Here is a 72089-nt window from a genome sequence, read left to right as displayed (position 1 = left end):
ATAGAAACTAAGACGACAGATAGATTTATAGATTGATTTATTGTTGGAATGAAGCAGCCCAGTTGAAAAAATACGTGCACCTCTTTGTTATCACAGCACTATTCACAATAGTTGACTGTCCATCAGTAGGTGAACGGATTAAGAAGATGTGGTACATATACACAATCAATTATCATTCAGCCATAAGAAGAAAACAAATCCTACCATTTCCAACAACATGGATGGAAGGATTGGGTGTTATACTCAATGAAATGAGACAAGAAAAGGACAAGTATCAAATGATTTGACCCATCATTGGACATGGAGAACCAAGAAAAAAAATGATGGAGCAAAATAGCTGCAGACACACAGAACCCAAGAATGAACTAACAGTAACCAAAGGGAAAGCGACTAGGGAGGATATATGAGAATGGAGGGATAACAGTGGGGGAAGAAAGAATGCATTATGATTGGCACATGTAATGTTTTGGGAAGGTAGAACCAAGCAGAGAAGACAGTGATTCTACAGTACCTTGCTCTGTTGATGGAAGTGGATGCAGTGGGGCATTGGGCGGATCATCGTGATCAGTGAAGTCTAGTAAATGTAGTGTAACACATGTAATTATAGATTAGCAATAAATAAATAAATTAATTAATTAATAAATAATCCAGTAATACAAATACAGAAGCCTAGTTAAAACAGACAAATGCATCCCTATGTTTATCACAGCACTATTCAAAGTTGCCAAGCTAATTTGTCATCAGTAGATTAATGGCTCAAGAAGATGTGGTCATATACAGAAGGAATATTATTCAGACATAAGAAGAAAAAACATCCTATCATTTGCAACAACATGAATGGAGCTAGAGGGTATTATGCTCAGTGAAATAAGTGAGGTAGAGAAAAACATCTATCAAATGATTTGACCCATCTGTGGAGATGGAGAACCAAGAAAAAACTGAGGGAACAAAACACCAGTAGGTTCACAGACCCCAAGATTGGGGTAACAGTTTCCAAAGGGCAAGAGACTGGGGTGGATAGGTGTGAATTCAAGAAGAAGGGCAGAGATAAGGATAGCACACTTTACGATTAGCATTATTGTGGGTGCTGGGCATGGGGAGGGCTGTACAAAACAGAGAATCCAAGTAGTGATTCTACATTTTCTGACTATCCTAAAAGAGAGTGACTGCAATGGAATGTATGGAAGGATCTTGGTGATGGGTTAGTTTAGTAAAGATAATGTTTCTCATGAAATTGTGATAAATAAATAGGCAAATAAATGTTTCATAGATGATAGATGAATTACTAACATGATAGATGAATACATATGTAGATGGATGGACAGGTGGAAGATTGATAGGTACCTTGAAAGATAGATGAAAGACAGACAGACAGATAGATAGATAGATAGATAGATAGATAGATAGATAGATAGAAATGAAAGATTAGGCAGATATATGGAAGTCAGATGATAGATTAGAATAGATATATAGATAAGTGGATAGATAATATATTAGATATATGGTAAGATGGTAGATAGATGATATAGATAGATACATGATGGGTTATAGAATATAGAAAGATACATATACAGATAGATTGATTGATACATGACATGATAGATAGAAACAAAGTTGACAGATAGATTGATAGATTGATTTATTGAGGAATGTAGCAGCCCAGTTGTAAAAAACATGTGAACCTCTTTGTTATCACAGCACTATTCACAATAGCCGACTGTGTCCATCAGTAGGTGAACGGATTAAGAAGATGTGGTACATATACACAATCAATTATCATTCAGCCATAAGAATAAAACAAATCATACCATTTCCAAAAACATGGATGGAAGGAGGGGGTATCATGCTCAATGAAATGAGACAAGGAAAGGACAAGTATCAAATGATTTGACCCATCATTGGACATGGAGAAACAAGAAAAAAAATGATGGAGCAAAAGAGCTGCAGACACACAGGACCCAAGAATGAACTAACAGTAACCAAAGGGAAAGCGACTAGGGAGGATATATGAGAATGGAGGGATAACAGTGGGGGAACAAAGAATGCATCATGATTGGCACATGTAATGTTTTGGGAAGGTAGAACCAAGCAGAGAAGACAGTGATTCTACAGTACCTTGCTCTGTTGATGGAAGTGGATGCAGTGGGGCATTGGGCGGATCATCGTGATCAGTGAAGTCTAGTAAATGTAGTGTAACACATGAAATTATAGATTAGCAATAAATAAATAAATAAATAAATAAATAATCCAGTAATACAAATATAGAAGCTCAGTTAAAACAGACAAATGCATCACTATGTTTATCACAGCACTATTCAAAGTTGCCAAGCTAATTTGTCATCAGTAGATTAATGGCTCAAGAAGATGTGGTCATATACACAAGGAATATTATTCAGACATAAGAAGAAAAGAAATCCTATCATTTGCAACAACATGAATGGAGCTAGAGGGTATTATGCTCAGTGAGATAAGTGAGGTAGAGAAAAACAACTATCAAATGATTTGACCCATCTCTGGAGATGGAGAACCAAGAAAAAACTGAGGGAACAAAACACCAGTAGGTTCACAGAACCCAAGATTGGGGTAACAGTTACCAAAGTGCAAGAGACTGGGATGGATAGGTGTGAATGCAAGAAGAAGGGCAGAGGTAAGTTTAGCACACTTTACGATTAGCATTATTGTGGGTGCTGGGCATGGGGAGGGCTGCACAAAACAGAGAATCCAAGTAGTGATTCTACATTATCTGACTATCCTCAAAGAGAGTGACTGCAATGGAGTGTATGGAAGGATCTTGGTGATGGGTTAGTTTAGTAAAGATAATGTTTCTCATGAAATTGTGATAAATAAATAGGCAAATAAATGTTTCATAGATGATAGATGAATTACTAACATGATAGATGAATACATTTGTAGATGGATGGATAGGTGGAAGATTGATAGGTACCTTGAAAGATAGATGATAGATACACAGACAGATATATAGATAGATAGATAGATAGATAGATAGATAGATAGATAGATAGATAGATAGATATATAGATAGATAGAAATGAAAGATTAGGCAGATATATGGAAGTCAGATGATAGATTAGAATAGATATATAGATAAGTGGATAGATAATATATTAGATATATTGTAAGATGGTAGATAGATGATATAGATAGATACATGATGGGTTATAGAATATAGAAAGATACATATACAGATAGATTGGTTGATACATGACATGATAGATAGAAACAAAGATGACAGATAGATTGATAGATTGATTTATTGATGGAATGTAGCAGCCCAGTTGAAAAAAGACATGTGCACCTTTTGTTATCACAGCACTATTCACAATAGCCGACTGTGTCCATCAGTAGGTGAACGGATTAAGAAGATGTGGTACATATACACAATCAATTATCATTCAGCCATAAGAATAAAACAAATCCTACCATTTCCAACAACATGGATGGAAGGATTGGGTGTTATGCTCAATGAAATGAGACAGGAAAAGGACAAGTATCAAATGATATGACCCATCTGTGGACATGGAGAACCAAGAAAAAAAATGATGGAGCAAAATAGCTGCAGACACACAGAACCCAAGAATGAACTAACAGTAACCAAAGGGAAAGCGACTAGGGAGGATATATGAGAATGGAGGTATAACAGTGGGGGAAGAAAGAATGCATTATGATTGGCACTTGTCATGTTTTGGGAAGGTAGAACCAAGCAGAGAAGACAGTGATTCTACAGTACCTTGCTCTGTTGATGGAAGTGGATGCAGTGGGGCATTGGGCGGAACATCGTGATCAGTGAAGTCTAGTAAATGTAGTGTAACAAATGTAAGTATAGATTAGCAATAAATAAATAAATAAATAAATAAATAAATAAATAAATAAATAAATAAATAAATAATTCAGAAATACAAATATAGAAGCCTAGATAAAACAGACAAATGCATCACTATGTTTATCAGAGCACTATTCAAAGTTGCCAAGCTAATTTGTCAGCAGTAGATTAAGGGCTCAAGAAGATGTGTCATACACACAAGGAATATTATTCAGACATAAGAAGAAAAGAAATCCTATCATTTGCAACAAAATGAATGGAGCTAGAGGGTATTATGCTCAGTGAAATAAGTGAGGTAGAGAAAACAACTATCAAATGATTTGACTCATCTGTGGAGAAGGAGAATCAAGAAAAAACTGAGGAAACAAAACACCAGTAGGTTCACAGATCCCCAGAATGGGGTAACAGTTACCAAAAGGCAAGAGACTGGGGTGGATAGGTGTGAATGCAAGAAGAAGGGCATAGGTAAGGATAGCACACTTAACGATTAGCATTATTTTGGGTGCAGGGCATGGGGTGGGCTGTACAAAACAGTGAAGCCAAGTAGTGATTCTACATTTTCTGGCTATCCTCAAAGAGAGTGACTGCAATTGAGTGTATGGAAGGATCGTGGTGATGTGTTAGTTTAGTAAAGATAATATTTCTCATGAAATTGTGATAAATAAATAGGCAAATAAATGTTTCATAGATGATAGATGAATTACTAACATGATAGATGAATACATATGTAGATGGATGGATAGGTGGAACATTGATAGGTACCTTGAAAGATAGATGATAGATAGACGGACATATAGCTAGATAGATGATAGATAGATAGATAGATAGATAGATAGATAGATAGATAGATAGATAGATAGATAGATAGATAGATAGAAATGAAAGATTAGGCAGATATATGGAAGTCAGATGATAGATTAGAATAGATATATAGATAAGTGGATAGATAATATATTAGATATATGGTAAGATGGTAGATAGATGATATAGATAGATACATGATGGGTTATAGAATATAGAAAGATAAATATACAGATAGATTGGTTGATACATGACATGATAGAAACAAAGATGACAGATAGATTGATAGATTGATTTATTGAGGGAATGTAGCAGCCCAGTTGAAAAAAGACATGTGCACCTCTTTGTTATCACAGCACTATTCAAAATAGCCGACTGTGTCCATCAGTAGGTGAACGGATTAAGAAGATGTGGTACATATACACAATCAATTATCATTCAGCCATAAGAATAAAACAAATCCTACCATTTCCAACAACATGGATGGAAGGACGGGGTATTATGCTCAATGAAATGAGACAGGAAAAGGACAAGTATCTAATGATATGACCCATCTGTGGACATGGAGAACCAAGAAAAAAAATGATGGAGTAAAATAGCTGCAGACACACAGAACCCAAGAAGGAACTAACAGTTACCAAAGGGAAAGCGACTAGGGAGGACATGTGAGAATGGAGGGATAACAGTGGGGGAAGAAAGAATGCATTATGATTGGCACCTGTAATGTTATGGGAAGGTAGAACCAAGCACAGAAGACAGTGATCATGCAGTACCTTGTACTGTTGATGGAAGTGGATGCAGTGCGGCATTGGGCGGATCATCGTGATCAGTGAAGTCTAGTAAATGTAGTGTAACACATGTAATTATAGATTAGCAATAAATAAATAAATAAATATATAATCCAGTAATACAAATACAGAAGCCTAGTTAAAAAAGACAAATGCATCCCTATGTTTACCACAGCACTATTCAAAGTTGCCAAGCTAATTTGTCAGCAGTAGATTAAGGGCTCAAGAAGATGTGGTCATATACACAAGGAATATTATTCACACATAAGAAGAAAAGAAATCCTATCATTTGCAATAAAATGAATCGAGCTAGAGGGTATTATGCTCAGTGAAATAAGTGAGGTAGAGAAAAACAACTATCAAATGATTTGACCCATCTGTGGAGAAGGAGAACCAAGAAAAAACTGAGGCAACAAAACAACAGTAGGTTCACAGATCCCAAGATTGGGATAACAGTTACCAAAGGGCAAGAGACTGGGGTGGATAGGTGTGAATGCAAGAAGAAGGGCAGAGGTAAGGATAGCACACTTTACGATTAGCATTATTGTGGGTGCAGGGCATGGGGAGGGCTGTACAAAACAGAGAAGCCAAGTAGAGATTCTACATTATCTGACAATCCTGAAAGAGAGTGACTGCAATGGAGTGTATGGAAGCATCTTGGTGATGGGTTAGTTTAGTAAAGTTAATATTTCTCATGAAATTGTGATAAATAAATAGGCAAATAAATGTTTCATAGATGATAGATGAATTACTAACATGATAGATGAATACATATGTAGATGGATGGATAGGTGGAAGATTGATAGGTACATTGAAAGATAGATGATAGATAGACGGGCATATAGATAGATAGAAGATAGATAGATATTTAGATAGATAGATTGATAGATAGATAGATAGATAGATAGATAGATAGATAGATAGATAGAAATGAAAGATTAGGCAGATATATGGAAGTCATATGATAGATTAGAATAGATATATAGATAAGTGGATAGATAATATATTAGATATATGGTAAGATGGTAGATAGATGATATAGATAGATACATGATGGGTTATAGAATATAGAAAGATACATATACAGATAGATTGGTTGATACATGACATGATAGATAGAAACTAAGACGACAGATAGATTGATAGATTGATTTATTGTTGGAATGAAGCAGCCCAGTTGAAAAAATACGTGCACCTCTTTGTTATCACAGCACTATTCACAATAGTTGACTGTCCATCAGTAGGTGAACGGATTAAGAAGATGTGGTACATATACACAATCAATTATCATTCAGCCATAAGAAGAAAACAAATCCTACCATTTCCAACAACATGGATGGAAGGATTGGGTGTTATGCTCAATGAAATGAGACAGGAAAAGGACAAGTATCAAATGATATGACCCATCTGTGGACATGGAGAACCAAGAAAAAAAATGATGGAGCAAAATAGCTGCAGACACACAGAACCCAAGAATGAACTAACAGTAACCAAAGGGAAAGCGACTAGGAAGGATATATGAGAATGGAGGGATAACAGTGGGGGAAGAAAGAATGCATTATGATTGGCACTTGTAATGTTTTGGGAAGGTAGAACCAAGCAGAGAAGACAGTGATTCTACAGTACCTTGCTCTGTTGATGGAAGTGGATGCAGTGGGGCATTGGGCGGATCATCGTGATCAGTGAAGTCTAGTAAATGTAGTGTAACACATGTAATTATAGATTAGCAATAAATAAATAAATTAATTAATTAATAAATAATCCAGTAATACAAATACAGAAGCCTAGTTAAAACAGACAAATGCATCCCTATGTTTATCACAGCACTATTCAAAGTTGCCAAGCTAATTTGTCATCAGTAGATTAATGGCTCAAGAAGATGTGGTCATATACAGAAGGAATATTATTCAGACATAAGAAGAAAAAACATCCTATCATTTGCAACAACATGAATGGAGCTAGAGGGTATTATGCTCAGTGAAATAAGTGAGGTAGAGAAAAACATCTATCAAATGATTTGACCCATCTGTGGAGATGGAGAACCAAGAAAAAACTGAGGGAACAAAACACCAGTAGGTTCACAGACCCCAAGATTGGGGTAACAGTTTCCAAAGGGCAAGAGACTGGGGTGGATAGGTGTGAATTCAAGAAGAAGGGCAGAGATAAGGATAGCACACTTTACGATTAGCATTATTGTGGGTGCTGGGCATGGGGAGGGCTGTACAAAACAGAGAATCCAAGTAGTGATTCTACATTTTCTGACTATCCTAAAAGAGAGTGACTGCAATGGAATGTATGGAAGGATCTTGGTGATGGGTTAGTTTAGTAAAGATAATGTTTCTCATGAAATTGTGATAAATAAATAGGCAAATAAATGTTTCATAGATGATAGATGAATTACTAACATGATAGATGAATACATATGTAGATGGATGGACAGGTGGAAGATTGATAGGTACCTTGAAAGATAGATGAAAGACAGACAGACAGATAGATAGATAGATAGATAGATAGATAGATAGATAGATAGATAGATAGATAGATAGATAGATAGATAGATAGAAATGAAAGATTAGGCAGATATATGGAAGTCAGATGATAGATTAGAATAGATATATAGATAAGTGGATAGATAATATATTAGATATATGGTAAGATGGTAGATAGATGATATAGATAGATACATGATGGGTTACAGAATATAGAAAGATACATATACAGATAGATTGGTTGATACATGACATGATAGATAGAAACAAAGTTGACAGATAGATTGATAGATTGATTTATTGAGGAATGTAGCAGCCCAGTTGTAAAAAACATGTGAACCTCTTTGTTATCACAGCACTATTCACAATAGCCGACTGTGTCCATCAGTAGGTGAACGGATTAAGAAGATGTGGTACATATACACAATCAATTATCATTCAGCCATAAGAATAAAACAAATCATACCATTTCCAAAAACATGGATGGAAGGAGGGGGTATCATGCTCAATGAAATGAGACAAGGAAAGGACAAGTATCAAATGATTTGACCCATCATTGGACATGGAGAAACAAGAAAAAAAATGATGGAGCAAAAGAGCTGCAGACACACAGGACCCAAGAATGAACTAACAGTAACCAAAGGGAAAGCGACTAGGGAGGATATATGAGAATGGAGGGATAACAGTGGGGGAACAAAGAATGCATCATGATTGGCACATGTAATGTTTTGGGAAGGTAGAACCAAGCAGAGAAGACAGTGATTCTACAGTACCTTGCTCTGTTGATGGAAGTGGATGCAGTGGGGCATTGGGCGGATCATCGTGATCAGTGAAGTCTAGTAAATGTAGTGTAACACATGAAATTATAGATTAGCAATAAATAAATAAATAAATAAATAAATAATCCAGTAATACAAATATAGAAGCTCAGTTAAAACAGACAAATGCATCACTATGTTTATCACAGCACTATTCAAAGTTGCCAAGCTAATTTGTCATCAGTAGATTAATGGCTCAAGAAGATGTGGTCATATACACAAGGAATATTATTCAGACATAAGAAGAAAAGAAATCCTATCATTTGCAACAACATGAATGGAGCTAGAGGGTATTATGCTCAGTGAGATAAGTGAGGTAGAGAAAAACAACTATCAAATGATTTGACCCATCTCTGGAGATGGAGAACCAAGAAAAAACTTAGGGAACAAAACACCAGTAGGTTCACAGAACCCAAGATTGGGGTAACAGTTACCAAAGTGCAAGAGACTGGGATGGATAGGTGTGAATGCAAGAAGAAGGGCAGAGGTAAGTTTAGCACACTTTACGAATAGCATTATTGTGGGTGCTGGGCATGGGGAGGGCTGCACAAAACAGAGAATCCAAGTAGTGATTCTACATTATCTGACTATCCTCAAAGAGAGTGACTGCAATGGAGTGTATGGAAGGATCTTGGTGATGGGTTAGTTTAGTAAAGATAATGTTTCTCATGAAATTGTGATAAATAAATAGGCAAATAAATGTTTCATAGATGATAGATGAATTACTAACATGATAGATGAATACATTTGTAGATGGATGGATAGGTGGAAGATTGATAGGTACCTTGAAAGATAGATGATAGATACACAGACAGATATATAGATAGATAGATAGATAGATAGATAGATAGATAGATAGATAGATAGATAGATAGATAGATAGAAATGAAAGATTAGGCAGATATATGGAAGTCAGATGATAGATTAGAATAGATAAATAGATAAGTGGATAGATAATATGTTAGATATATGGTAAGATGGTAGATAGATGATATAGATAGATACATGATGGGTTATAGAATATAGAAAGATACATATACAGATAGATTGGTTGATACATGACATGATAGATAGAAACAAAGATGACAGATAGATTGATAGATTGATTTATTGATGGAATGTAGCAGCCCAGTTGAAAAAATACATGTGCACCTTTTGTTATCACAGCACTATTCACAATAGCCGACTGTGTCCGTCAGTAGGTGAACGGATTAAGAAGATGTGGTACATATACACAATCAATTATCATTCAGCCATAAGAATAAAACAAATCCTACCATTTAAAACAACATGGATGGAAGGAGGGAGTATTATGCTCAATGAAATGAGACAGGAAAAGGACAAGTATCAAATGATATGACCCATCATTGGACATGGAGAACCAAGAAAAAAAATGATGGAGCAAAATAGCTGCAGACACACAGAACCCAAGAATGAACTAACAGTAACCAAAGGGAAAGCGACTAGGGAGGATATATGAGAATGGAGGTATAACAGTGGGGGAAGAAAGAATGCATTATGATTGGCACTTGTAATGTTTTTCGAAGGAAGAACCAAGCAGAGAAGACAGTGATTCTGCAGTACCTTGCTCTGTTGATGGAAGTGGATGTAGTGGGGCATTGGGCGGATAATCGTGATCAGTGAAGTCTAGTAAATGTAGTGTAACACATGTAATTATAGATTAGCAATAAATAAATAAATAAATAAATGATCCAGTAATACAAATACAGAAGCCTAGTTAAAACAGACAAATGCATCCCTATGTTTATCACAGCACTATTCAAAGTTGCCAAGCTAATTTGTCAGCAGTAGATTAAGGGCTCAAGAAGATGTGTCATACACACAAGGAATATTATTCAGACATAAGAAGAAAAGAAATCCTATCATTTGCAACAAAATGAATGGAGCTAGAGGGTATTATGATCAGTGAAATAAGTGAGGTAGAGAAAAACAACTATGAAATGATTTGACTCATCTGTGGAGAAGGAGAACCAAGAAAAAACTGAGGAAACAAAACACCAGTAGGTTCACAGATCCCCAGATTGGGGTAACAGTTACCAAAGAGCAAGAGACTGGGGTGGATAGGTGTGAATGCAAGAAGAAGGGCAGAGGTAAGGAGAGCACACTTTACGATTAGCATTATTGTGGGTGCAGGGCATTGGGAGGACTGTACAAAACAGAAAAGCCAAGTAGTGATTCTACATTTTCTGACTATCCTCAAAGAGAGTGAATGCAATGGAGTGTATGGAAGGATCTTGGTGATGGGTTAGTTTAGTAAAGATAATATTTCTCATGAGATTGTGATAAATAAATAGGCAAATAAATGTTTCATAGATGATAGATGAATTACTAACATGATAGATGAATACATATGTAGATAGATGGATAGGTGGAAGACTGATAGGTACCTTGAAAAATAGATGATAGATAGACAGACAGATAGATAGATAGATGATAGATAGATAGATAGATAGATAGATAGATAGATAGATAGATAGATAGATAGATAGATAGATAGAAATGAAAGATTACGCAGATATATGGAAGTCAGATGATAGAATAGAATAGATATATAGATAAGTGGATAGATAATATATTAGATATATGGTAAGATGGTAGATAGATGATATAGATAGATACATGATGGGTTATAGAATATAGAAAGATACATATACAGATAGATTGGTTGATACATGACATGATAGATAGAAACAAAGATGACAGATAAATTGATAGATTGATTTATTGATGGAATGTAGCAGCCCAGTTGAAAAAAGACGTGCACCTCTTTGTTATCACAGCACTATTCAAAATAGCCGACTGTGTTAATCTGTAGGTGAACGGATTAAGAAGATGTGGTACATAACACAATCAATTATCATTCAGCCATAAAAATAAAACAAATCCTACCATTACCAACAACATAAATGGAAGGAGCGGGTATTGTGCGCAATGAAATGAGACAGGAAAAGGACAAGTATCAAATGATATGTCCCTTCTGTGGACATGGAGTACCAAGAAAAAAAATGATGGAGCAAAATAGCTGCAGACACACAGAACCCAAGAATGAACTAACAGTAACCAAAGGTAAAGCGACTAGGGAGGATATATGAGAATGGAGGGATAATAGTGGGGGAAAAAAGAATGCATTATGATTGGAACATGTAATGTTTTGGGAAGGTAGAACCAAGCAGAGAAGACAGTGATTCTACAGTACCTTGCTCTGTTGATGGAAGTGGATGCAGTGGGGCATTGGGCGGATCATCGTGATCAGTGAAGTCTAGTAAATGTAGTGTAACACATGTAATTATAGATTAGCAATAAATAAATAAATAAATAAATAAATAAATAAATAAATAAATAAATAATCCAGTAATACAAATACAGAAGCCTAGTTAAAACAGACAAATGCATCCTTATGTTTACCACAGCACAATTCAATGTTGCCAAGCTAATTTGTCATCAGTAGATTAATGGCTCAAGAAGATTTGGTCATATTCACAAGGAATATTATTCAGACATAAGAGGGAAAAAATCCTATCATTTGCAACAACATGGATGGAGCTAGAGGTTATTATGCTCTGTGAAATAAGTGAGGTAGAGAAAAACAATTATCAAATGATTTGACCCATCTGTGGAGATGGAGAACCAAGATAAAACTGAGGGAACAAAACACCAGTAGGTTCACAGATCCCAAGATTGGGGTAACAGTTACCAAAGGGCAAGAGACTGGGGTGGATAGGTGTGAATGCAAGAAGAAGGGCAGAGGTAAGAATAGCACACTTTACGATTAGCATTATTGTGGGTGCAGGGCATGGGGAGGGCTGTACAAAACAGAGAAGAGAAGTAGTGATTCTACATTTTCTGACAATCCTCAAAGAGAGTGACTGCAATGGAGTGTATGGAAGGATCTTGGTGATGGGTTAGTTTAGTAAAGATAATATTTCTCATGAAATTGTGATAAATAAATAGGCAAATAAATGTTTCATAGATGATAGATGAATTACTAACATGATAGATGATTACATATGTAGATGGATGGATAGGTGGAAGATTGATAGGAACCTTGAAAGATAGATGTTAAATAGACGGACATATAGATAGATAGATGATAGATAGATAGATAGATAGATAGATAGATAGATAGATAGATAGATAGATAGATAGATAGATAGATAGATAGATAGATAGAAATGAAAGATTAGGCAGATATATGGAAGTCAGATGATAGATTAGAATAGATATATAGATAAGTGGAATGATAATATATTAGATATATGGTAAGATGGTAGATAGATGATATAGATAGATACATGATGGGTTATAGAATATAGAAAGATACATATACAGATAGATTGGTTGATACATGACATGATAGATAGAAACAAAGATGACAGATATATTGATAGACTGATTTATTGATGGAATGTAGCAGCCCAGTTGAAAAAAGACGTGCACCTCTTTGTTATCACAGCACTATTCACAGTAGCCGACTGTGTCCATCAGTAGGTGAACGGATTAAGAAGATGTGTTACATATACACAATTAATTATCATTCAGCCATAAGAATAAAACAAATCCTACCATTTCCAAAAACATGGAAGGAAGGAGGGGGTATCATGCTCAATGAAATGAGACAAGAAAAGGACAAGTATCAAATGATTTAACCCATCTGTGGACATGGAGAACCAAGAAAAAAAATGATGGAGCAAAATAGCTGCAGACACACAGAACCCAAGAATGAACTAACAGTAACCAAAGGTAAAGCGACTAGGGAGGATATATGAGAATGGAGGGATAACAGTGGTTGAAGAAAGAATGTTTTATGATTGGCACTTGTAATGTTTTGGGAAGGTAGACCCAAGCAGAGAAGACAGTGATTCTACAGTACCTTGCTCTGTTGATGGAAGTGGATGCAGTGGGTCATTGGGCGGATCATCGTGATCAGTGAAGTCTAGTAAATGTAGTGTAACACATGTAATTATAGATTAGCAATAAATAAATAAATAAATAAATAAATAAATAAATAAATAATCCAGTAATACAAATACAGAAGCCTAGTTAAAACAGACAAATGCATCCCTATGTTTACCACAGCACAATTCAAAGTTGCCAAGCTAATTTGTCATCAGTAGATTAATGGCTCAAGAAGATGTGGTCATATACACAAGGAATATTATTCAGACATAAGAGGAAAAAAATCCTATCATTTGCAAAAACATGGATGGAGCTAGAGGGTATTATGCTCAGTGAAATAAGTGAGGTAGAGAACAACAACTATCAAATGATTTGACCCATCTGTGGAGATGGAGAACCAAGATAAAACTGAGGGAACAAAACACCAGTAAGTTCACAGATCCCAAGATTGTGGTAACAGTTATCAAAGGGCAAGAGACTGGGGTGGATAGGTGTGAATGCAAGAAGAAGGGCAGAGGTAAGGATAGCACACTTTACGATTAGCATTATTGTGGGTGCAGGGCATGGGGAGGGCTGTACAAAACAGAGAAGCCAAGTAGTGATTCTACATTTTCTGACTATCCTCAAAGAGAGTGACTGCAATGGAGTGTATGAAAGGATCTTGGTGATGGGTTAGTTTAGTAAAGATAATATTTCTCATGAAATTGTGATAAATAAATAGGCAAATAAATGTTTCATAGATGATAGATGAATTACTAACATGATAGATGATTACATATGTAGATGGATGGATAGGTGGAAGATTGATAGGAACCGTGAAAGATAGATGTTAGATAGACGGACATATAGATAGATAGATGATAGATAGATAGATAGATAGATGATAGATAGATAGATAGATAGATAGATAGATAGATAGATAGATAGATAGATAGATAGATAGAAATGATAGATTAGGCAGATATATGGAAGTCAGATGAAAGATTAGAATAGATTTATAGATAAGTGGATAGATAATATATTAGATATATGGTAAGATGGTAGATAGATGATATAGATAGATACATGATGGGTTATAGAATATTGAAAGATACATATACAGATAGATTGGTTGATACATGACATGATAGATAGAAACAAAGATGACAGATAGATTGATAGACTGATTTATTGATGGAATGTAGCAGCCCAGTTGAAAAAAGACGTGCACCTCTTTGTTATCACAGCACTATTCACAGTAGCCGACTGTGTCCATCAGTAGGTGAACGGATTAAGAAGATGTGTTACATATACACAATTAATTATCATTCACCCATAAGAATAAAACAAATCCTACCATTTCCAAAAACATGGATGGAAGGAGGGGGTATCATGCTCAATGAAATGAGACAAGAAAAGGACAAGTATCAAATGATTTAACCCATCTGTGGACATGGAGAACCAAGAAAAAAAATGATGGAGCAAAATAGCTGCAGACACACAGAACCCAATAATGAACTAACAGTAACCAAAGGTAAAGCGACTAGGGAGGATATATGAGAATGGAGGGATAACAGTGGGGGAAGAAAGAATGTATTATGATTGGCACTTGTAATGTTTTGGGAAGGTAGACCCAAGCAGAGAAGATAGTGATTCTACAGTACCTTGCTCTGTTGATTGAAGTGGATGCAGTGGGGCATTGGGTGGATCATCGTGATCAGTGAAGTTTAGTAAATGTAGTGTAACACATGTAATTATAGATTAGCAATAAATAAATAAATAAATAAATAAATAAATAAATAAATAATCCAGTAATACAAATACAGAAGCCTAGTTAAAACAGACAAATGCATCCCTATGTTTACCACAGCACAATTCAAAGTTGCCAAGCTAATTTGTCATCAGTAGATTAAGGGCTCAATTAGATGTGGTCATATACACAAGGAATATTATTCAGACATAAGAGGAAAAAAATCCTATTTGCAACAACATGGATGGAGCTAGAGGGTATTATGCACAGGGAAATAAGTGAGGTAGAGAAAAACAACTATCAAATGATTTGACCCATCTGTGGAGATGGAGAACCAAGAAAAAAGTGAGGGAACAAAACACCAGTAGGTTCACAGAACCCAAGATTGGGGTAAAAGTTACCAAAGGGCAAGAGACTGGGGTGGATAGGTGTGAATGCAAGAAGAAGGGCAGAGGTAAGGATAGCACACTTTACGATTAGCATTATTGTGGGTGCTGGGCATGGGGAGGGCTGCAGAAAACAGAGAATCCAAGTAGTGATTCTACATTATCTGACTATCCTCAAAGAGAGTGACTGCAATGGAGTGCATGGAAGGATCTTGGTGATGGGTTAGTTTAGTAAAGATAATGTTTCTCATGAAATTGTGATAAATAAATAGGCAAATAAATGTTTCATAGATGATAGATGAATTACTAACATGATAGATGAATACATGTGTTGATAGATGGATAGGTGGAAGATTGATAGGTACCTTGAAAGACAGATGATAGATAGACAGACAGATATATAGATAGATAGATAGATAGATAGATAGATAGATAGATAGATAGATAGATAGATAGATAGAAATGAAAGACTAGGCAGATATATGGAAGTCAGATGATAGATTAGAATAGATATATAGATAAGTGGATAGATAATATATTAGATATATGGTAAGATGGTAGATAGATGATATAGATAGATACATGATGGGTTATAAAATATAGAAAAGATATATATACAGATAGATTGGTTGATACATGACATGATAGATAGAAACAAAGATGACAGATAGATTGATAGATTGATTTATTGATGTAATGTAGCAGACCAGTTGAAAAAAGAAATGTGCACCTCTTTGTTATCACAGCACTATTCACAATAGCCGACTGTGTCCATCAGTAGGTGAACGGATTAAGAAGATGTGGTACATATACACAATCAATTATCATTCAGCCATAAGAATAAAACAAATCCTACCATTTAAAACAACATGGATGGAAGGAGGGAGTATTATGCTCAATGAAATGAGACAGGAAAAGGACAAGTATCAAATGATATGACCCATCTGTGGACATGGAGAACCAAGAAAAAAAATGATGGAGCAAAGTAGCTGCAGACACACAGAACCCTAGAATGAACTAACAGTAACCAAAGGGAAAGCGACTAAGAAAGATATATGAGAATGGAGGCATAACAGTGGGGGAAGAAAGAATGCATTATGTTTGGCACTTGTAATGTTTTGGGAAGGTAGAACCAAGCAGAGAAGACAGTGATTCTACAGTATCTTGCTCTGTTGATGTAAGTGGATGCAGTGGGGCATTGGGCAGATAATCGTGAACAGTGAAGTCTAGAAAATGTAGTGTAACACATGTAATTATAGATTAGAAATAAATAAATAAATAAATAAATAAATAATCCAGTAATACAAATACAGAAGCCTATTTAAAACAGACAAATGCATCCCTATGTTTATCACAGCACTATTCAAAGTTGCCAAGCTAATTTGTCATAAGTAGATTAATGGCTCAAGACATGTGGTCATATACACAAGGAATATTATTCAGACATAAGAGGAAAAAAAATCCTATCATGTGCAACAACATGAATGGAGCTAGAGGGTATTATGCTCAGTGAAATAAGTGAGGTAGAGAAAAACAACTATCAAATGATTTGACTCATCTGTGGAGAAGGAGAACCAAGAAAAAACTGAGGAAACAAAACACCAGTAGGTTCACAGATCCCAAGATTGGGGTAACAGTTACCAAAGGGCAAGAGACTGGGGTGGATAGGTGTGAATGCAAGAAGAAGGGCAGAGGTAAGGATAGCACACTTTACGATTAGCATTATTGTGGGTGCTGGGCATGGGGAGGGCTGCAGAAAACAGAAAATCCAAGTAGTGATTCTACATTATCTGACTATCCTCAAAGAGAGTGACTGCAATGGAGTGCATGGAAGGATCTTGGTGATGGGTTAGTTTAGTAAAGATAATATTTCTCATGAAATTGTGATAAATAAATAGGCAAATAAATGTTTCATAGATGATAGATGAATTACTAACATGATAGATGAATACATATGTAGATAGATGGATAGGTGGAAGATTGATAGGTACCTTGAAAGATAGATGACAGATAGACAGACAGATAGATAGATGATAGATAGATAGATAGATAGATAGATAGATAGATAGATAGATAGATAGATAGATAGATAGATAGACAGATAGATAGATAGAAATGAAAGACTAGGCAGATATATGGAAGTCAGATGATAGATTAGAATAGATATATAGATAAGTGGATAGATAATATATTAGATATATGGTAAGATGGTAGATAGATGATATAGATAGATACATGATGGGTTATAAAATATAGAAAGATATATATACAGATAGATTGGTTGATACATGACATGATAGATAGAAACAAAGATGACAGATAGATTGATAGATTGATTTTTTGATGTAATGTAGCAGACCAGTTGAAAAAAGAAATGTGCACCTCTTTGTTATCACAGCACTATTCACAATAGCCGACTGTGTCCATCAGTAGGTGAACGGATTAAGAAGACGTGGTACATATACACAATCAATTATCATTCAGCCATAAGAATAAAACAAATACTACCATTTAAAACAACATGGATGGAAGGAGGGAGTATTATGCTCAATGAAATGAGACACTAAAAGGACAAGTATCAAATGATTTGACCCATCTGTGGACATGGAGAACCAAGAAAAAAAATGATGGAGCAAAATAGCTGCAGACACACAGAACCCAAGAATGAACTAACAGTAACCAAAGTGAAAGTGACTAGGGAGGATATATGAGAATGGAGGCATAACAGTGGGGGAAGAAAGAATGAATTATGATTGGCACTTGTAATGTTTTGGGAAGGTAGACCCAAGCAGAGAAGACAGTGATTCTACAGTACCTTGCTCTGTTGATGGAAGTGGATGCAGTGGGGCATTGGGCGGATCATCGTGATCAGTGAAGTCTAGTAAATGTAGTGTAACAAATGTAATTATAGATTAGCAATAAATAAATAAATAATCCAGTAATACAAATATAGAAGCCTAGTTAAAACAGACAAATGCATCACTATGTTTATCACAGCAGTATTCAAAGATGCCAAGCTAATTTGTCATCAGTAGATTAATGGCTCAAGAAGATGTGGTCATATACACAAGGAATATTATTCAGACATAAGAAGAAAAGAAATCCTATCATTTGCAACAACATGAATGAAGCTAGAGGGTATTATGCTCAGTGAAATAAGTGAGGTAGAGAAAAACAACTATCAAATGATTGGACCCATCTGTGGAGATGGAGAACCAAGAAAAAACTGAGGGAACAATACACCAGTAGGTTCACAGAACCCAAGAATGGGGTAACAGTTACCAAAGTGCAAGAGACTTTGGTGGATAGGTGTGAATGCAAGAAGAAGGGCAGAGGTAAGGTTAGCACACTTTACGATTAGCATTATTGTGGGTGCTGGGCATGGGGAGGGCTGCACAAAACAGAGAATCCAAGTAGTGATTCTACATTATCTGACTATCCTCAAAGAGAGTGACTGCAATGGAGTGTATGGAAGGATCTTGGTGATGGGTTAGTTTAGTAAAGATAATGTTTCTCATGAAATTGTGATAAATAAATAGGCAAATAAATGTTTCATAGATGATAGATGAATTACTAACATGATAGATGAATACATATGTAGATGGTTGGATAGGTGGAAGATTGATAGGTACCTTGAAAGATAGATGATAGATAGACAGACAGACATATAGATAGATAGATAGATAGATAGATAGATAGATAGATAGATGGATAGATAGAAATGAAAGATTAGGCAGATATATGGAAGTCAGATGATATATTAGAATAGATATATAGATAAGTGGATAGATAATATATTAGATATATGGTAAGATGGTAGATAGATGATATAGATAGATACATGATGGGTTATAGAATATAGAAAGATATATATACAGATAGATTGGTTGATACATGACATGATAGATAGAAACAAAGATGACAGATAGATTGATAGATTGATTTATTGATGGAATGTAGCAGCCCAGTTGAAAAAAACATGTGCAACTCTTTGTTTTCACAGCACTATTCACAATAGCCGACTGTGTCCATCAGTAGGTGAACGGATTAAGAAGATGTGGTACATATACACAATCAGTTATCATTCAGCCATAAGAATAAAACAAATCCTACCATTTAAAACAACATGGATGGAAGACGGGAGTATTATGCTCAATGAAATGAGACACTAAAAGGACAAGTATCAAATGATATGACCCATCTGTGGACATGGAGAACCAAGAAAAAAAATGATGGAGCAAAATAGCTGCAGACACACAGAACCCAAGAATGAACTAACAGTAACCAAAGGGAAAGTGACTAGGGAGGATATATGAGAATGGAGGCATAACAGTGGGGGAAGAAAGAATGCATTATGATTGGCACTTGTAATGTTTTGGGAAGGTAGAACCAAGCAGAGAAGACAGTGATTCTGCAGTACCTTGCTCTGTTGATGGAAGTGGATGCAGTGGGGCATTGGGCGGATCATCCTGATCAGTGAAGTCTAGTAAATGTAGTGTAACACATGAAATTATAGATTAGCAATAAATAAATAAATAAATAAATAATCCAGTAATACAAATACAGAAGCCTAGTTAAAACAGACAAATGCATCCCTATGTTTATCACAGCACTATTCAAAGTTGCCAAGCTAATTTGTCAGCAGCAGATTAAGGGCTCAAGAAGATGTGGTCATATACACAAGGAATATTATTCAGACATAAGAAGAAAAGAAATCCTATCATTTGCAACAACATGAATGGAGTTAGAGGGTATTATGCTCAGTGAGATAAGTGAGGTAGAGAAAAACAACTATCAAATGATTTGACTCATCAAAGGAGAAGGAGAACCAAGAAAAAACTGAGGGAACAAAACACCAGTAGTTTCACAGATACCAAGATTGGGGTAACAGTTACCAAAGGGCAAGAGACTGGGGTGGATAGGTGTGAATGCAAGAAGAAGGGCAGAGGTAAGGATACCACACTTTACGATTAGCATTATTGTGGGTGCTGGGCATGGGGAGGGCTGCACAAAACAGAGAATCCAAGTAGTGATTCTACATTATCTGACTATCCTCAAAGAGAGTGACTGCAATGGAGTGTATGGAAGGATCTTGGTGATGGGTTAGTTTAGTAAAGATAATGTTTCTCATGAAATTGTGATAAATAAATAGGCAAATAAATGTTTCATAGATGATAGATGAATTACTAACATGATAGATGATTACATATGTAGATGGATGGATAGGTGGAAGATTGATAGGTACCTTGAAAGATAGATGTTAGATAGACGGACATATAGATAGATCGATGATAGATAGATAGATAGATAGATAGATAGATAGATAGATAGAAATGAAAGATTAGGCAGATATATGGAAGTCAGATGATAGATTAGAATAGATTTATAGATAAGTGGATAGATAATATATTAGATATATGGTAAGATGGTAGATAGATGATATAGATAGATACATGATGGGTTATAGAATATTGAAAGATACATATACAGATAGATTGGTTGATACATGACATGATAGATAGAAACAAAGATGACAGATAGATTGATAGACTGATTTATTGATTGAATGTATCAGCCCAGTTGAAAAAAGACGTGCACCTCTTTGTTATCACAGCACTATTCACAGTAGCCGACTGTGTCCATCAGTAGGTGAACGGATTAAGAAGATGTGTTACATATACACAATTAATTATCATTCAGCCATAAGAATAAAACAAATCCTACCATTTCCAAAAACATGGATGGAAGGAGGGGGTATCATGCTCAATGAAATGAGACAAGAAAAGGACAAGTATCAAATGATTTAACCCATCTGTGGACATGGAGAACCAAGAAAAAAAATGATGGAGCAAAATAGCTGCAGACACACAGAACCCAAGAATGAACTAACAGTAACCAAAGGTAAAGCGACTAGGGAGGATATATGAGAATGGAGGGATAACAGTGGGGGAAGAAAGAATGCATTATGTTTGGCACTTGTAATGTTTTGGGAAGGTAGAACCAAGCAGAGAAGACAGTGATTCTACAGTATCTTGCTTTGTTGATGGAAGTGGATGCAGTGGGGCATTGGGCGGATCATCGTGATCAGTGAAGTCTAGTAAATGTAGTGTAACACATGTAATTATAGATTAGCAATAAATAAATAAATAAATAAATAATCCAGTAATACAAATACAGAAGCCTAGTTAAAACAGACAAATGCATCCCTATGTTTACCACAGCACAATTCAAAGTTGCCAAGCTAATTTGTCATCAGTAGATTAAGGGCTCAAGAAGATGTGGTCATATACACAAGGAATATTATTCAGACATAAGAGGAAAAAAATCCTATCATTTGCAACAACATGGATGGAGCTAGAGGGTATTATGCACAGGGAAATAAGTGAGGTAGAGAAAAAGAACTATCAAATGATTTGACCCATCTGTGGAGATGGAGAACCAAGAAAAAAGTGAGGGAACAAAACACCAGTAGGTTCTCAGAACCCAAGATTGGGGTAAAAGTTACCAAAGGGCAAGAGACTGGGGTGGATAGGTGTGAATGCAAGAAGAAGGGCAGAGGTAAGGATAGCACACTTTACGATTAGCATTATTGTGGGTGCTGGGCATGGGGAGGGCTGCAGAAAACAGAGAATCCAAGTAGTGATTCTACATTATCTGACTATCCTCAAAGAGAGTGACTGCAATGGAGTGCATGGAAGGATCTTGGTGATGGGTTAGTTTAGTAAAGATAATGTTTCTCATGAAATTGTGATAAATAAATAGGCAAATAAATGTTTCATAGATGGTAGATGAATTACTAACATGATAGATGAATACATGTGTAGATGGATGGATAGTTGGAAGATTGATAGGTACCTTGAAAGACAGATGATAGATAGACAGACAGATATATAGATAGATAGATAGATAGATAGATAGATAGATAGATAGATAGATAGATAGATAGATAGATAGATAGATATAAATGAAAGATTAGGCAGATATATGGAAGTCAGATGATAGATTAGAATAGATATATAGATAAGTGGATAGATAATATATTAGATATATGGTAAGATGGTAGATAGATGATATAGATAGATACATGATGGGTTATAGAATGTAGAGAGATACATATACAGATAGATTGGTTGATACATGACATGATAGATAGAAACAAAGATGACAGATAGATTGATAGATTGATTTATTGATGGAATGTAGCAGCCCAGTTGAAAAAAGACATGTGCACCTCTTTGTTTTCACAGCACTATTCACAATAGCCGACTGTGTCCATCAGTAGGTGAACGGATTAAGAAGATGGGGTACATATACACAATCAATTATCATTCAGCCATAAGAATAAAACAAATCCTACCAATTTCAACAACATGGATGGAAGGAGGGGGTATTATGCTCAATGAAATGAGACAGGAAAAGGACAAGTATCAAATGATATGACCCATCTGTGGACATGGAGAACCAAGAAAAAAAACGATGGAACAAAATAGCTGCAGACACACAGAACCCAAGAATGAACTAACAGTAACCAAAGGGAAAGCGACTAAGAAGGATATATGAGAATGGAGGCATAACAGTGGGTTAAGAAAGAATGCATTATGATTGGCACTTGTAATGTTTTGGGAAGGAAGAACCAAGCAGAGAAGACAGTGATTCTGCAGTACCTTGCTCTGTTGATGGAAGTGGATGCAGTGGGGCATTAGTCGGATCATCGTGATCAGTGAAGTCTAGTAAATATAGTGTAACACATGAAATTATAGATTAGCAATAAATAAATAAATAAATAAATAATCCAGTAATATAAATACAGAAGCCTAGTTAAAACAGACAAATGCATCCCTATGTTTATCACAGCACTATTCAAAGTTGACAAGCTAATTTGTCAGCAGTAGATTAATGGTTCAAGAAGATGTGGTCATATACACAAGGAATATTATTCAGACATCAGAAGAAAACAAATCCTATCATTTGCAACAAAATGAATGGAGTTAGAGGGTATTATGCTCAGTGAGATAAGTGGGGTAGAGAAAAACAACTATCAAAAGATTTGACTCATCTGTGGAGAAGGAGAACCAAGAAAAAACTGAGGAAACAAAACACCAGTAGGTTCACAGATCCCAAGATTGGGGTAACAGTTACCAAAGGGCAAGAGACTGGGGTGGATAGGTGTGAATGCAAGAAGAAGGGCAGAGGTAAGGATAGCACACTTTACGATTAGCTTTATTGTGGGTGCTGGGCATGGGGAGGGCTGCAGAAAACAGAGAATCCAAGTAGTGATTCTACATTATCTGACTATCCTAAAAGAGAGTGACTGCAATGGAGTGCATGGAAGGATCTTGGTGATGGGTTAGTTTAGTAAAGATAATATTTCTCATGAAATTGTGATAAATAAATAGGCAAATAAATGTTTCATAGATGATAGATGAATTACTAACATGATAGATGAATACATATGTAGATAGATGGATAGGTGGAAGATTGATAGGTACCTTGAAAGATAGATGACAGATACACAGACAGATAGATAGATAGATGATAGATAGATAGATAGATAGATAGATAGATAGATAGATAGATAGATAGATAGATAGATAGATAGTTAGATAGAAATGAAAATCTAGGCAGATATATGGAAGTCAGATGATAGATTAGAATAGATATATAGATAAGTGGATAGATAATATATTAGATATATGGTAAGATGGTAGATAGATGATATAGATAGATACATGATGGGTTATAAAATATAGAAAAGATATATATACAGATAGATTGGTTGATACATGACATGATAGATAGAAACAAAGATGACAGATAGATTGATAGATTGATTTATTGATGTAATGTAGCAGACCAGTTGAAAAAAGAAATGTGCACCTCTTTGTTATCACAGCACTATTCACAATAGCCGACTGTGTCCATCAGTAGGTGAACGGATTAAGAAGATGTGGTACATATACACAATCAATTATCATTCAGCCATAAGAATAAAACAAATCCTACCATTTAAAACAACATGGATGGAAGGAGGGAGTATTATGCTCAATGAAAAGAGACAGGAAAACGACAAGTATCAAATGATATGACCCATCTGTGGACATGGAGAACCAAGAAAAAAAATGATGGAGCAAAATAGCTGCAGACACACAGAACCCAAGAATGAACTAACAGTAAACAAAGGGAAAGCGACTAAGAAAGATATATGAGAATGGAGGCATAACAGTGGGGGAAGAAAGAATGCATTATGTTTGGCACTTGTAATGTTTTGGGAAGGTAGAACCAAGCAGAGAAGACAGTGATTCTACAGTATCTTGCTCTGTTGATGGAAGTGGATGCAGTGGGGCATTGGGCGGATAATCGTGAACAGTGAAGTCTAGAAAATGTAGTGTAACACATGTAATTATAGATTAGAAATAAATAAATAAATAAATAAATAAATAATCCAGTAATACAAATACAGAAGCCTATTTAAAACAGACAAATGCATCCCTATGTTTATCACAGCACTATTCAAAGTTGCCAAGCTAATTTGTCATAAGTAGATTAATGGCTCAAGACATGTGGTCATATACACAAGGAATATTATTCAGACATAAGAGGAAAAAAATTCCTATCATTTGCAACAACATGAATGGAGCTAGAGGGTATTATGCTCAGTGAAATAAGTGAGGTAGAGAAAAACAACTATCAAATGATTTGACTCATCTGTGGAGAAGGAGAACCAAGAAAAAACTGAGGAAACAAAACACCAGTAGGTTCACAGATCCCAAGATTGGGGTAACAGTTACCAAAGGGCAAGAGACTGGGGTGAATAGGTGTGAATGCAAGAAGAAGGGCAGAGGTAAGGATAGCACACTTTACGATTAGCATTATTGTGGGTGCTGGGCATGGGGAGGGCTGCAGAATACAGAGAATCCAAGTAGTGATTCTACATTATCTGACTATCCTCAAAGAGAGTGACTGCAATGGAGTGCATGGAAGGATCTTGGTGATGGGTTAGTTTAGTAAAGATAATATTTCTCATGAAATTGTGATAAATAAATAGGCAAATAAATGTTTCATAGATGATAGATGAATTACTAACATGATAGATGAATACATACGTAGATAGATGGATAGGTGGAAGATTGATAGGTACCTTGAAAGATAGATGACAGATAGACAGACAGATAGATAGATAGATAGATAGATAGATAGATAGATAGATAGATAGATAGAAATGAAAGACTAGGCAGATATATGGAAGTCAGATGATAGATTAGAATAGATATATAGATAATTGGATAGATAATATATTAGATATATGGTAAGATGGTAGATAGATGATATAGATAGATACATGATGGGTTATAGAATATAGAAAGATACATATACAGATAGATTGGTTGATACATGACATGATAGATAGAAACAAAGATGACAGATAGATTGATAGATTGATTTATTGATGTAATGTAGCAGACCAGTTGAAAAAAGAAATGTGCACCTCTTTGTTATCACAGCACTATTCACAATAGCCGACTGTGTCCATCAGTAGGTGAACGGATTAAGAAGATGTGGTATATATACACTATCAATTATCATTCAACCATAAGAATAAAACAAATCCTACCATTTAAAACAACATGGATGGAAGGAGGGAGTATTATGCTCAATGAAATGAGACACTAAAAGGACAAGTATCAAATGATTTGACCCATCTGTGGACATGGAGAACCAAGAAAAAAAATGATGGAGCAAAATAGCTGCAGACACACAGAACCCAAGAATGAACTAACAGTAACCAAAGTGAAAGTGACTAGGGAGGATATATGAGAATGGAGGCATAACAGTGGGGGAAGAAAGAATGCATTATGATTGGCACTTGTAATGTTTTGGGAAGGTAGACCCAAGCAGAGAAGACAGTGATTCTACAGTACCTTGCTCTGTTGATGGAAGTGGATGCAGTGGGGCATTGGGCGGATCATCCTGATCAGTGAAGTCTAGTAAATGTAGTGTAACACATGAAATTATAGATTAGCAATAAATAAATAAATAAATAAATAATCCAGTAATACAAATACAGAAGCCTAGTTAAAACAGACAAATGCATCCCTATGTTTATCACAGCACTATTCAAAGTTGCCAAGCTAATTTGTCAGCAGTAGATTAAGGGCTCAAGAAGATGTGGTCATATACACAAGGAATATTATTCAGACATAAGAAGAAAAGAAATCCTATCATTTGCAACAAAATGAATGGAGTTAGAGGGTATTATGCCCAGTGAGATAAGTGAGGTAGAGGAAAACAACTATCAAATGATTTGACTCATCAGTGGAGAAGGAGAACCAAGAAAAAACTGAGGGAACAAAACACCAGTAGGTTCACAGATCCCAAGATTGGGGTAACAGTTACCAAAGGGCAAGAGACTGGGGTGGATAGGTGTGAATGCAAGAAGAAGGGCAGAGGTAAGGATAGCACACTTTACGATTAGCATTTTTGTGGGTGCAGGGCATGGGGAGGGCTGTACAAAACAGAGAAGCCAAGTAGTGATTCTACATTTTCAGACTATCCTCAAAGAGAGTGACTGCAATGGAGTGTATGGAAGGATCTTGGTGATGGGTTAGTTTAGTAAATATAATATTTCTCATGAAATTGTGATAAATAAATAGGCAAATAAATGTTTCATAGATGATAGATGAATTACTAACATGATAGATGATTACATATGTAGATGGATGGATAGGTGGAAGATTGATAGGTACCTTGAAAGATAGGTGTTAGATAGACGGACATATAGATAGATCGATGATAGATAGATAGATAGATAGATAGATAGATAGATAGATAGATAGATAGATAGATAGATAGAAATGAAAGATTAGGCAGATATATGGAATTCAGATGATAGATTAGAATAGATATATAGATAAGTGGATAGATAATATATTAGATATATGGTAAGATGGTAGATAGATGATATAGATAGATACATGATGGGTTATAGAATATAGAAAGATACATATACAGATAGATTGGTTGATAAATGACATGATAGATAGAAACAAAGATGACAGATAGATTGATAGATTGATTTATTGATGGAATGTAGCAGCCCAGTTGAAAAAAGACGTGCACCTCTTTGTTATCACAGCACTATTCACAGTAGCCGACTGTGTCCATCAGTAGGTGAACGGATTAAGAAGATGTGTTACATATTCACAATTAATTATCATTCAGCCATAAGAATAAAACAAATCCTACCATTTTCAAAAACATGGATGGAAGGAGGGGGAATCATGCTCAATGAAATGAGACAAGAAAAGGACATATATCAAATGATTTGACCCATCTGTGGACATGGAGAACCAAGAAAAAAAATGATGGAGCAAAATAGCTGCAGACACACAGAACCCAAGAATGAACTGACAGTAACCAAAGTTAAAGCGACTAGGGAGGATATATGATAATGGAGGGATAACAGTGGGGGAAGAAAGAATGCATTATGTTTGGCAATTGTAATGTTTTGGGAAGGTAGAACCAAGCAGAGAAGACAGTGATTCTACAGTATCTTGCTCTGTTGATGGAAGTGGGTGCAGTGGGGCATTGGGCGGATAATCGTGATCAGTGAAGTCTAGTAAATGTAGTGTAACACATGTAATTATAGATTAGCAATAAATAAATAAGTAAATAAATAAATAAATAAATAAATAAATAAATAAATAATCCAGTAATACAAATACAGAAGCCTATTTAAAACAGACAAATGCATCCCTATGTTTACCACTGCACTATTCAAAGTTGCCAAGCTAATTTGTCATAAGTAGATTAATAGCTCAAGACATGTGGTCATATACACAAGGAATATTATTCAGACATAAGAGGAAAAAAAATCCTATCATTTGCAACAACATGAATGGAGCTAGAGGGTAGTATGCTCAGTGAAATAAGTGAGGTAGAGAAAAACAACTATCAAATGATTTGACCCATCTGTGGAGATGGAGAACCAAGAAAAAACTGAGGGAACAAAACACCAGTAGGTTCACAGATCCCCAGATTGGGGTAACAGTTACCAAAGGGCAAGAGACTGGGGTGGATATGTGTGAATGCAAGAAGAAGGGCAGAGGTAAGGATAGCACACTTTACGATTAGCATTATTGTGGGTGCTGGGCATGGGGAGGGCTGTACAAAACAGAGAATCCAAGTAGTGATTCTACATTGTCTGACTATCCTCAAAGAGAGTGACAGCAATGGAGTGTATGGAAGGATCTTGGTGATGGGTTTGTTTAGTAAAGATAATGTTTCTCATGAAATTGTGATAAATAAATAGGCAAATAAATGTTTCATAGATGATAGATGAATTACTAACATGATAGATGAATACATATGTAGATGGATGGATAGGTGGAAGATTGATAGGTACCTTGAAAGATAGATGATAGATAGACAGACAGACAGACAGACAGACCGATAGATAGATAGATAGATAGATAGATAGATAGATAGATAGATAGATAGATAGATAGATAGGTAGATAGATAGATAGATAGATAGACAGATAGATAGAAATGAAAGATTAGGCAGATATGTGGTAGTCAGTTGATAGATTAGAATAGATATATAGATAAGTGGATAGATAATATATTAGATATATGGTAAGATGGTAGATAGATGATATAGATAAATACATGATGGGTTATAGAATATAGAAAGATACATATACAGATAGATTGGTTGATACATGACATGATACATAGAAACAAAGATGACAGATAGATTGATAGATTGATTTATTGATGGAATGTAGCAGCCCAGTTGAAAAAAGACATGTGCACCTTTTGTTATCACAGAACTATTCACAATAGCCGACTGTGTCCATCAGTAGCTGAACGGATTAAGAAGATGTGGTACATATACACAATCAATTATCATTCAGCCATAAGAATAAAACAAATCCTACCATTTCCAACAACATGGATGGAAGGATTGGGTGTTATGCTCAATGAAATGAGACAGGAAAAGGACAAGTATCAAATGATATGACCCATCTGTGGACATGGAGAACCAAGAAAAAAAATGATGGAGCAAAATAGCTGCAGACACACAGAACCCAAGAATGAACTAACAGTAACCAAAGGGAAAGCGACTAGGGAGGATATATGAGAATGGAGGTATAACAGTGGGGGAAGAAAGAATGCATTATGATTGGCACTTGTAATGTTTTGGGAAGGTAGAACCAAGCAGAGAAGACAGTGATCCTGAAGTACCTTGCTCTGTTGATGGAAGTGGATGCAGTGGGGCATTGGGCGGATAATCGTGATCAGTGAAGTCTAGTAAATGTAGTGTAACAAATGTAATTATAGATTAGCAATAAATAAATAAATAAATAAATAATCCAGTAATACAAATACAGAAGCCTAGTTAAAACAGACAAATGCATCCCTATGTTTATCAGAGCACTATTTAAAGTTGCCAAGCTAATTTGTCAGCAGTAGATTAAGGGTCAAGAAGATGTGTCATACACACAAGGAATATTATTCAGACATAAGAAGAAAAGAAATTCTATCATTTGCAACAAAATGAATGGAGCTAGCGGGTATTATGCTCAGTGAAATAAGTGAGGTAGAGAAAAACAACTATGAAATGATTTGACTCATCTGTGGAGAAGGAGAACCAAGAAAAAACTGAGGAAACAAAACACCAGTAGGTTCACAGATCCCCAGATTGGGGTAACAGTTACCAAAGGGCAAGAGACTGGGGTGGATAGGTGTGAATGCAAGAAGAAGGGCAGAGGTAAGGATAGCACACTTTACGATTAGCATTATTGTGGGTGCAGGGCATGGGGAGGGCTGTACAAAACAGAGAAGCCAAGTAGTGATTCTACATTTTCTGACTATCCTCAAAGAGAGTGACAGCAATGGAGTGTATGGAAGGATCTTGGTGATGGGTTAGTTTAGTAAAGATAATATTTCTCATGAAATTGTGATAAATAAATAGGCAAATAAATGTTTCATAGATGATAGATGAATTACTAACATGATAGATGAATACATATGTAGATGGATGGATAGGTGGAAGATTGATAGGTACCTTGAAAGATAGATGATAGATAGACAGACAGACAGACAGACAGACCGATAGATAGATAGATAGATAGATAGATAGATAGATAGATAGATAGATAGATAGATAGATAGATAGGTAGATAGATAGATAGATAGATAGACAGATAGATAGAAATGAAAGATTAGGCAGATATGTGGTAGTCAGTTGATAGATTAGAATAGATATATAGATAAGTGGATAGATAATATATTAGATATATGGTAAGATGGTAGATAGATGATATAGATAAATACATGATGGGTTATAGAATATAGAAAGATACATATACAGATAGATTGGTTGATACATGACATGATACATAGAAACAAAGATGACAGATAGATTGATAGATTGATTTATTGATGGAATGTAGCAGCCCAGTTGAAAAAAGACATGTGCACCTTTTGTTATCACAGAACTATTCACAATAGCCGACTGTGTCCATCAGTAGCTGAACGGATTAAGAAGATGTGGTACATATACACAATCAATTATCATTCAGCCATAAGAATAAAACAAATCCTACCATTTCCAACAACATGGATGGAAGGATTGGGTGTTATGCTCAATGAAATGAGACAGGAAAAGGACAAGTATCAAATGATATGACCCATCTGTGGACATGGAGAACCAAGAAAAAAAATGATGGAGCAAAATAGCTGCAGACACACAGAACCCAAGAATGAACTAACAGTAACCAAAGGGAAAGCGACTAGGGAGGATATATGAGAATGGAGGTATAACAGTGGGGGAAGAAAGAATGCATTATGATTGGCACTTGTAATGTTTTGGGAAGGTAGAACCAAGCAGAGAAGACAGTGATCCTGAAGTACCTTGCTCTGTTGATGGAAGTGGATGCAGTGGGGCATTGGGCGGATAATCGTGATCAGTGAAGTCTAGTAAATGTAGTGTAACAAATGTAATTATAGATTAGCAATAAATAAATAAATAAATAAATAATCCAGTAATACAAATACAGAAGCCTAGTTAAAACAGACAAATGCATCCCTATGTTTATCAGAGCACTATTTAAAGTTGCCAAGCTAATTTGTCAGCAGTAGATTAAGGGTCAAGAAGATGTGTCATACACACAAGGAATATTATTCAGACATAAGAAGAAAAGAAATTCTATCATTTGCAACAAAATGAATGGAGCTAGCGGGTATTATGCTCAGTGAAATAAGTGAGGTAGAGAAAAACAACTATGAAATGATTTGACTCATCTGTGGAGAAGGAGAACCAAGAAAAAACTGAGGAAACAAAACACCAGTAGGTTCACAGATCCCCAGATTGGGGTAACAGTTACCAAAGGGCAAGAGACTGGGGTGGATAGGTGTGAATGCAAGAAGAAGGGCAGAGGTAAGGATAGCACACTTTACGATTAGCATTATTGTGGGTGCAGGGCATGGGGAGGGCTGTACAAAACAGAGAAGCCAAGTAGTGATTCTACATTTTCTGACTATCCTCAAAGAGAGTGACAGCAATGGAGTGTATGGAAGGATCTTGGTGATGGGTTAGTTTAGTAAAGATAATATTTCTCATGAAATTGTGATAAATAAATAGGCAAATAAATGTTTCATAGATGATAGATGAATTACTAACATGATAGATGAATACATATGTAGATGGATGGATAGGTGGAAGATTGATAGGTACCTTGAAAGATAGATGATAGATAGACGGACATATAGATAGATAGATGATAGATAGATAGATAGATAGATAGATAGATAGATAGATAGATAGATAGATAGATAGATAGAAATGAAAGATTAGGCAGATATATGGAATTCAGATGATAGATTAGAAATGATATATAGATAAGTGGATAGATAATATATTAGATATATGGTAAGATGGTAGATAGATGATATAGATAGATACATGATGGGTTATAGAATATAGAAAGATACATATACAGATAGATTGGTTGATACATGACATGATAGATAGAAACAAAGATGACAGATAGATTGATAGATTGATTTATTGATGGAATGTAGCAGCCCAGTTGAAAAAAGACGTGCACCTCTTTGTTATCACAGCACTATTCACAGTAGCCGACTGTGTCCATCAGTAGGTGAACGGATTAAGAAGATGTGTTACATATACACAATCAATTATCATTCAGCCATAAGAATAAAACAAATCCTACCATTTCCAAAAACATGGATGGAAGGAGGGGGTATCATGCTCAATGAAATGAGACAAGAAAAGGACATATATCAAATGATTTGACCCATCTGTGGACATGGAGAACCAAGAAAAAAAATGATGGAGCAAAATAGCTGCAGACACACAGAACCCAAGAATGAACTAACAGTAACCAAAGTTAAAGCGACTAGGGAGGATATATGAGAATGGAGGGATAACAGTGGGGGAAGAAAGAATGCATTATGTTTGGCACTTGTAATGTTTTGGGAAGATAGAACCAAGCAGAGAAGACAGTGATTCTACAGTATCTTGCTCTGTTGATGGAAGTGGATGCAGTGGGGCATTGGGCGGATAATCGTGATCAGTGAAGTCTAGAAAATGTAGTGTAACACATGTAATTATAGATTAGAAATAAATAAATAAATAAATAAATGAATAATCCAGTAATACAAATACAGAAGCCTATTTAAAGCAGACAAATGCATCCCTATGTTTATCACAGCACTATTCAAAGTTGCCAAGCTAATTTGTCATAAGTAGATTAATGGCTCAAGACATGTGGTCATATACACAAGGAATATTATTCAGACATAAGAGGAAAAAAAATCCTATCATTTGCAACAACATGAATGGAGCTAGAGGGTATTATGCTCAGTGAAATAAGTGAGGTAGAGAAAAACAACTACCAAATGATTTGACCCATCTGTGGAGATGGAGAACCAAGAAAAAACTGAGGAACAAAACACCAGTAGGTTCACAGATCCCAAGATTGGGGTAACAGTTACCAAAGGGCAAGAGACTGGGGTGGATATGTGTGAATGCAAGAAGAAGGGCAGAGGTAAGGATAGCACACTTTACGATTAGCATTATTGTGGGTGCTGGGCATGGGGAGGGCTGTACAAAACAGAGAATCCAAGTAGTGATTCTACATTGTCTGACTATCCTCAAAGAGAGTGACTGCAATGGAGTGTATGGAAGGATCTTGGTGATGGGTTTGTTTAGTAAAGATAATGTTTCTCATGAAATTGTGATAAATAAATAGGCAAATAAATGTTTCATAGATGATAGATGTATTACTAACATGATAGATGAATACATATGTAGATGGATGGATAGGTGGAAGATTGATAGGTACCTTGAAAGATAGATGACAGATAGACAGACAAACAGACAGACAGACAGACAGACAGCTAGATAGATAGATAGATAGATAGATAGATAGATAGATAGATAGATAGATAGATAGATAGAAATGAAAGATTAGGCAGATATATGGTAGTCAGTTGATAGATTAGAATAGATATATAGATAAGTGGATAGATAATATATTAGATATATGGTAAGATGGTAGATAGATGATATAGATAGATATATGGTGGGTTATAGAATATAGAAAGATACATATACAGATAGATTGGTTGATACATGACATGATACATAGAAACAAAGATGACAGATAGATTGATAGATTGATTTATTGATGGAATGTAGCAGCCCAGTTGAAAAAAGACATGTGCACCTCTTTGTTATCACAGCACTATTCACAGTAGCCGACTGTGTCCATCAGTAGGTGAACGGATTAAGAAGATGTGTTACATATACACAATCAATTATCATTCAGCCATAAGAATAAAACAAATCCTACCATTTCCAAAAACATGGATGGAAGGAGGGGGTATCATGCTCAATGAAATGAGACAAGAAAAGGACAAGTATCAAATGATTTGACCCATCTGTGGACATGGAGAACCAAGAAAAAAAATGATGGAGCAAAATAGCTGCAGACACACAGAACCCAAGAATGAACTAACAGTAACCAAAGTTAAAGCGACTAGGGAGGATATATGAGAATGGAGGGATAACAGTGGGGGAAGAAAGAATGCATTATGTTTGGCACTTGTAATGTTTTGGGAAGGTAGAACCAAGCAGAGAAGTCAGTGATTCTACAGTATCTTGCTCTGTTGATGGAAGTGGATGCAGTGGGGCATTGGGCGGATAATCGTGATCAGTGAAGTCTAGAAAATGTAGTGTAACACATGTAATTGTAGATTAGAAATAAATAAATAAATAAATAAATAAATAATCCAGTAATACAAATACAGAAGCCTATTTAAAACAGACAAATGCATCCCTATGTTTATCACAGCACTATTCAAAGTTGCCAAGCTAATTTGTCATAAGTAGATTAATGGCTCAAGACATGTGGTCATATACACAAGGAATATTATTCAGACATAAGAGGAAAAAAAATCCTATCATTTGCAACAACATGAATGGAGCTAGAGGTTATTATGCTCAGTGAAATAAGTGAGGTAGAGAAAAACAACTATCAAATGATTTGACTCATCTGTGGAGAAGGAGAACCAAGAAAAAACTGAGGAAACAAAACACCAGTAGGTTCACAGATCCCAAGATTGGGGTAACAGTTACCAAAGGGCAAGAGACTGGGGTGGATAGGTGTGAATGCAAGAAGAAGGGCAGAGTTAAGGATAGCACACTTTACGATTAGCATTATTGTGGGTGCTGGGCATGGGGAGGGCTGCAGAAAACAGAAAATCCAAGTAGTGATTCTACATTATCTGACTATCCTCAAAGAGAGTGACTGCAATGGAGTGCATGGAAGGATCTTGGTGATGGGTTAGTTTAGTAAAGATAATATTTCTCATGAAATTGTGATAAATAAATAGGCAAATAAATGTTTCATAGATGATAAATGAATTACTAACATGATAGATGAGTACATATGTAGATAGATGGATAGGTGGAAGATTGATAGGTACCTTGAAAGATAGATGACAGATAGACAGACAGATAGATAGATGATAGATAGATAGATAGATAGATAGATAGATAGATAGATAGATAGATAGATAGATAGATAGATAGAAATGAAAGACTAGGCAGATATATGGAAGTCAGATGATAGATTAGAATAGATATATAGATAAGTGGATAGATAATATATTAGATATATGGTAAGATGGTAGATAGATGATATAGATAGATACATGATGGGTTATAAAATATAGAAAGATATATATACAGATAGATTGGTTGATACATGACATGATAGATAGAAACAAAGATGACAGATAGATTGATAGATTGATTTATTGATGTAATGTAGCAGACCAGTTGAAAAAAGAAATGTGCACCTCTTTGTTATCACAGCACTATTCACAATAGCCGACTGTGTCCATCAGTTGGTGAACGGATTAAGAAGATGTGGTACATATACACAATCAATTATCATTCAGCCATAAGAATAAAACAAATCCTACCATTTAAAACAACATGGATGGAAGGAGGGAGTATTATGCTCAATGAAATGAGACACTAAAAGGACAAGTATCAAATGATTTGACCCATCTGTGGACATGGAGAACCAAGAAAAAAAATGATGAAGCAAAATAGCTGCAGACACACAGAACCCAAGAATGAACTAACAGTAACCAAAGAGAAAGTGACTAGGGAGGATATATGAGAATGGAGGCATAACAGTGGGGGAAGAAAGAATGCATTATGATTGGCACTTGTAATGTTTTGGGAAGGTAGACCCAAGCAGAGAAGACAGTGATTCTACAGTACCTTGCTCTGTTGATGGAAGTGGATGCAGTGGGGCATTGGGCAGATCATCGTGATCAGTGAAGTCTAGTAAATGTAGTGTAACAAATGTAATTATAGATTAGCAATAAATAAATAAATAAATAATCCAGTAATACAAATATAGAAGCCTAGTTAAAACAGACAAATGCATCACTATGTTTATCACAGCACTATTCAAAGTTGCCAAGCTAATTTGTCATCAGTAGATTAATGGCTCAAGAAGATGTGGTCATATACACAAGGAATATTATTCAGACATAAGAAGAAAAGAAATCCTATCATTTGCAACAACATGAATGAAGCTAGAGGGTATTATGCTCAGTGAAATAAGTGAGGTAGAGAAAAACAACTATCAAATGATTGGACCCATCTGTGGAGATGGAGAACCAAGAAAAAACTGAGGGAACAATACACCAGTAGGTTCACAGAACCCAAGATTGGGGTAACAGTTACCAAAGTGCAAGAGACTGGGGTGGATAGGTGTGAATGCAAGAAGAAGGGCAGAGGTAAGGTTAGCACACTTTACGATTAGCATTATTGTGGGTGCAGGGCATGGGGAGGGCTGCACAAAACAGAGAATCCAAGTAGTGATTCTACATTATCTGACTATCCTCAAAGAGAGTGACTGCAATGGCGTGTAAGGAAGGATCTTGGTGATGGGTTAGTTTAGTAAAGATAATGTTTCTCATGAAATTGTGATAAATAAATAGGCAAATAAATGTTTCATAGATGATAGATGAATTACTAACATGATAGATGAATACATATGTAGATGGTTGGATAGGTGGAAGATTGATAGGTACCTTGAAAGATAGATGATAGATAGACAGACAGATATATAGATAGATAGATAGATAGATAGATAGATAGATAGATAGATAGATAGATAGATAGATAGATAGAAATGAAAGATTAGGCAGATATATGGAAGTCAGATGATATATTAGAATAGATATAAAGATAAGTGGATAGATAATATATTAGATATATGGTAAGATGGTAGATAGATGATATAGATAGATACATGATGGGTTATAGAATATAGAAAGATATATATACAGATAGATTGGTTGATACATGACATGATAGATAGAAACAAAGATGACAGATAGATTGATAGATTGATTTATTGATGGAATGTAGCAGCCCAGTTGAAAAAAACATGTGCACCTCTTTGTTTTCACAGCACTATTCACAATAGCCGACTGTGTCCATCAGTAGGTGAACGGATTAAGAAGATGTGGTACATATACAAAATCAGTTATCATTCAGCCATAAGAATAAAACAAATCCTACCATTTAAAACAACATGGATGGAAGACGGGAGTATTATGCTCAATGAAATGAGACAGGAAAAGGACAAGTATCAAATGATATGACCCATCTGTGGATATGGAGAACCAAAAAAAAATGATGGAGCAAAATAGCTGCAGACACACAGAACCCAAGAATGAACTAACAGTAACCAAAGTTAAAGCGACTAGGGAGGATATATGAGAATGGAGGGATAACAGTGGGGGAAGAAAGAATGCATTATGTTTGGCACTTGTAATGTTTTGGGAAGGTAGAACCAAGCAGAGAAGTCAGTGATTCTACAGTATCTTGCTCTGTTGATGGAAGTGGATGCAGTGGGGCATTGGGCGGATAATCGTGATCAGTGAAGTCTAGAAAATGTAGTGTAACACATGTAATTATAGATTAGAAATAAATAAATAAATAAATAAATAAATAATCCAGTAATACAAATACAGAAGCCTATTTAAAACAGACAAATGCATCCCTATGTTTATCACAGCACTATACAAAGTTGCCAAGCTAATTTGTCATAAGTAGATTAATGGCTCAAGACATGTGGTCATATACACAAGGAATATTATTCAGACATAAGAGGAAAAAAAATCCTATCATTTGCAACAACATGAATGGAGCTAGAGGGTATTATGCTCAGTGAAATAAGTGAGGTAGAGAAAAACAACTATCAAATGATTTGACTCATCTGTGGAGAAGGAGAACCAAGAAAAAACTGAGGAAACAAAACACCAGTAGGTTCACAGATCCCAAGATTGGGGTAACAGTTACCAAAGGGCAAGAGACTGGGGTGGATAGGTGTGAATGCAAGAAGAAGGGCAGAGGTAAGGATAGCACACTTTACGATTAGCATTATTGTGGGTGCTGGGCATGGGGAGGGCTGCAGAAAACAGAAAATCCAAGTAGTGATTCTACATTATCTGACTATCCTCAAAGGGAGTGACTGCAATGGAGTGCATGGAAGGATCTTGGTGATGGGTTAGTTTAGTAAAGATAATATTTCTCATGAAATTGTGATAAATAAATAGGCAAATAAATGTTTCATAGATGATAGATGAATTACTAAGATGATAGATGAATACATATGTAGATAGATGGATAGGTGGAAGATTGATAGGTACCTTGAAAGATAGATGACAGATAGACAGACAGATAGATAGATGATAGATAGATAGATAGATAGATAGATAGATAGATAGATAGATAGATAGATAGATAGATAGAAATGAAAGACTAGGCAGATATATGGAAGTCAGATGATAGATTAGAATAGATATATAGATAAGTGGATAGATAATATATTAGATATATGGTAAGATGGTAGATAGATGATATAGATAGATACATGATGGGTTATAAAATATAGAAAGATATATATACAGATAGATTGGTTGATACATGACATGATAGATAGAAACAAAGATGACAGATAGATTGATAGATTGATTTATTGATGTAATGTAGCAGACCAGTTGAAAAAAGAAATGTGCACCTCTTTGTTATCACAGCACTATTCACAATAGCCGACTGTGTCCATCAGTTGGTGAACGGATTAAGAAGATGTGGTACATATACACAATCAATTATCATTCAGCCATAAGAATAAAACAAATCCTACCATTTAAAACAACATGGATGGAAGGAGGGAGTATTATGCTCAATGAAATGAGACACTAAAAGGACAAGTATCAAATGATTTGACCCATCTGTGGACATGGAGAACCAAGAAAAAAAATGATGGAGCAAAATAGCTGCAGACACACAGAACCCAAGAATGAACTAACAGTAACCAAAGAGAAAGTGACTAGGGAGGATATATGAGAATGGAGGCATAACAGTGGGGGAAGAAAGAATGCATTATGATTGGCACTTGTAATGTTTTGGGAAGGTAGACCCAAGCAGAGAAGACAGTGATTCTACAGTACCTTGCTCTGTTGATGGAAGTGGATGCAGTGGGGCATTGGGCAGATCATCGTGATCAGTGAAGTCTAGTAAATGTAGTGTAACAAATGTAATTATAGATTAGCAATAAATAAATAAATAAATAATCCAGTAATACAAATATAGAAGCCTAGTTAAAACAGACAAATGCATCACTATGTTTATCACAGCACTATTCAAAGCTGCCAAGCTAATTTGTCATCAGTAGATTAATGGCTCAAGAAGATGTGGTCATATACACAAGGAATATTATTCAGACATAAGAAGAAAAGAAATCCTATCATTTGCAACAACATGAATGAAGCTAGAGGGTATTATGCTCAGTGAAATAAGTGAGGTAGAGAAAAACAACTATCAAATGATTGGACCCATCTGTGGAGATGGAGAACCAAGAAAAAACTGAGGGAACAATACACCAGTAGGTTCACAGAACCCAAGATTGGGGTAACAGTTACCAAAGTGCAAGAGACTGGGGTGGATAGGTGTGAATGCAAGAAGAAGGGCAGAGGTAAGGTTAGCACACTTTACGATTAGCATTATTGTGGGTGCAGGGCATGGGGAGGGCTGCACAAAACAGAGAATCCAAGTAGTGATTCTACATTATCTGACTATCCTCAAAGAGAGTGACTGCAATGGCGTGTAAGGAAGGATCTTGGTGATGGGTTAGTTTAGTAAAGATAATGTTTCTCATGAAATTGTGATAAATAAATAGGCAAATAAATGTTTCATAGATGATAGATGAATTACTAACATGATAGATGAATACATATGTAGATGGTTGGATAGGTGGAAGATTGATAGGTACCTTGAAAGATAGATGATAGATAGACAGACAGATATATAGATAGATAGATAGATAGATAGATAGATAGATAGATAGATAGATAGATAGATAGATAGATAGATAGAAATGAAAGATTAGGCAGATATATGGAAGTCAGATGATATATTAGAATAGATATAAAGATAAGTGGATAGATAATATATTAGATATATGGTAAGATGGTAGATAGATGATATAGATAGATACATGATGGGTTATAGAATATAGAAAGATATATATACAGATAGATTGGTTGATACATGACATGATAGATAGAAACAAAGATGACAGATAGATTGATAGATTGATTTATTGATGGAATGTAGCAGCCCAGTTGAAAAAATCATGTGCACCTCTTTGTTTTCACAGCACTATTCACAATAGCCGACTGTGTCCATCAGTAGGTGAACGGATTAAGAAGATGTGGTACATATACACAATCAGTTATCATTCAGCCATAAGAATAAAACAAATCCTACCATTTAAAACAACATGGATGGAAGACGGGAGTATTATGCTCAATGAAATGAGACAGGAAAAGGACAAGTATCAAATGATATGACACATCTGTGGACATGGAGAACCAAAAAAAAATGATGGAGCAAAATAGCTGCAGACACACAGAACCCAAGAATGAACTAACAGTAACCAAAGGGAAAGTGACTAGGGAGGATATATGAGAATGGAGGCATAACAGTGGGGGAAGAAAGAATGCATTATGATTGGCACTTGTAATGTTTTGGGAAGGTAGAACCAAGCAGAGAAGACAGTGATTCTGCAGTACCTTGCTCTGTTGATGGAAGTGGATGCAGTGGGGCATTGGGCGGATCATCCTGATCAGTGAAGTCTAGTAAATGTAGTGTAACACATGAAATTATAGATTAGCAATAAATAAATAAATAAATAAATAATCCAGTAATACAAATACAGAAGCCTAGTTAAAACAGACAAATGCATCCCTATGTTTATCACAGCACTATTCAAAGTTGCCAAGCTAATTTGTCAGCAGTAGATTAAGGGCTCAAGAAGATGTGGTCATATACACAAGGAATATTATTCAGACATAAGAAGAAAAGAAATCCTATCATTTGCAACAAAATGAATGGAGTTAGAGGGTATTATGCTCAGTGAGATAAGTGAGGTAGAGAAAAACAACTATCAAATGATTTGACTCATCAGTGGAGAAGGAGAACCAAGAAAAAACTGAGGGAACAAAACACCAGTAGGTTCACAGATCCCAAGATTGGGGTAAGAGTTACCAAAGGGCAAGAGACTGGGGTGGATAGGTGTGAATGCAAGAAGAAGGGCAGAGGTAAGGATACCACACTTTACGATTAGCATTATTGTGGGTGCTGGGCATGGGGAGGGCTGCAGAAAACAGAGAATCCAAGTAGTGATTCTACATTATCTGACTATCCTCATAGAGAATGACTGCAATGGAGTGCATGGAAGGATCTTGGTGATGGGTTAGTTTAGTAAAGATAATATTTCTCATGAAATTGTGATAAATAAATAGGCAAATAAATGTTTCATAGATGATAGATGAATTACTAACATGATAGATGAATACATATGTAGATAGATGGATAGGTGGAAGATTGATAGGTACCTTGAAAGATAGATGACAGATAGACAGACAGATAGATAGATGATAGATAGATAGATAGATAGATAGATAGATAGATAGATAGATAGATAGATAGATAGATAGATAGAAATGAAAGACTAGGCAGATATATGGAAGTCAGATGATAGATTAGAATAGATATATAGATAAGTGGATAGATAATATATTAGATATATGGTAAGATGGTAGATAGATGATATAGATAGATACATGATGGGTTATAAAATATAGAAAGATATATATACAGATAGATTGGTTGATACATGACATGATAGATAGAAACAAAGATGACAGATAGATTGATAGATTGATTTATTGATGTAATGTAGCAGACCAGTTGAAAAAAGAAATGTGCACCTCTTTGTTATCACAGCACTATTCACAATAGCTGACTGTGTCCATCAGTAGGTGAACTGATTAAGAAGATGTGGTACATATACACAATCAATTATCATTCAGCCATAAGAATAAAACAAATCCTACCATTTAAAACAACATGGATGGAAGGAGGGAGTATTATGCTCAATGAAATGAGACACTAAAAGGACAAGTATCAAATGATTTGACCCATCTGTGGACATGGAGAACCAAAAAAAAAAATGATGGAACAAAATAGCTGCAGACACACAGAACCCAAGAATGAACTAACAGTAACCAAAGAGAAAGTGACTAGGGAGGATATATGAGAATGGAGGCATAACAGTGGGGGAAGAAAGAATGCATTATGATTGGCACTTGTAATGTTTTGGGAAGGTAGACCCAAGCAGAGAAGACAGTGATTCTACAGTACCTTGCTCTGTTGATGGAAGTGGATGCAGTGGGGCATTGGGCAGATCATCGTGATCAGTGAAGTCTAGTAAATGTAGTGTAACAAATGTAATTATAGATTAGCAATAAATAAATAAATAAATAATCCAGTAATACAAATATAGAAGCCTAGTTAAAACAGACAAATGCATCACTATGTTTATCACAGCACTATTCAAAGTTGCCAAGCTAATTTGTCATCAGTAGATTAATGGCTCAAGAAGATGTGGTCATATACACAAGGAATATTATTCAGACATAAGAAGAAAAGAAATCCTATCATTTGCAACAACATGAATGAAGCTAGAGGGTATTATGCTCAGTGAAATAAGTGAGGTAGAGAAAAACAACTATCAAATGATTGGACCCATCTGTGGAGATGGAGAACCAAGAAAAAACTGAGGGAACAATACACCAGTAGGTTCACAGAACCCAAGATTGGGGTAACAGTTACCAAAGTGCAAGAGACTGGGGTGGATAGGTGTGAATGCAGGAAGAAGGGCAGAGGTAAGGTTAGCACACTTTACGATTAGCATTATTGTGGGTGCTGGGCATGGGGAGGGCTGCACAAAACAGAGAATCCAAGTAGTGATTCTACATTATCTGACTATCCTCAAAGAGAGTGACTGCAATGGAGTGTATGGAAGGATCTTGGTGATGGGTTAGTTTAGTAAAGATAATGTTTCTCATGAAATTGTGATAAATAAATAGGCAAATAAATGTTTCATAGATGATAGATGAATTACTAACATGATAGATGAATACATATGTAGATGGTTGGATAGGTGGAAGATTGATAGGTACCTTGAAAGATAGATGATAGATAGACAGACAGATATATAGATAGATAGATAGATATATAGATAGATAGATAGATAGATAGATAGATAGATAGATAGATAGATAGATAGAAATGAAAGATTAGGCAGATATATGGAAGTCAGATGATATATTAGAATAGATATATAGATAAGTGGATAGATAATATATTAGATATATGGTAAGATGGTAGATAGATGATATAGATAGATACATGATGGGTTATAGAATATAGAAAGATATATATACAGATAGATTGGTTGATACATGACATGATAGATAGAAACAAAGATGACAGATAGATTGATAGATTGATTTATTGATGGAATGTAGCAGCCCAGTTGAAAAAAACATGTGCACCTCTTTGTTTTCACAGCACTATTCACAATAGCCGACTGTGTCCATCAGTAGGTGAACGGATTAAGAAGATGTGGTACATATACACAATCAGTTATCATTCAGCCATAAGAGTAAAACAAATCCTACCATTTAAAACAACATGGATGGAAGACGGGAGTATTATGCTCAATGAAATGAGACAGGAAAAGGACAAGTATCAAATGATATGACCCATCTGTGGACATGGAGAACCAAAAAAAAAATGATGGAGCAAAATAGCTGCAGACACACAGAACCCAAGAATGAACTAACAGTAACCAAAGGGAAAGTGACTAGGGAGGATATATGAGAATGGAGGCATAACAGTGGGGGAAGAAAGAATGCATTATGATTGGCACTTGTAATGTTTTGGGAAGGTAGAACCAAGCAGAGAAGACAGTGATTCTGCAGTACCTTGCTCTGTTGATGGAAGTGGATGCATTGGGGCATTGGGCGGATCATCCTGATCAGTGAAGTCTAGTAAATGTAGTGTAACACATGAAATTATAGATTAGCAATAAATAAATAAATAAATAAATAATCCAGTAATACAAATACAGAAGCCTAGTTAAAACAGACAAATGCATCCCTATGTTTATCACAGCACTATTCAAAGTTGCCAAGCTAATTTGTCAGCAGTAGATTAAGGGCTCAAGAAGATGTGGTCATATACACAAGGAATATTATTCAGACATAAGAAGAAAAGAAATCCTATCATTTGCAACAAAATGAATGGAGTTAGAGGGTATTATGCTCAGTGAGATAAGTGAGGTAGAGAAAAACAACTATCAAATGATTTGACTCATCAGTGGAGAAGGAGAACCAAGAAAAAACTGAGGGAACAAAACACCAGTAGGTTCACAGATCCCAAGATTGGGGTAACAGTTACCAAAGGGCAAGAGACTGGGGTGGATAGGTGTGAATGCAAGAAGAAGGGCAGAGGTAAGGATACCACACTTTACGATTAGCATTATTGTGGGTGCTGGGCATGGGGAGGGCTGCAGAAAACAGAGAATCCAAGTAGTGATTCTACATTATCTGACTATCCTCAAAGGGAGTGACTGCAATGGAGTGCATGGAAGGATCTTGGTGATGGGTTAGTTTAGTAAAGATAATATTTCTCATGAAATTGTGATAAATAAATAGGCAAATAAATGTTTCATAGATGATAGATGAATTACTAAGATGATAGATGAATACATATGTAGATAGATGGATAGGTGGAAGATTGATAGGTACCTTGAAAGATAGATGACAGATAGACAGACAGATAGATAGATGATAGATAGATAGATAGATAGATAGATAGATAGATAGATATATAGATAGATAGATAGATAGAAATGAAAGACTAGGCAGATATATGGAAGTCAGATGATAGATTAGAATAGATATATAGATAAGTGGATAGATAATATATTAGATATATGGTAAGATGGTAGATAGATGATATAGATAGATACATGATGGGTTATAAAATATAGAAAGATATATATACAGATAGATTGGTTGATACATGACATGATAGATAGAAACAAAGATGACAGATAGATTGATAGATTGATTTATTGATGTAATGTAGCAGACCAGTTGAAAAAAGAAATGTGCACCTCTTTGTTATCACAGCACTATTCACAATAGCCGACTGTGTCCATCAGTTGGTGAACGGATTAAGAAGATGTGGTACATATACACAATCAATTATCATTCAGCCATAAGAATAAAACAAATCCTACCATTTAAAACAACATGGATGGAAGGAGGGAGTATTATGCTCAATGAAATGAGACACTAAAAGGACAAGTATCAAATGATTTGACCCATCTGTGGACATGGAGAACCAAGAAAAAAAATGATGGAGCAAAATAGCTGCAGACACACAGAACCCAAGAATGAACTAACAGTAATTAAAGAGAAAGTGACTAGGGAGGATATATGAGAATGGAGGCATAACAGTGGGGGAAGAAAGAATGCATTATGATTGGCACTTGTAATGTTTTGGGAAGGTAGACCCAAGCAGAGAAGACAGTGATTCTACAGTACCTTGCTCTGTTGATGGAAGTGGATGCAGTGGGGCATTGGGCAGATCATCGTGATCAGTGAAGTCTAGTAAATGTAGTGTAACAAATGTAATTATAGATTAGCAATAAATAAATAAATAAATAATCCAGTAATACAAATATAGAAGCCTAGTTAAAACAGACAAATGCATCACTATGTTTATCACAGCACTATTCAAAGCTGCCAAGCTAATTTGTCATCAGTAGATTAATGGCTCAAGAAGATGTGGTCATATACACAAGGAATATTATTCAGACATAAGAAGAAAAGAAATCCTATCATTTGCAACAACATGAATGAAGCTAGAGGGTATTATGCTCAGTGAAATAAGTGAGGTAGAGAAAAACAACTATCAAATGATTGGACCCATCTGTGGAGATGGAGAACCAAGAAAAAACTGAGGGAACAATACACCAGTAGGTTCACAGAACCCAAGATTGGGGTAACAGTTACCAAAGTGCAAGAGACTGGGGTGGATAGGTGTGAATGCAAGAAGAAGGGCAGAGGTAAGGTTAGCACACTTTACGATTAGCATTATTGTGGGTGCAGGGCATGGGGAGGGCTGCACAAAACAGAGAATCCAAGTAGTGATTCTACATTATCTGACTATCCTCAAAGAGAGTGACTGCAATGGCGTGTAAGGAAGGATCTTGGTGATGGGTTAGTTTAGTAAAGATAATGTTTCTCATGAAATTGTGATAAATAAATAGGCAAATAAATGTTTCATAGATGATAGATGAATTACTAACATGATAGATGAATACATATGTAGATGGTTGGATAGGTGGAAGATTGATAGGTACCTTGAAAGATAGATGATAGATAGACAGACAGATATATAGATAGATAGATAGATAGATAGATAGATAGATAGATAGATAGATAGATAGATAGATAGATAGATAGATAGAAATGAAAGACTAGGCAGATATATGGAAGTCAGATGATAGATTAGAATAGATATATAGATAAGTGGATAGATAATATATTAGATATATGGTAAGATGGTAGATAGATGATATAGATAGATACATGATGGGTTATAAAATATAGAAAGATATATATACAGATAGATTGGTTGATACATGACATGATAGATAGAAACAAAGATGACAGATAGATTGATAGATTGATTTATTGATGGAATGTAGCAGCCCAGTTGAAAAAAACATGTGCACCTCTTTGTTTTCACAGCACTATTCACAATAGCCGACTGTGTCCATCAGTAGGTGAACGGATTAAGAAGATGTGGTACATATACACAATCAGTTATCATTCAGCCATAAGAGTAAAACAAATCCTACCATTTAAAACAACATGGATGGAAGACGGGAGTATTATGCTCAATGAAATGAGACAGGAAAAGGACAAGTATCAAATGATATGACCCATCTGTGGACATGGAGAACCAAAAAAAAAATGATGGAGCAAAATAGCTGCAGACACACAGAACCCAAGAATGAACTAACAGTAACCAAAGGGAAAGTGACTAGGGAGGATATATGAGAATGGAGGCATAACAGTGGGGGAAGAAAGAATGCATTATGATTGGCACTTGTAATGTTTTGGGAAGGTAGAACCAAGCAGAGAAGACAGTGATTCTGCAGTACCTTGCTCTGTTGATGGAAGTGGATGCATTGGGGCATTGGGCGGATCATCCTGATCAGTGAAGTCTAGTAAATGTAGTGTAACACATGAAATTATAGATTAGCAATAAATAAATAAATAAATAAATAATCCAGTAATACAAATACAGAAGCCTAGTTAAAACAGACAAATGCATCCCTATGTTTATCACAGCACTATTCAAAGTTGCCAAGCTAATTTGTCAGCAGTAGATTAAGGGCTCAAGAAGATGTGGTCATATACACAAGGAATATTATTCAGACATAAGAAGAAAAGAAATCCTATCATTTGCAACAAAATGAATGGAGTCAGAGGGTATTATGCTCAGTGAGATAAGTGAGGTAGAGAAAAACAACTATCAAATGATTTGACTCATCAGTGGAGAAGGAGAACCAAGAAAAAACTGAGGGAACAAAACACCAGTAGGTTCACAGATCCCAAGATTGGGGTAACAGTTACCAAAGGGCAAGAGACTGGGGTGGATAGGTGTGAATGCAAGAAGAAGGGCAGAGGTAAGGATACCACACTTTACGATTAGCATTATTGTGGGTGCTGGGCATGGGGAGGGCTGCAGAAAACAGAGAATCCAAGTAGTGATTCTACATTATCTGACTATCCTCATAGAGAATGACTGCAATGGAGTGCATGGAAGGATCTTGGTGATGGGTTAGTTTAGTAAAGATAATATTTCTCATGAAATTGTGATAAATAAATAGGCAAATAAATGTTTCATAGATGATAGATGAATTACTAACATGATAGATGAATACATATGTAGATAGATGGATAGGTGGAAGATTGATAGGTACCTTGAAAGATAGATGACAGATAGACAGACAGATAGATAGATGATAGATAGATAGATAGATAGATAGATAGATAGATAGATAGATAGATAGATAGATAGATAGATAGATAGATAGATAGAAATGAAAGACTAGGCAGATATATGGAAGTCAGATGATAGATTAGAATAGATATATAGATAAGTGGATAGATAATATATTAGATATATGGTAAGATGGTAGATAGATGATATAGATAGATACATGATGGGTTATAAAATATAGAAAGATATATATACAGATAGATTGGTTGATACATGACATGATAGATAGAAACAAAGATGACAGATAGATTGATAGATTGATTTATTGATGTAATGTAGCAGACCAGTTGAAAAAAGAAATGTGCACCTCTTTGTTATCACAGCACTATTCACAATAGCCGACTGTGTCCATCAGTAGGTGAACTGATTAAGAAGATGTGGTACATATACACAATCAATTATCATTCAGCCATAAGAATAAAACAAATCCTACCATTTAAAACAACATGGATGGAAGGAGGGAGTATTATGCTCAATGAAATGAGACACTAAAAGGACAAGTATCAAATGATTTGACCCATCTGTGGACATGGAGAACCAAAAAAAAAAATGATGGAACAAAATAGCTGCAGACACACAGAACCCAAGAATGAACTAACAGTAACCAAAGAGAAAGTGACTAGGGAGGATATATGAGAATGGAGGCATAACAGTGGGGGAAGAAAGAATGCATTATGATTGGCACTTGTAATGTTTTGGGAAGGTAGACCCAAGCAGAGAAGACAGTGATTCTACAGTACCTTGCTCTGTTGATGGAAGTGGATGCAGTGGGGCATTGGGCAGATCATCGTGATCAGTGAAGTCTAGTAAATGTAGTGTAACAAATGTAATTATAGATTAGCAATAAATAAATAAATAAATAATCCAGTAATACAAATATAGAAGCCTAGTTAAAACAGACAAATGCATCACTATGTTTATCACAGCACTATTCAAAGTTGCCAAGCTAATTTGTCATCAGTAGATTAATGGCTCAAGAAGATGTGGTCATATACACAAGGAATATTATTCAGACATAAGAAGAAAAGAAATCCTATCATTTGCAACAACATGAATGAAGCTAGAGGGTATTATGCTCAGTGAAATAAGTGAGGTAGAGAAAAACAACTATCAAATGATTGGACCCATCTGTGGAGATGGAGAACCAAGAAAAAACTGAGGGAACAATACACCAGTAGGTTCACAGAACCCAAGATTGGGGTAACAGTTACCAAAGTGCAAGAGACTGGGGTGGATAGGTGTGAATGCAGGAAGAAGGGCAGAGGTAAGGTTAGCACACTTTACGATTAGCATTATTGTGGGTGCAGGGCATGGGAAGGGCTGCACAAAACAGAGAATCCAAGTAGTGATTCTACATTATCTGACTATCCTCAAAGAGAGTGACTGCAATGGAGTGTATGGAAGGATCTTGGTGATGGGTTAGTTTAGTAAAGATAATGTTTCTCATGAAATTGTGATAAATAAATAGGCAAATAAATGTTTCATAGATGATAGATGAATTACTAACATGATAGATGAATACATATGTAGATGGTTGGATAGGTGGAAGATTGATAGGTACCTTGAAAGATAGATGATAGATAGACAGACAGATATATAGATAGATAGATAGATATATAGATAGATAGATAGAAAGATAGATAGATAGATAGATAGATAGATAGATAGATAGATAGATAGATAGATAGATAGAAATGAAAGATTAGGCAGATATATGGAAGTCAGATGATATATTAGAATAGATATATAGATAAGTGGATAGATAATATATTAGATATATGGTAAGATGGTAGATAGATGATATAGATAGATACATGATGGGTTATAGAATATAGAAAGATATATATACAGATAGATTGGTTGATACATGACATGATAGATAGAAACAAAGATGACAGATAGATTGATAGATTGATTTATTGATGGAATGTAGCAGCCCAGTTGAAAAAAACATGTGCACCTCTTTGTTTTCACAGCACTATTCACAATAGCCGACTGTGTCCATCAGTAGGTGAACGGATTAAGAAGATGTGGTACATATACACAATCAGTTATCATTCAGCCATAAGAGTAAAACAAATCCTACCATTTAAAACAACATGGATGGAAGACGGGAGTATTATGCTCAATGAAATGAGACAGGAAAAGGACAAGTATCAAATGATATGACCCATCTGTGGACATGGAGAACCAAAAAAAAAATGATAGAGCAAAATAGCTGCAGACACACAGAACCCAAGAATGAACTAACAGTAACCAAAGGGAAAGTGACTAGGGAGGATATATGAGAATGGAGGCATAACAGTGGGGGAAGAAAGAATGCATTATGATTGGCACTTGTAATGTTTTGGGAAGGTAGAACCAAGCAGAGAAGACAGTGATTCTGCAGTACCTTGCTCTGTTGATGGAAGTGGATGCAGTGGGGCATTGGGCGGATCATCCTGATCAGTGAAGTCTAGTAAATGTAGTGTAACACATGAAATTATAGATTAGCAATAAATAAATAAATAAATAAATAATCCAGTAATACAAATACAGAAGCCTAGTTAAAACAGACAAATGCATCCCTATGTTTATCACAGCACTATTCAAAGTTGCCAAGCTAATTTGTCAGCAGTAGATTAAGGGCTCAAGAAGATGTGGTCATATACACAAGGAATATTATTCAGACATAAGAAGAAAAGAAATACTATCATTTGCAACAAAATGAATGGAGTTAGAGGGTATTATGCTCAGTGAGATAAGTGAGGTAGAGAAAAACAACTATCAAATGATTTGAATCATCAGTGGAGAAGGAGAACCAAGAAAAAACTGAGGGAACAAAACACCAGTAGGTTCACAGATCCCAAGATTGGGGTAACAGTTACCAAAGGGCAAGAGACTGGGGTGGATAGGTGTGAATGCAAGAAGAAGGGCAGAGGTAAGGATACCACACTTTACGATTAGCATTATTGTGGGTGCTGGGCATGGGGAGGGCTGCAGAAAACAGAGAATCCAAGTAGTGATTCTACATTATCTGACTATCCTCATAGAGAATGACTGCAATGGAGTGCATGGAAGGATCTTGGTGATGGGTTAGTTTAGTAAAGATAATATTTCTCATGAAATTGTGATAAATAAATAGGCAAATAAATGTTTCATAGATGATAGATGAATTACTAACATGATAGATGAATACATATGTAGATAGATGGATAGGTGGAAGATTGATAGGTACCTTGAAAGATAGATGACAGATAGACAGACAGATAGATAGATGATAGATAGATAGATAGATAGATAGATAGATAGATAGATAGATAGATAGATAGATAGATAGATAGATAGATAGATAGATAGATAGAAATGAAAGTCTAGGCAGATATATGGAAGTCAGATGATAGATTAGAATAGATATATAGATAAGTGGATAGATAATATATTAGATATATGGTAAGATGGTAGATAGATGATATAGATAGATACATGATGGGTTATAAAATATAGAAAGATATATATACAGATAGATTGGTTGATACATGACATGATAGATAGAAACAAAGATGACAGATAGATTGATAGATTGATTTATTGATGTAATGTAGCAGACCAGTTGAAAAAAGAAATGTGCACCTCTTTGTTATCACAGCACTATTCACAATAGCCGACTGTGTCCATCAGTAGGTGAACTGATTAAGAAGATGTGGTACATATACACAATCAATTATCATTCAGCCATAAGAATAAAACAAATCCTACCATTTAAAACAACATGGATGGAAGGAGGGAGTATTATGCTCAATGAAATGAGACACTAAAAGGACAAGTATCAAATGATTTGACCCATCTGTGGACATGGAGAACCAAAAAAAAAAATGATGGAACAAAATAGCTGCAGACACACAGAACCCAAGAATGAACTAACAGTAACCAAAGAGAAAGTGACTAGGGAGGATATATGAGAATGGAGGCATAACAGTGGGGGAAGAAAGAATGCATTATGATTGGCACTTGTAATGTTTTGGGAAGGTAGACCCAAGCAGAGAAGACAGTGATTCTACAGTACCTTGCTCTGTTGATGGAAGTGGATGCAGTGGGGCATTGGGCAGATCATCGTGATCAGTGAAGTCTAGTAAATGTAGTGTAACAAATGTAATTATAGATTAGCAATAAATAAATAAATAAATAATCCAGTAATACAAATATAGAAGCCTAGTTAAAACAGACAAATGCATCACTATGTTTATCACAGCACTATTCAAAGCTGCCAAGCTAATTTGTCATCAGTAGATTAATGGCTCAAGAAGATGTGGTCATATACACAAGGAATATTATTCAGACATAAGAAGAAAAGAAATCCTATCATTTGCAACAACATGAATGAAGCTAGAGGGTATTATGCTCAGTGAAATAAGTGAGGTAGAGAAAAACAACTATCAAATGATTGGACCCATCTGTGGAGATGGAGAACCAAGAAAAAACTGAGGGAACAATACACCAGTAGGTTCACAGAACCCAAGATTGGGGTAACAGTTACCAAAGTGCAAGAGACTGGGGTGGATAGGTGTGAATGCAGGAAGAAGGGCAGAGGTAAGGTTAGCACACTTTACGATTAGCATTATTGTGGGTGCAGGGCATGGGAAGGGCTGCACAAAACAGAGAATCCAAGTAGTGATTCTACATTATCTGACTATCCTCAAAGAGAGTGACTGCAATGGAGTGTATGGAAGGATCTTGGTGATGGGTTAGTTTAGTAAAGATAATGTTTCTCATGAAATTGTGATAAATAAATAGGCAAATAAATGTTTCATAGATGATAGATGAATTACTAACATGATAGATGAATACATATGTAGATGGTTGGATAGGTGGAAGATTGATAGGTACCTTGAAAGATAGATGATAGATAGACAGACAGATATATAGATAGATAGATAGATAGATAGATAGATAGATAGATAGATAGATAGATAGATAGATAGATAGATAGATAGATAGAAATGAAAGATTAGGCAGATATATGGAAGTCAGATGATATATTAGAATAGATATAAAGATAAGTGGATAGATAATATATTAGATATATGGTAAGATGGTAGATAGATGATATAGATAGATACATGATGGGTTATAGAATATAGAAAGATATATATACAGATAGATTGGTTGATACATGACATGATAGATAGAAACAAAGATGACAGATAGATTGATAGATTGATTTATTGATGGAATGTAGCAGCCCAGTTGAAAAAATCATGTGCACCTCTTTGTTTTCACAGCACTATTCACAATAGCCGACTGTGTCCATCAGTAGGTGAACGGATTAAGAAGATGTGGTACATATACACAATCAGTTATCATTCAGCCATAAGAATAAAACAAATCCTACCATTTAAAACAACATGGATGGAAGACGGGAGTATTATGCTCAATGAAATGAGACAGGAAAAGGACAAGTATCAAATGATATGACACATCTGTGGACATGGAGAACCAAAAAAAAATGATGGAGCAAAATAGCTGCAGACACACAGAACCCAAGAATGAACTAACAGTAACCAAAGGGAAAGTGACTAGGGAGGATATATGAGAATGGAGGCATAACAGTGGGGGAAGAAAGAATGCATTATGATTGGCACTTGTAATGTTTTGGGAAGGTAGAACCAAGCAGAGAAGACAGTGATTCTGCAGTACCTTGCTCTGTTGATGGAAGTGGATGCAGTGGGGCATTGGGCGGATCATCCTGATCAGTGAAGTCTAGTAAATGTAGTGTAACACATGAAATTATAGATTAGCAATAAATAAATAAATAAATAAATAATCCAGTAATACAAATACAGAAGCCTAGTTAAAACAGACAAATGCATCCCTATGTTTATCACAGCACTATTCAAAGTTGCCAAGCTAATTTGTCAGCAGTAGATTAAGGGCTCAAGAAGATGTGGTCATATACACAAGGAATATTATTCAGACATAAGAAGAAAAGAAATCCTATCATTTGCAACAAAATGAATGGAGTTAGAGGGTATTATGCTCAGTGAGATAAGTGAGGTAGAGAAAAACAACTATCAAATGATTTGACTCATCAGTGGAGAAGGAGAACCAAGAAAAAACTGAGGGAACAAAACACCAGTAGGTTCACAGATCCCAAGATTGGGGTAAGAGTTACCAAAGGGCAAGAGACTGGGGTGGATAGGTGTGAATGCAAGAAGAAGGGCAGAGGTAAGGATACCACACTTTACGATTAGCATTATTGTGGGTGCTGGGCATGGGGAGGGCTGCAGAAAACAGAGAATCCAAGTAGTGATTCTACATTATCTGACTATCCTCATAGAGAATGACTGCAATGGAGTGCATGGAAGGATCTTGGTGATGGGTTAGTTTAGTAAAGATAATATTTCTCATGAAATTGTGATAAATAAATAGGCAAATAAATGTTTCATAGATGATAGATGAATTACTAACATGATAGATGAATACATATGTAGATAGATGGATAGGTGGAAGATTGATAGGTACCTTGAAAGATAGATGACAGATAGACAGACAGATAGATAGATGATAGATAGATAGATAGATAGATAGATAGATAGATAGATAGATAGATAGATAGATAGATAGATAGATAGAAATGAAAGACTAGGCAGATATATGGAAGTCAGATGATAGATTAGAATAGATATATAGATAAGTGGATAGATAATATATTAGATATATGGTAAGATGGTAGATAGATGATATAGATAGATACATGATGGGTTATAAAATATAGAAAGATATATATACAGATAGATTGGATGATACATGACATGATAGATAGAAACAAAGATGACAGATAGATTGATAGATTGATTTATTGATGTAATGTAGCAGACCAGTTGAAAAAAGAAATGTGCACCTCTTTGTTATCACAGCACTATTCACAATAGCTGACTGTGTCCATCAGTAGGTGAACTGATTAAGAAGATGTGGTACATATACACAATCAATTATCATTCAGCCATAAGAATAAAACAAATCCTACCATTTAAAACAACATGGATGGAAGGAGGGAGTATTATGCTCAATGAAATGAGACACTAAAAGGACAAGTATCAAATGATTTGACCCATCTGTGGACATGGAGAACCAAAAAAAAAAATGATGGAACAAAATAGCTGCAGACACACAGAACCCAAGAATGAACTAACAGTAACCAAAGAGAAAGTGACTAGGGAGGATATATGAGAATGGAGGCATAACAGTGGGGGAAGAAAGAATGCATTATGATTGGCACTTGTAATGTTTTGGGAAGGTAGACCCAAGCAGAGAAGACAGTGATTCTACAGTACCTTGCTCTGTTGATGGAAGTGGATGCAGTGGGGCATTGGGCAGATCATCGTGATCAGTGAAGTCTAGTAAATGTAGTGTAACAAATGTAATTATAGATTAGCAATAAATAAATAAATAAATAATCCAGTAATACAAATATAGAAGCCTAGTTAAAACAGACAAATGCATCACTATGTTTATCACAGCACTATTCAAAGTTGCCAAGCTAATTTGTCATCAGTAGATTAATGGCTCAAGAAGATGTGGTCATATACACAAGGAATATTATTCAGACATAAGAAGAAAAGAAATCCTATCATTTGCAACAACATGAATGAAGCTAGAGGGTATTATGCTCAGTGAAATAAGTGAGGTAGAGAAAAACAACTATCAAATGATTGGACCCATCTGTGGAGATGGAGAACCAAGAAAAAACTGAGGGAACAATACACCAGTAGGTTCACAGAACCCAAGATTGGGGTAACAGTTACCAAAGTGCAAGAGACTGGGGTGGATAGGTGTGAATGCAGGAAGAAGGGCAGAGGTAAGGTTAGCACACTTTACGATTAGCATTATTGTGGGTGCTGGGCATGGGGAGGGCTGCACAAAACAGAGAATCCAAGTAGTGATTCTACATTATCTGACTATCCTCAAAGAGAGTGACTGCAATGGAGTGTATGGAAGGATCTTGGTGATGGGTTAGTTTAGTAAAGATAATGTTTCTCATGAAATTGTGATAAATAAATAGGCAAATAAATGTTTCATAGATGATAGATGAATTACTAACATGATAGATGAATACATATGTAGATGGTTGGATAGGTGGAAGATTGATAGGTACCTTGAAAGATAGATGATAGATAGACAGACAGATATATAGATAGATAGATAGATATATAGATAGATAGATAGATAGATAGATAGATAGATAGATAGATAGAAATGAAAGATTAGGCAGATATATGGAAGTCAGATGATATATTAGAATAGATATATAGATAAGTGGATAGATAATATATTAGATATATGGTAAGATGGTAGATAGATGATATAGATAGATACATGATGGGTTATAGAATATAGAAAGATATATATACAGATAGATTGGTTGATACATGACATGATAGATAGAAACAAAGATGACAGATAGATTGATAGATTGATTTATTGATGGAATGTAGCAGCCCAGTTGAAAAAAACATGTGCACCTCTTTGTTTTCACAGCACTATTCACAATAGCCGACTGTGTCCATCAGTAGGTGAACGGATTAAGAAGATGTGGTACATATACACAATCAGTTATCATTCAGCCATAAGAGTAAAACAAATCCTACCATTTAAAACAACATGGATGGAAGACGGGAGTATTATGCTCAATGAAATGAGACAGGAAAAGGACAAGTATCAAATGATATGACCCATCTGTGGACATGGAGAACCAAAAAAAAAATGATGGAGCAAAATAGCTGCAGACACACAGAACCCAAGAATGAACTAACAGTAACCAAAGGGAAAGTGACTAGGGAGGATATATGAGAATGGAGGCATAACAGTGGGGGAAGAAAGAATGCATTATGATTGGCACTTGTAATGTTTTGGGAAGGTAGAACCAAGCAGAGAAGACAGTGATTCTGCAGTACCTTGCTCTGTTGATGGAAGTGGATGCATTGGGGCATTGGGCGGATCATCCTGATCAGTGAAGTCTAGTAAATGTAGTGTAACACATGAAATTATAGATTAGCAATAAATAAATAAATAAATAAATAATCCAGTAATACAAATACAGAAGCCTAGTTAAAACAGACAAATGCATCCCTATGTTTATCACAGCACTATTCAAAGTTGCCAAGCTAATTTGTCAGCAGTAGATTAAGGGCTCAAGAAGATGTGGTCATATACACAAGGAATATTATTCAGACATAAGAAGAAAAGAAATCCTATCATTTGCAACAAAATGAATGGAGTCAGAGGGTATTATGCTCAGTGAGATAAGTGAGGTAGAGAAAAACAACTATCAAATGATTTGACTCATCAGTGGAGAAGGAGAACCAAGAAAAAACTGAGGGAACAAAACACCAGTAGGTTCACAGATCCCAAGATTGGGGTAACAGTTACCAAAGGGCAAGAGACTGGGGTGGATAGGTGTGAATGCAAGAAGAAGGGCAGAGGTAAGGATACCACACTTTACGATTAGCATTATTGTGGGTGCTGGGCATGGGGAGGGCTGCAGAAAACAGAGAATCCAAGTAGTGATTCTACATTATCTGACTATCCTCAAAGAGAGTGACTGCAATGGAGTGCATGGAAGGATCTTGGTGATGGGTTAGTTTAGTAAAGATAATATTTCTCATGAAATTGTGATAAATAAATAGGCAAATAAATGTTTCATAGATGATAGATGAATTACTAACATGATAGATGAATACATATGTAGATAGATGGATAGGTGGAAGATTGATAGGTACCTTGAAAGATAGATGACAGATAGACAGACAGATAGATAGATGATAGATAGATAGATAGATAGATAGATAGATAGATAGATAGATAGATAGATAGATAGATAGATAGATAGATAGATAGATAGAAATGAAAGACTAGGCAGATATATGGAAGTCAGATGATAGATTAGAATAGATATATAGATAAGTGGATAGATAATATATTAGATATATGGTAAGATGGTAGATAGATGATATAGATAGATACATGATGGGTTATAAAATATAGAAAGATATATATACAGATAGATTGGTTGATACATGACATGATAGATAGAAACAAAGATGACAGATAGATTGATAGATTGATTTATTGATGTAATGTAGCAGACCAGTTGAAAAAAGAAATGTGCACCTCTTTGTTATCACAGCACTATTCACAATAGCCGACTGTGTCCATCAGTAGGTGAACTGATTAAGAAGATGTGGTACATATACACAATCAATTATCATTCAGCCATAAGAATAAAACAAATCCTACCATTTAAAACAACATGGATGGAAGGAGGGAGTATTATGCTCAATGAAATGAGACACTAAAAGGACAAGTATCAAATGATTTGACCCATCTGTGGACATGGAGAACCAAAAAAAAAAATGATGGAACAAAATAGCTGCAGACACACAGAACCCAAGAATGAACTAACAGTAACCAAAGAGAAAGTGACTAGGGAGGATATATGAGAATGGAGGCATAACAGTGGGGGAAGAAAGAATGCATTATGATTGGCACTTGTAATGTTTTGGGAAGGTAGACCCAAGCAGAGAAGACAGTGATTCTACAGTACCTTGCTCTGTTGATGGAAGTGGATGCAGTGGGGCATTGGGCAGATCATCGTGATCAGTGAAGTCTAGTAAATGTAGTGTAACAAATGTAATTATAGATTAGCAATAAATAAATAAATAAATAATCCAGTAATACAAATATAGAAGCCTAGTTAAAACAGACAAATGCATCACTATGTTTATCACAGCACTATTCAAAGTTGCCAAGCTAATTTGTCATCAGTAGATTAATGGCTCAAGAAGATGTGGTCATATACACAAGGAATATTATTCAGACATAAGAAGAAAAGAAATCCTATCATTTGCAACAACATGAATGAAGCTAGAGGGTATTATGCTCAGTGAAATAAGTGAGGTAGAGAAAAACAACTATCAAATGATTGGACCCATCTGTGGAGATGGAGAACCAAGAAAAAACTGAGGGAACAATACACCAGTAGGTTCACAGAACCCAAGATTGGGGTAACAGTTACCAAAGTGCAAGAGACTGGGGTGGATAGGTGTGAATGCAGGAAGAAGGGCAGAGGTAAGGTTAGCACACTTTACGATTAGCATTATTGTGGGTGCAGGGCATGGGAAGGGCTGCACAAAACAGAGAATCCAAGTAGTGATTCTACATTATCTGACTATCCTCAAAGAGAGTGACTGCAATGGAGTGTATGGAAGGATCTTGGTGATGGGTTAGTTTAGTAAAGATAATGTTTCTCATGAAATTGTGATAAATAAATAGGCAAATAAATGTTTCATAGATGATAGATGAATTACTAACATGATAGATGAATACATATGTAGATGGTTGGATAGGTGGAAGATTGATAGGTACCTTGAAAGATAGATGATAGATAGACAGACAGATATATAGATAGATAGATAGATATATAGATAGATAGATAGAAAGATAGATAGATAGATAGATAGATAGATAGATAGATAGATAGATAGATAGATAGAAATGAAAGATTAGGCAGATATATGGAAGTCAGATGATATATTAGAATAGATATATAGATAAGTGGATAGATAATATATTAGATATATGGTAAGATGGTAGATAGATGATATAGATAGATACATGATGGGTTATAGAATATAGAAAGATATATATACAGATAGATTGGTTGATACATGACATGATAGATAGAAACAAAGATGACAGATAGATTGATAGATTGATTTATTGATGGAATGTAGCAGCCCAGTTGAAAAAAACATGTGCACCTCTTTGTTTTCACAGCACTATTCACAATAGCCGACTGTGTCCATCAGTAGGTGAACGGATTAAGAAGATGTGGTACATATACACAATCAGTTATCATTCAGCCATAAGAGTAAAACAAATCCTACCATTTAAAACAACATGGATGGAAGACGGGAGTATTATGCTCAATGAAATGAGACAGGAAAAGGACAAGTATCAAATGATATGACCCATCTGTGGACATGGAGAACCAAAAAAAAAATGATAGAGCAAAATAGCTGCAGACACACAGAACCCAAGAATGAACTAACAGTAACCAAAGGGAAAGTGACTAGGGAGGATATATGAGAATGGAGGCATAACAGTGGGGGAAGAAAGAATGCATTATGATTGGCACTTGTAATGTTTTGGGAAGGTAGAACCAAGCAGAGAAGACAGTGATTCTGCAGTACCTTGCTCTGTTGATGGAAGTGGATGCAGTGGGGCATTGGGCGGATCATCCTGATCAGTGAAGTCTAGTAAATGTAGTGTAACACATGAAATTATAGATTAGCAATAAATAAATAAATAAATAAATAATCCAGTAATACAAATACAGAAGCCTAGTTAAAACAGACAAATGCATCCCTATGTTTATCACAGCACTATTCAAAGTTGCCAAGCTAATTTGTCAGCAGTAGATTAAGGGCTCAAGAAGATGTGGTCATATACACAAGGAATATTATTCAGACATAAGAAGAAAAGAAATACTATCATTTGCAACAAAATGAATGGAGTTAGAGGGTATTATGCTCAGTGAGATAAGTGAGGTAGAGAAAAACAACTATCAAATGATTTGAATCATCAGTGGAGAAGGAGAACCAAGAAAAAACTGAGGGAACAAAACACCAGTAGGTTCACAGATCCCAAGATTGGGGTAACAGTTACCAAAGGGCAAGAGACTGGGGTGGATAGGTGTGAATGCAAGAAGAAGGGCAGAGGTAAGGATACCACACTTTACGATTAGCATTATTGTGGGTGCTGGGCATGGGGAGGGCTGCAGAAAACAGAGAATCCAAGTAGTGATTCTACATTATCTGACTATCCTCATAGAGAATGACTGCAATGGAGTGCATGGAAGGATCTTGGTGATGGGTTAGTTTAGTAAAGATAATATTTCTCATGAAATTGTGATAAATAAATAGGCAAATAAATGTTTCATAGATGATAGATGAATTACTAACATGATAGATGAATACATATGTAGATAGATGGATAGGTGGAAGATTGATAGGTACCTTGAAAGATAGATGACAGATAGACAGACAGATAGATAGATGATAGATAGATAGATAGATAGATAGATAGATAGATAGATAGATAGATAGATAGATAGATAGATAGATAGAAATGAAAGTCTAGGCAGATATATGGAAGTCAGATGATAGATTAGAATAGATATATAGATAAGTGGATAGATAATATATTAGATATATGGTAAGATGGTAGATAGATGATATAGATAGATACATGATGGGTTATAAAATATAGAAAGATATATATACAGATAGATTGGTTGATACATGACATGATAGATAGAAACAAAGATGACAGATAGATTGATAGATTGATTTATTGATGTAATGTAGCAGACCAGTTGAAAAAAGAAATGTGCACCTCTTTGTTATCACAGCACTATTCACAATAGCCGACTGTGTCCATCAGTAGGTGAACTGATTAAGAAGATGTGGTACATATACACAATCAATTATCATTCAGCCATAAGAATAAAACAAATCCTACCATTTAAAACAACATGGATGGAAGGAGGGAGTATTATGCTCAATGAAATGAGACACTAAAAGGACAAGTATCAAATGATTTGACCCATCTGTGGACATGGAGAACCAAAAAAAAAAATGATGGAACAAAATAGCTGCAGACACACAGAACCCAAGAATGAACTAACAGTAACCAAAGAGAAAGTGACTAGGGAGGATATATGAGAATGGAGGCATAACAGTGGGGGAAGAAAGAATGCATTATGATTGGCACTTGTAATGTTTTGGGAAGGTAGACCCAAGCAGAGAAGACAGTGATTCTACAGTACCTTGCTCTGTTGATGGAAGTGGATGCAGTGGGGCATTGGGCAGATCATCGTGATCAGTGAAGTCTAGTAAATGTAGTGTAACAAATGTAATTATAGATTAGCAATAAATAAATAAATAAATAATCCAGTAATACAAATATAGAAGCCTAGTTAAAACAGACAAATGCATCACTATGTTTATCACAGCACTATTCAAAGCTGCCAAGCTAATTTGTCATCAGTAGATTAATGGCTCAAGAAGATGTGGTCATATACACAAGGAATATTATTCAGACATAAGAAGAAAAGAAATCCTATCATTTGCAACAACATGAATGAAGCTAGAGGGTATTATGCTCAGTGAAATAAGTGAGGTAGAGAAAAACAACTATCAAATGATTGGACCCATCTGTGGAGATGGAGAACCAAGAAAAAACTGAGGGAACAATACACCAGTAGGTTCACAGAACCCAAGATTGGGGTAACAGTTACCAAAGTGCAAGAGACTGGGGTGGATAGGTGTGAATGCAGGAAGAAGGGCAGAGGTAAGGTTAGCACACTTTACGATTAGCATTATTGTGGGTGCAGGGCATGGGAAGGGCTGCACAAAACAGAGAATCCAAGTAGTGATTCTACATTATCTGACTATCCTCAAAGAGAGTGACTGCAATGGAGTGTATGGAAGGATCTTGGTGATGGGTTAGTTTAGTAAAGATAATGTTTCTCATGAAATTGTGATAAATAAATAGGCAAATAAATGTTTCATAGATGATAGATGAATTACTAACATGATAGATGAATACATATGTAGATGGTTGGATAGGTGGAAGATTGATAGGTACCTTGAAAGATAGATGATAGATAGACAGACAGATATATAGATAGATAGATAGATATATAGATAGATAGATAGAAAGATAGATAGATAGATAGATAGATAGATAGATAGATAGATAGATAGATAGAAATGAAAGATTAGGCAGATATATGGAAGTCAGATGATATATTAGAATAGATATATAGATAAGTGGATAGATAATATATTAGATATATGGTAAGATGGTAGATAGATGATATAGATAGATACATGATGGGTTATAGAATATAGAAAGATATATATACAGATAGATTGGTTGATACATGACATGATAGATAGAAACAAAGATGACAGATAGATTGATAGATTGATTTATTGATGGAATGTAGCAGCCCAGTTGAAAAAATCATGTGCATCTCTTTGTTTTCACAGCACTATTCACAATAGCCGACTGTGTCCATCAGTAGGTGAACGGATTAAGAAGATGTGGTACATATACACAATCAGTTATCATTCAGCCATAAGAATAAAACAAATCCTACCATTTAAAACAACATGGATGGAAGACGGGAGTATTATGCTCAATGAAATGAGACAGGAAAAGGACAAGTATCAAATGATATGACACATCTGTGGACATGGAGAACCAAAAAAAAATGATGGAGCAAAATAGCTGCAGACACACAGAACCCAAGAATGAACTAACAGTAACCAAAGGGAAAGTGACTAGGGAGGATATATGAGAATGGAGGCATAACAGTGGGGGAAGAAAGAATGCATTATGATTGGCACTTGTAATGTTTTGGGAAGGTAGAACCAAGCAGAGAAGACAGTGATTCTGCAGTACCTTGCTCTGTTGATGGAAGTGGATGCAGTGGGGCATTGGGCGGATCATCCTGATCAGTGAAGTCTAGTAAATGTAGTGTAACACATGAAATTATAGATTAGCAATAAATAAATAAATAAATAAATAATCCAGTAATACAAATACAGAAGCCTAGTTAAAACAGACAAATGCATCCCTATGTTTATCACAGCACTATTCAAAGTTGCCAAGCTAATTTGTCAGCAGTAGATTAAGGGCTCAAGAAGATGTGGTCATATACACAAGGAATATTATTCAGACATAAGAAGAAAAGAAATCCTATCATTTGCAACAAAATGAATGGAGTTAGAGGGTATTATGCTCAGTGAGATAAGTGAGGTAGAGAAAAACAACTATCAAATGATTTGACTCATCAGTGGAGAAGGAGAACCAAGAAAAAACTGAGGGAACAAAACACCAGTAGGTTCACAGATCCCAAGATTGGGGTAAGAGTTACCAAAGGGCAAGAGACTGGGGTGGATAGGTGTGAATGCAAGAAGAAGGGCAGAGGTAAGGATACCACACTTTACGATTAGCATTATTGTGGGTGCTGGGCATGGGGAGGGCTGCAGAAAACAGAGAATCCAAGTAGTGATTCTACATTATCTGACTATCCTCATAGAGAATGACTGCAATGGAGTGCATGGAAGGATCTTGGTGATGGGTTAGTTTAGTAAAGATAATATTTCTCATGAAATTGTGATAAATAAATAGGCAAATAAATGTTTCATAGATGATAGATGAATTACTAACATGATAGATGAATACATATGTAGATAGATGGATAGGTGGAAGATTGATAGGTACCTTGAAAGATAGATGACAGATAGACAGACAGATAGATGATAGATAGATAGATAGATAGATAGATAGATAGATAGATAGATAGATAGATAGATAGATAGATAGATAGATAGATAGATAGATAGAAATGAAAGACTAGGCAGATATATGGAAGTCAGATGATAGATTAGAATAGATATATAGATAAGTGGATAGATAATATATTAGATATATGGTAAGATGGTAGATAGATGATATAGATAGATACATGATGGGTTATAAAATATAGAAAGATATATATACAGATAGATTGGATGATACATGACATGATAGATAGAAACAAAGATGACAGATAGATTGATAGATTGATTTATTGATGTAATGTAGCAGACCAGTTGAAAAAAGAAATGTGCACCTCTTTGTTATCACAGCACTATTCACAATAGCTGACTGTGTCCATCAGTAGGTGAACTGATTAAGAAGATGTGGTACATATACACAATCAATTATCATTCAGCCATAAGAATAAAACAAATCCTACCATTTAAAACAACATGGATGGAAGGAGGGAGTATTATGCTCAATGAAATGAGACACTAAAAGGACAAGTATCAAATGATTTGACCCATCTGTGGACATGGAGAACCAAAAAAAAAAATGATGGAACAAAATAGCTGCAGACACACAGAACCCAAGAATGAACTAACAGTAACCAAAGAGAAAGTGACTAGGGAGGATATATGAGAATGGAGGCATAACAGTGGGGGAAGAAAGAATGCATTATGATTGGCACTTGTAATGTTTTGGGAAGGTAGACCCAAGCAGAGAAGACAGTGATTCTACAGTACCTTGCTCTGTTGATGGAAGTGGATGCAGTGGGGCATTGGGCAGATCATCGTGATCAGTGAAGTCTAGTAAATGTAGTGTAACAAATGTAATTATAGATTAGCAATAAATAAATAAATAAATAATCCAGTAATACAAATATAGAAGCCTAGTTAAAACAGACAAATGCATCACTATGTTTATCACAGCACTATTCAAAGTTGCCAAGCTAATTTGTCATCAGTAGATTAATGGCTCAAGAAGATGTGGTCATATACACAAGGAATATTATTCAGACATAAGAAGAAAAGAAATCCTATCATTTGCAACAACATGAATGAAGCTAGAGGGTATTATGCTCAGTGAAATAAGTGAGGTAGAGAAAAACAACTATCAAATGATTGGACCCATCTGTGGAGATGGAGAACCAAGAAAAAACTGAGGGAACAATACACCAGTAGGTTCACAGAACCCAAGATTGGGGTAACAGTTACCAAAGTGCAAGAGACTGGGGTGGATAGGTGTGAATGCAGGAAGAAGGGCAGAGGTAAGGTTAGCACACTTTACGATTAGCATTATTGTGGGTGCTGGGCATGGGGAGGGCTGCACAAAACAGAGAATCCAAGTAGTGATTCTACATTATCTGACTATCCTCAAAGAGAGTGACTGCAATGGAGTGTATGGAAGGATCTTGGTGATGGGTTAGTTTAGTAAAGATAATGTTTCTCATGAAATTGTGATAAATAAATAGGCAAATAAATGTTTCATAGATGATAGATGAATTACTAACATGATAGATGAATACATATGTAGATGGTTGGATAGGTGGAAGATTGATAGGTACCTTGAAAGATAGATGATAGATAGACAGACAGATATATAGATAGATAGATAGATATATAGATAGATAGATAGATAGATAGATAGATAGATAGATAGATAGATAGAAATGAAAGATTAGGCAGATATATGGAAGTCAGATGATATATTAGAATAGATATATAGATAAGTGGATAGATAATATATTAGATATATGGTAAGATGGTAGATAGATGATATAGATAGATACATGATGGGTTATAGAATATAGAAAGATATATATACAGATAGATTGGTTGATACATGACATGATAGATAGAAACAAAGATGACAGATAGATTGATAGATTGATTTATTGATGGAATGTAGCAGCCCAGTTGAAAAAAACATGTGCACCTCTTTGTTTTCACAGCACTATTCACAATAGCCGACTGTGTCCATCAGTAGGTGAACGGATTAAGAAGATGTGGTACATATACACAATCAGTTATCATTCAGCCATAAGAGTAAAACAAATCCTACCATTTAAAACAACATGGATGGAAGACGGGAGTATTATGCTCAATGAAATGAGACAGGAAAAGGACAAGTATCAAATGATATGACCCATCTGTGGACATGGAGAACCAAAAAAAAAATGATGGAGCAAAATAGCTGCAGACACACAGAACCCAAGAATGAACTAACAGTAACCAAAGGGAAAGTGACTAGGGAGGATATATGAGAATGGAGGCATAACAGTGGGGGAAGAAAGAATGCATTATGATTGGCACTTGTAATGTTTTGGGAAGGTAGAACCAAGCAGAGAAGACAGTGATTCTGCAGTACCTTGCTCTGTTGATGGAAGTGGATGCATTGGGGCATTGGGCGGATCATCCTGATCAGTGAAGTCTAGTAAATGTAGTGTAACACATGAAATTATAGATTAGCAATAAATAAATAAATAAATAAATAATCCAGTAATACAAATACAGAAGCCTAGTTAAAACAGACAAATGCATCCCTATGTTTATCACAGCACTATTCAAAGTTGCCAAGCTAATTTGTCAGCAGTAGATTAAGGGCTCAAGAAGATGTGGTCATATACACAAGGAATATTATTCAGACATAAGAAGAAAAGAAATCCTATCATTTGCAACAAAATGAATGGAGTCAGAGGGTATTATGCTCAGTGAGATAAGTGAGGTAGAGAAAAACAACTATCAAATGATTTGACTCATCAGTGGAGAAGGAGAACCAAGAAAAAACTGAGGGAACAAAACACCAGTAGGTTCACAGATCCCAAGATTGGGGTAACAGTTACCAAAGGGCAAGAGACTGGGGTGGATAGGTGTGAATGCAAGAAGAAGGGCAGAGGTAAGGATACCACACTTTACGATTAGCATTATTGTGGGTGCTGGGCATGGGGAGGGCTGCAGAAAACAGAGAATCCAAGTAGTGATTCTACATTATCTGACTATCCTCATAGAGAATGACTGCAATGGAGTGCATGGAAGGATCTTGGTGATGGGTTAGTTTAGTAAAGATAATATTTCTCATGAAATTGTGATAAATAAATAGGCAAATAAATGTTTCATAGATGATAGATGAATTACTAACATGATAGATGAATACATATGTAGATAGATGGATAGGTGGAAGATTGATAGGTACCTTGAAAGATAGATGACAGATAGACAGACAGATAGATAGATGATAGATAGATAGATAGATAGATAGATAGATAGATAGATAGATAGATAGATAGATAGATAGATAGAAATGAAAGACTAGGCAGATATATGGAAGTCAGATGATAGATTAGAATAGATATATAGATAAGTGGATAGATAATATATTAGATATATGGTAAGATGGTAGATAGATGATATAGATAGATACATGATGGGTTATAAAATATAGAAAGATATATATACAGATAGATTGGTTGATACATGACATGATAGATAGAAACAAAGATGACAGATAGATTGATAGATTGATTTATTGATGTAATGTAGCAGACCAGTTGAAAAAAGAAATGTGCACCTCTTTGTTATCACAGCACTATTCACAATAGCCGACTGTGTCCATCAGTAGGTGAACTGATTAAGAAGATGTGGTACATATACACAATCAATTATCATTCAGCCATAAGAATAAAACAAATCCTACCATTTAAAACAACATGGATGGAAGGAGGGAGTATTATGCTCAATGAAATGAGACACTAAAAGGACAAGTATCAAATGATTTGACCCATCTGTGGACATGGAGAACCAAAAAAAAAAATGATGGAACAAAATAGCTGCAGACACACAGAACCCAAGAATGAACTAACAGTAACCAAAGAGAAAGTGACTAGGGAGGATATATGAGAATGGAGGCATAACAGTGGGGGAAGAAAGAATGCATTATGATTGGCACTTGTAATGTTTTGGGAAGGTAGACCCAAGCAGAGAAGACAGTGATTCTACAGTACCTTGCTCTGTTGATGGAAGTGGATGCAGTGGGGCATTGGGCAGATCATCGTGATCAGTGAAGTCTAGTAAATGTAGTGTAACAAATGTAATTATAGATTAGCAATAAATAAATAAATAAATAATCCAGTAATACAAATATAGAAGCCTAGTTAAAACAGACAAATGCATCACTATGTTTATCACAGCACTATTCAAAGTTGCCAAGCTAATTTGTCATCAGTAGATTAATGGCTCAAGAAGATGTGGTCATATACACAAGGAATATTATTCAGACATAAGAAGAAAAGAAATCCTATCATTTGCAACAACATGAATGAAGCTAGAGGGTATTATGCTCAGTGAAATAAGTGAGGTAGAGAAAAACAACTATCAAATGATTGGACCCATCTGTGGAGATGGAGAACCAAGAAAAAACTGAGGGAACAATACACCAGTAGGTTCACAGAACCCAAGATTGGGGTAACAGTTACCAAAGTGCAAGAGACTGGGGTGGATAGGTGTGAATGCAGGAAGAAGGGCAGAGGTAAGGTTAGCACACTTTACGATTAGCATTATTGTGGGTGCAGGGCATGGGAAGGGCTGCACAAAACAGAGAATCCAAGTAGTGATTCTACATTATCTGACTATCCTCAAAGAGAGTGACTGCAATGGAGTGTATGGAAGGATCTTGGTGATGGGTTAGTTTAGTAAAGATAATGTTTCTCATGAAATTGTGATAAATAAATAGGCAAATAAATGTTTCATAGATGATAGATGAATTACTAACATGATAGATGAATACATATGTAGATGGTTGGATAGGTGGAAGATTGATAGGTACCTTGAAAGATAGATGATAGATAGACAGACAGATATATAGATAGATAGATAGATATATAGATAGATAGATAGAAAGATAGATAGATAGATAGATAGATAGATAGATAGATAGATAGATAGATAGAAATGAAAGATTAGGCAGATATATGGAAGTCAGATGATATATTAGAATAGATATATAGATAAGTGGATAGATAATATATTAGATATATGGTAAGATGGTAGATAGATGATATAGATAGATACATGATGGGTTATAGAATATAGAAAGATATATATACAGATAGATTGGTTGATACATGACATGATAGATAGAAACAAAGATGACAGATAGATTGATAGATTGATTTATTGATGGAATGTAGCAGCCCAGTTGAAAAAAACATGTGCACCTCTTTGTTTTCACAGCACTATTCACAATAGCCGACTGTGTCCATCAGTAGGTGAACGGATTAAGAAGATGTGGTACATATACACAATCAGTTATCATTCAGCCATAAGAGTAAAACAAATCCTACCATTTAAAACAACATGGATGGAAGACGGGAGTATTATGCTCAATGAAATGAGACAGGAAAAGGACAAGTATCAAATGATATGACCCATCTGTGGACATGGAGAACCAAAAAAAAAATGATAGAGCAAAATAGCTGCAGACACACAGAACCCAAGAATGAACTAACAGTAACCAAAGGGAAAGTGACTAGGGAGGATATATGAGAATGGAGGCATAACAGTGGGGGAAGAAAGAATGCATTATGATTGGCACTTGTAATGTTTTGGGAAGGTAGAACCAAGCAGAGAAGACAGTGATTCTGCAGTACCTTGCTCTGTTGATGGAAGTGGATGCAGTGGGGCATTGGGCGGATCATCCTGATCAGTGAAGTCTAGTAAATGTAGTGTAACACATGAAATTATAGATTAGCAATAAATAAATAAATAAATAAATAATCCAGTAATACAAATACAGAAGCCTAGTTAAAACAGACAAATGCATCCCTATGTTTATCACAGCACTATTCAAAGTTGCCAAGCTAATTTGTCAGCAGTAGATTAAGGGCTCAAGAAGATGTGGTCATATACACAAGGAATATTATTCAGACATAAGAAGAAAAGAAATACTATCATTTGCAACAAAATGAATGGAGTTAGAGGGTATTATGCTCAGTGAGATAAGTGAGGTAGAGAAAAACAACTATCAAATGATTTGAATCATCAGTGGAGAAGGAGAACCAAGAAAAAACTGAGGGAACAAAACACCAGTAGGTTCACAGATCCCAAGATTGGGGTAACAGTTACCAAAGGGCAAGAGACTGGGGTGGATAGGTGTGAATGCAAGAAGAAGGGCAGAGGTAAGGATACCACACTTTACGATTAGCATTATTGTGGGTGCTGGGCATGGGGAGGGCTGCAGAAAACAGAGAATCCAAGTAGTGATTCTACATTATCTGACTATCCTCATAGAGAATGACTGCAATGGAGTGCATGGAAGGATCTTGGTGATGGGTTAGTTTAGTAAAGATAATATTTCTCATGAAATTGTGATAAATAAATAGGCAAATAAATGTTTCATAGATGATAGATGAATTACTAACATGATAGATGAATACATATGTAGATAGATGGATAGGTGGAAGATTGATAGGTACCTTGAAAGATAGATGACAGATAGACAGACAGATAGATAGATGATAGATAGATAGATAGATAGATAGATAGATAGATAGATAGATAGATAGATAGATAGATAGATAGAAATGAAAGTCTAGGCAGATATATGGAAGTCAGATGATAGATTAGAATAGATATATAGATAAGTGGATAGATAATATATTAGATATATGGTAAGATGGTAGATAGATGATATAGATAGATACATGATGGGTTATAAAATATAGAAAGATATATATACAGATAGATTGGTTGATACATGACATGATAGATAGAAACAAAGATGACAG

Source organism: Manis pentadactyla, chromosome Y (genome assembly GCF_030020395.1).
Source record: "Manis pentadactyla isolate mManPen7 chromosome Y, mManPen7.hap1, whole genome shotgun sequence".
Taxonomy (NCBI): Eukaryota; Metazoa; Chordata; class Mammalia; order Pholidota; family Manidae; genus Manis; species Manis pentadactyla.
This window is presented reverse-complemented; position numbering follows the sequence as displayed.